At 38.0% G+C, this 72,089-nt stretch overlaps 1 long non-coding RNA gene across 1 annotated transcript; it reads right to left on the reverse strand.

Annotated features, from left to right (window-relative positions):
* Positions 1 to 23,252: 23,252 nt before the first annotated feature.
* LOC136287758 (uncharacterized) lies at positions 23,253 to 45,932 on the reverse strand. Its single transcript, XR_010720308.1, has 3 exons — positions 45,529 to 45,932; positions 26,393 to 26,468; positions 23,253 to 24,827 (listed from the first exon to the last, which is right to left on the reverse strand). It is a non-coding gene; the product is annotated as an uncharacterized lncRNA (long non-coding RNA).
* Between the last annotated feature and the right edge of the window lie 26,157 nt (positions 45,933 to 72,089).

Below are 72,089 nucleotides of genomic sequence, written 5' to 3' on the forward strand. Positions count from 1 at the left end.
CCAGAAGGCTTTTAGAAAATGTATTGCAGCAGTGCTGCAATAGGCTCTCACCTAGGCTTTTCTCCTTTGAAAAGTCATCTGGTTTCACTAGCTGCAAAAGTATTCACAAAACCTTTGCCCAAAACAGGTTTGTAGGAATTAGCCAAAGTTACTGTATTGAGAAACATAACACTCTTTTATATCTTAACCTACATGAAAGTCTAGCTTATTATTTTTTAAGTTTTCCCTTTTGTTTTTTAGAAGTACGGTATTAATGAATTTATGATTAAAGAGTTAATCCACTCTTTCTTCTTTCTCATTCTTGCGTTGACCTTGCTCTTGGTGATTGCTAAAACTTTTAAAAATCAACAAAATACTCAGCAGCTGATTAACTAACACCTGTTATCTCAAAACCTCTAAGAGACTGAAAATTTTGACTGTTAGGTACATTTTCATTGCAAATCCCTGTCCCCTGTGTTTCGGGCACAACTTGCTCATAATCTCTCTGTAACTGAGCTTTCTGCTTATAGGTGTGATGAGACAATGGCAGCAATTAGACCAAATATTTTTGAGGAGTCATATAGGCTTCAGTGCTGTTTGCAGAAATCTTGTGCTCGGAACTGAAGCTTCTGGACACACTCTCAGACCTAAAAGAAGAAATTATACTCCAAATACAAAATAGTTGTTGTTAAATATTTAAATATCAAAAATTCTAAAAAATCTGATGGATAAGTATCCATAATAATGAAGGGTGTTGGTTTTCATACAGAAAATAATGTGCAATAACTGTTCAATTTTAATCACAATTAGGTGACATACAAAATTAAAATCAGTATTAAGCAAACACTCCCTTCCTGGCCTGCCTCCAGCCTCCCCTGTAAAGTACAGAGGCTCCATCTGAGCATTCAAGATACAAAACAACCCAAATCACTCAATACTACTAAAAGCCTATGTTTTCTGCCTGAGCCACATGAGGGCAAACATTCTTGCCTTCTTTCCTCTGCTGCTTGCAAATGTCTCCTTGTTTTCTTCTAATAAAGAAAAATGTTTAAAAGGGAGGCATTGGCACAAGAGTGGAAAAACTAGCTGAGGACTGCAAGGATGACATCAGCCAAAGGTCTGGGACAGATTTTATTTTGCTGTAGGTGAATAGCCAGCAGTGTTTATTTTAAAATCAGTTTGGCTTCAGAAAAGCCCAGGTATGTGCTATCACATATAAAAATGCAATGCATACACCTTTGCCTTGGGTGAGCTGATCAGTAATATTTATCTGTCTCACTGTCCTTGCTGCAGCCTCCTTATATTTTCCATAATATAATTCTATTTGGTTGTCAGATCACTGGTTTTCTCTATCATGCTCAGAGTACATGTGGAAAGCTTTGATTTTGAAGGTTACTCTGGTTTTTCCTGTAAGTTTAAAACATACCCTGAGCAAAATTTATTTAAGTACTGACTTGATTCAGGACCTATCAAAGCAATATTGCAGAGATAAAGGTGGCAACTTTAAGTCATATTTTGCATTGGGTGATCTCTGAGGCTTGCAGTCATTGATTCTGTGATATTTTTGGTTTAATTGAGAACAGCTTGCAGCACCTCAAAGCTCTGGAACAAGCTTGTTGTCTATCACCATGCCCTGGGTGCTCTCTCAGCCATGTGGGGAAATGAAATCCAAGAATCCACAGAGAAGGTAGCCAGTTTAGAAGGGGCCATCTGACAGTGAATAAATCTAGTGCAGTTGCCACAGAGGAACGTGAACAATAGTGAACTCTTTGGTTGTGGTACCCAGCTTTAAAAATGACACAAAAAATCTTAGCAAATTGAATATTTCACACCAGTGAAAGGACATTTTGATATTCCACTGTGACATATCAATACCTGAATTCTTCCCAAATGTGGCTGACAGCTTGTTTCTTGAGCAACAAGAACATTAAATGCTGAATTGTGTGTGCTGTACACTCTTGAGTTTAGTAAGCCCCAGTTAAGCTTAGCAGTCTGCTAGAAGCCCTTTTTACCACAGCTTGCTTTATGGATTTTTTTAAAACCTTTGATTGCTGTCAGACTGCCAGTCTCCAAGTGGATATAAGGAATTCCCTTGTATTCTAAACTTTGGTATCTGAATCCATGACTTAGTATGATCTCCTGGAAAAGGAAGTTTTATCTAAATTAAAAATATATGCATGTTTTATAACTATGATAACTTCTTATGAAAAAGTGATATACTTTTATTATAGAAGGGATGCTTCTAGGTCATAAGGGATTCATAATGCTCAGTGATTCATTGCCTGTTATGTACTTAAAATGTTTTGTAGACCACTTCAATGTGTTTGCCTAAGAAGTGGAAATTGCTATAAAAATGTAAGTTGCAGTAATGGTGTTATTGCAAGGCATTTTTTCCAGCCACAATGAATGATTTCTAAATGCCACAGAGTGACTAAACTGTAAGGCACAACGGGTTATATTAGAGTATGAAGCCCTAGGTGTGCTGATATTACTATTCAACAGCTCACCTGGGAGCATCTCTGGGAGATTATAACATGATACCTTTACTGTTTTTTAAAAATGAAAAAAGTGAAGTCATTAAAAAGCATTTTTTCCCAGATAAGCGAAGTGTCTTTCATCACCCAGCATGGAATCATTAGGTCTAATGTGCTTTTCTGCAGAAATATTTCAAAATGATCCAGGGTTCCCTTCCTTTCTATTGCGGCAAAGAGAAGATTTGTTACAGGAATCTTGTGTCTCTGAATGAAGTATGTACTCAACATACTCAGTTTCCAGTTTCTGCAAAGCTGCCTTACCAACAAACCCATTATGTTTTTTAAAACATGTTTTGCTCTAAATATTTTTCTTTTTCTATCCATAAGTTTTTCTTCCCTATTTCTTCCTTCAAAGAACGAATAATATCAGAGACCTTACTACGTGTAGTCCTGTAGTATTGTTGATTCCCCAGGAGTTGTTTTAAGTGGAGAAACCTTTGAAAGCTATACCAAAAGGCCCACTAAGTCTTCATCATCATTTATCTTTTTTAGTTAAGCAATGTGGCACACCAATCTTCCCCTTGTTTTGGGGAATACATGCTCTAGGAAACAAGGAAACACGAGCTACATTTGTGTGTTGATTGCACACAAAGACGTCATGATGCAGTGATTCCAACCCAGCAAACTCTAAGATCTTTGCAGAATATGAGTAATGACTCAAGAGTATAACCAGAAAATGTAGCTAAAAGCAGAGTAAGGTCCCTCCATGCAGCCCAGGGTGGTGGTGCATCCTCCCCTGCCTCCAGGCTGCACCATGATCTGAGAATTGCCTGTCAAGCCTCAGAGTTAGCCACAAACACCTGGGCTCTTGAGCTTATTAAAACCACAGTCTGCTCCTAGGAACTTACGCTGTCTAATGAGCTTCTGCTTTTATTTTTTTAATGAACAGCCTTACAAACCTTTTGTTTTGATCAAATGGCATAACATTGTTCTCACAGTTCTAAAGAAAGTTTCCAACACAAAGTGCATCCAAGAGGAAACACTGTTATGACTAAAGCTTACTGACTTGCAGTCCTATAAACAGTGGTCCAAAATGAGACCCTTTGAGCTCTCCTGGACCACAGTGGGCTGTGACCAGTACCCTCCCTCTGAATGAGGCCACTCAGAGACAGCGAACTCTTAGATTTGCTGTACTCAGAGAATGGCCAAACAACGTCAGATTCTGGGCTGGTGTTGGAGTCCAGGGCATCCCTTTGGTCACTCTGGAAGGCCACAGACCTCGGCAGAGAGGTCTGGGACCCGAGAAAGAGGGTTTGAGATCTGTACAGGGAGGTCTGGAATTTGTGCAAGGGGTATGGAGACCCTGGCACAGAGCCTAGGAAGACACAGTCTTTGACTTTAGCCCATGGGAAAAACTTCCAACACTGAGAGAAGAATTACAAGTCACAAAGGTGTGACAGACAGTAGTGTAACTCATCATGGGGTGAAAAATTTTGTAGTTTTGGGGTTCTTAGAATGGAGGTAAATGGGGACAAGATGGAGGATTTAGGGCGGTGCCCTGGGTTCTTCTTCTCCCTTGGCCTATATCTTCTGTCATGATGGTGTCACAAAGTAGTTCAAGGAGATTAGGTCAGAGTAGAGGTGACCCTTTAAGTATAGGTGATAGGTATTGGCACATAATTGTAAATAAGTGATACGTAGTTATCTATATAAAAAGGCAACAACGTCCCACCGTGGGGGGGGGTCGTCTCGTGTCCCAGCTGCTGAGCGGACCTTGGCTGGGTGCAGAGAACATTGTGAGATATGAAATAATAAACAACACAGGAAACCTGGAAAAACAAGACCTTGAAGACTCCATTTCATTCTTACGTCTGGCTCAGGCTTTCAGAAGGCAAAGACTCTCAACCACCTGAATCTCGGGTGGGAAAAAACCTGAGAAGCTGGTACCCCCATTCCTTGACACTCGAGCCTTAACAGACTAAGGAAATGTTTCCAAGGCTTCCAAAGTGAATATTTTACTGTCTTCAAGGGTAATTTTTCACAGTACCTTGTACCGACTCTTTATGTCTAAGAGTATGCAAGTGTGCAAATGATAGAGCCAATGTGGGGGAAATGCTGTACTTGAGATTTGTAATTTAGGCCTGTAAGTAAGACACTGCAATGGTATAGTAAATCCTATATGAATCCTTTGCTAAACTGTTTAACCAAAGTCGTAAGCTATTAAGTTAAAGGCTTTAAGTTTAAATTGCTGTTAAGTTTAAGTACTGTTAAGTTTAAATGATGACAAATTAAGGGCTGTTAGATCTTCAGGCTGTATTCCTTCTTGTCCTTCCCCTTTTTATCTTTTTGTCTCAAACACACATTCAACCACTCATCCACCACCATCCCCCCCTTCACCCCCCACAGACTCCCCTGGCCCCCTCACCTCCACACAGATATTTTTTAGCTTATTTCAATTTCAATTGATTGACTCCGATTTTTTTATTTATTGTTTTTCCTCAGTATGCTTTAACCAATCTCATAAGTAGTAGAGTGCACCTTGCCAATGAACTCTGTGACACTGTTGCTTTTATGTTAAATCTGTTTGCCTTTGCCATTGATTCCTTAAGCTCTCTTAAAACACTCGTTTGTGATACACAGCCACTGGGCTCTTTTCTGGGCAAGACATACTGCTCTAAGTCCAGCTTTTTTCAGCACAGCACCAACATCAATGTCTGGTTAAGACCTCACCAATGAACCTCAAGAACAAAAAAAAGCTTTTCACTGCATCCCTCTGCTTTGACATTGGAGCTCTTCTGGCTTTGAGCTGAGTTGAGACCTCAGATTTTGTAAACTAGTGTATAGCCTGGGCAATGGTCAAGGTTCAGACATCATTTTTTCAGCCTCTGTGGGGGAATACTTGATCCTCATCAGCCCTGTAAAAAGACAGCTATGCTCTCTACAGCTCTGCCATGAAACATTTGCCTTCTCTGCAGCATCCTGTGCCCTGAAGACATGCCAAAAGATTTGTCTCATGAGAAAAAATGTAAAAATAAGCTATTTAAGGCAAAGGGAATGATAGAGGTAAAAGCAAGCTTAAGGGCAGTGTGTGAAGATGGGAAGAGCTAAAGTACAGAGGCAGCAGGTTTGGAGCCTTTCATTAAACCTACTTAACAAGTTAAAGCACATCAGAATTATCCAGTTCTGCACAGGCAAGATAAGCCATAGTGTTGTAGTTTCCCCATCACTTCTTTTTGATCATGTTCACTTTTTCATTACACCTGTACATGAACTTTTAAGTAGGCTGCAAAAGCTCTTAAAGAAGAGTTTAGTCCAATGTCTGTGTCTGTGGTTTGTCCAATGCCAACGCGATCTTTGGGGACTGGTATTCTTGACAATGAATACTTATTTGCAGAGGCAGGAGACCATCTCTCTCTCATCTCCCTAGGACTTTGGGAAAAAAAAGTCCTAGCTGAATTCAATGAACAGAAATTTCTTCAACCTGTATGCAGTGTTGGAGATTCTTAGGGTTAATCCTCTACAGTAGTTACACCTTCTTCAGCTGTATATAGCTGCAGTAGGAAAAAATAAAAGAAATAAGAGAATCAGTGTTTGCAATGGTTCTGTCTTTAAGCAAAGCCGAAGACTGTTGTAATTCACCTTTCATGATTTGTGCTACAAGTGAACCCATAGTTAAAAACCTACCACCATCTTTTCACGGTACAGATGGCAAGAGCTTATACTTAAGTGGGTGTCAGAATGGACCATACTTATGGTTGAGAGTTTTGATAATGGTTCATTGGCAACAACACAAACACTATATCCATAGTTCTACTTCTTTCTATAGTAATTAGAGGTGATTAGCTATTTGCAAGATCCCTAAACCATTGACTATAATTTAAATTTCCATTTTATTTGGAGAATAATTCAATTTGAATAAAATTAAAATACTGCTCCAGTACAAAGGAATAGAAAACTTAACACAGTGTGAAAATTAATTTGAGGATTTTTTTTTTTACTTCTTGCAGCTCACATGATGTTGTTAGAAAATGAAGTTGACATTAGTTTCCACTACACAGGGTATTCCAAACCCAGTTTTGGAAAAATACAGTTTACAGACATTGAAGTATATCACCTTCACTTTGGCCATTTTGAGGAACTGTACCTTTTCACATTTGATTTTGGCACCTGGATCTGGTTAAATTATTTGTTTTGATGGAAAATACTATAAGAAGAAAACCCTCTACTGCGAGGAAAGGAACTGCCATAAATTTCATACATATATGCAGCTCATAAGTGGAAGTAGTTAATACAGTACATTGCTCATTCTTCCAAGTGTTACAAAATGAGCTAGTTTGGTTAGATATATTGGACAAGTGAAAGGCAAGAATGCTGTAGCTGTCCCAGGCTCACAGTACTGAAGACTGGGAAGAGCAGGGTTTGGTTTTTTCAGCTGTCCTCTGCCAATACAGGCCTCTTCAATTTTCTACATTTTCAAGTGGTTTAGCAGACCAATTTTTAAACGATTCACTGCTGGAATTTCTACTGCTTCCCTATAGAGACTGTATCACTTTGATAGATGTCACCATTAGAAAGTACATCAGCAGTCAGGCTTAAAAAGCTTTTGTCCAGTTTCATCTCAATATTACTTCATGGGCTACATTACAGAAATCCTGCTCCTCCTTGGCTGCCACATTACTCTTAGTTGCATTATTATAGTCTCTTGAGACTCACATCAGGACTGAATTCTCCTTGAACCATGATTTTAGTAGAAAAACTTTATAAGCTATTGTTTCTACCTTGCCAGTTTGCAGTTTCCTCAGACAAGTAACTTGGCAAATATGAAGTGCTAAGCAGACAGAGGGACAGACATACTATAAAAACAATCTTATGCAAATGTGTTGGTACTTATAAATAGACAAGTGCACTGACATTTAACCTACCTCTCCCTCCTTATTTATGCTATTTTCTCATCACTCATCACAGGCTTTTTGGTTGTAAATTAGTCAAAAAAAGCTTTCAAGCATGACTAGGGCCTTACACAATAGCATTTCTACAGCCTCAGATGCTGGATTTTGTAAATACTTTTTCTTGTACAGAACTACACAAATATATTCAGGTGTGTCAAAAAATACTAAATGGAAACAGCAGATGAACCTAAATTACCTTCTTCAATCCACGAAGAAGCACCCTTACAGTCTTCTCAGTAAAAATCTTGGTTCAATATACATTTGTCACAAAATCTAAAGTAGTGGAATGTACACAGAAATGGCAAAAACCCAGGATGAAATTATAGGATGCTGTTCAAAACCAGTTGTGTCACCTTTTTTAGAATACAGGATCCAGGTCACAGGATCTGGATGAAGGCAGCTGAAGAATTAAGGAAAGAGGACAAATTATGTGCTCCAGATAATAAAAGACTGGAAAAAGGCAAATAAGAGCAGGACAGTTAAACTTGCAAGAAAATGGATAAAACAAGCCACAGGAAAGGAATGAAAAATTGTATCAGACATAATTGTTTTCAGCCAGGGGATATGAAAGATAAGAGATCATAAAAAAGAATCAGCATAGTCCTACAACACTCAAAAATACATTCCAATTTAGAATTAATATCTTTTTAGCACTTTTAGCCACGCATCCTTGACCTTCAAGTATTTTCTGTCAAGATCTCAAAATAAGAACTGAAATATAAAACATATGGCTTTTTCACTCTCATGATGGATGTGTTTTACTCTTTTGGTAAAAACTGATGGGTCAAGTGAAAATTATTCTGAATACAGTTTTATTAATCCACAAGAGGGCTATGATTCATCTGTCAATCTTTTTCCATGCTCCAGTATTTTTTTTCTTTTTTAAATGAAAGCATTTAATAAAAACTAGAAAAAATAGCTGAAATTCTTTCTGCTGATTCTCTCAGGATTACAAGGGAAGAAATTTGTCAGCCTGTTTTATTTAATTAGCCAGCAGATCATGCACAGCAGACAGGACAAGGGTCAGTATAGTAGCCACCTGCCTGGGAAAAGCTATCACTATGACCTGACTGCTGGCACTCTAGGGCAAAATGATCATGGCTTCTCAAACTCTCTTACTATGTCTCTTCAACTGCACATAAAATTATTAAAAATTCATTGCACACAGATATTCCACCTCTCAAGAAAGTACTCTACCTGCCAGGATGAAACACCATTCCCAGGGACTCTCTGAGCTTATGAATATTTAAAATATTTTATTCAAAATCAAATAGCTCCAGTAAGTGAGATCAAGGAAGACCTGCTCATATGACCCTAGGAATACAGAACTGTAGACCTTTCCTAGGGATTTGGGATCTTTTTACATTACCTTCTCACAATCAGCCATGAGCAAATCTGAGACAGTGTCTCTTTCACAGGTGTCCTATCTACCAATTTGTGGGGTCATTGATATTAATTTCAGCCACTTTTGCATAAGAATGCCAGTGCTTTATGCACAGTGGAATAAGATCAATGGGACAGTGAGGGCACTTCAATTAGACAATTACTCCCCTGAGGAACTGAAAGTAAAATAGATGCCATGTAGAAGTGTCTGGGCTGATACAACCAGAAACACTCCAGGTTTGCTCTCCAGATAAAACAAAAAGATTTTGTATTTCTCAAATTACCAGATAATTTCTGCCTTTTCTTTACCCTCACACCCTTCACTAGAGGTAAGAGTTCAGGCTTTCTGTTGTTGGCAACTACAGTGTTCCCCAAATGCCTGCTCTGCCACCTGTATCATCTCGTTTGTCTGCACCCGTCTGACTGCAACTGAACTGAGAACCAGGCAACATCTTGTACAAGCCACAAACCAGCCCAGCCAGCTGCTATAGCCCTAGAGAAATCAGAACTTGATCCAAAGCTCACTGAATTCAATGCAAAGACAGCTGTCATTTGGATCCAAATAAGAAAATGTTTAGGGGAAAAAAAATTGATTTGAGGTTTCTTTTTCCAAAGCCAAATAAGTAAAATACAAATATTCCAGAGTGAAAAATAGTGATTTTGACATTATACTGAACCAAATCAAGCAGAAACTGTTTCCAAATGACAGGTTTTTCTCTTAACTCAAATCCTCAGTGTTCTTTGCCTGTTAAAGTTGCAGGGACAATTCAGTCACCATCATCCTCACAGCAAACCATATGTGGACTCTAAGATATTTCTCTACAAGACAGTGATTTTTTTAATTTGCATTACAACTATTTCAACTGTTGCTGAAAGTTGTTACAGGAAGTAATAAACAAGTTGTTACAGGAAAATGTGTTTCAAAATTAATTCTTTATCACAACAGTAATTTTTAATTTAACTGGTGTTATGTTCTACTTAAGCATTTTTACACAACTTCATGTGAGTTTATACAAGGGACAGACAGTCTGCCTAGTTTTTAAAACATGATTTGATCCTGAAGGACAATACTGGTTTTCTTTTGAATCTGGCATGAGGAAAACACAGAAAAATGATAATAAAAACATCCCTACCCCTGCAGTTTTACATTCAGAGCAGAAGCATGGATAATTTTGTCCTAATGTGTCTAAAGCTCTAGAGGTGCTGTAAATGCCCAAGTATTGTTCTGTCATAATGGATAGATTCCTGCAGCGATTTCACTGGCAGCTTCCAGGTAAGACAAAGACATTCTCTCCTCACACTCTTGCCTATTCACGCACAATCTTCATCATTAAATAACCTTCTCTTCTGTTCCTCAGAATCTAAGAACATAACACTATGTTACAAACCAATGGTTACTTTATTGCCTTATTTTATTTGGATATCTTTTCTGAATCTATTTTATCCTAAAAAAGCAGCAGCTACTGCTTAGGGTGTGCCTCAGCAGAAATTTCTGTTCCTATCCTCTTTAGAATCCTTACATATCCATTGCCTAACACCCTGAGGAATAGCCCTAGCCTTAGCTGTGAGGACAAAAGGATTTAATATATCCCACTATCTCACAGTGTCTTCCAAGCATCATCTGTATAAACAATTTCTCTTTGATTGGTATATTATTTTGGAGATGTAGAGCAAAAACACGTAGCCTGAGATATCTGAGTTCATTTCATAGTATTGTAGTGTTCGGAAAATACAGGCCACTGGTTTGTTTTGATGAGCACAGACTGAAATGAAATGTATTGTAATAACAAAATTGTAGCCTGGATAATATTAAAATAAACTGTTATATCACAGATTCAGGCAAAACAAGTTTCAATACAGAGCACTAATTAAAATATGCATCTCTGAGTTAGTTAAATTTTCGTGATACTGTCATATGCATGACTCTAACATTAAAATTTCTTGCTAATGTCAGTTACAAACAGTGATGTCATATTGAAAGTTGCTCTAAGTGATAAATCATTCTCCTTCAGTTTCTATACAAGCTTTTTTCAAACACGCCTCACAGCCAAATCACAAGCTGGATTTCGCTGCTACAGATTTTGCTCCCAAACTCATATTTATTATCCCACATATAAATTCATGCATGAAAAGGAGCTGACAGCACAGTGAGGCGTGAATTTCAAGTATATTCCAGCACCAAAGGTCAGAAGCAGATTTCCTATTTGAGTAGCAATTATAAATAGCCATCAGAGGGGAAAGAGAATTGACATACTGGGTTACATTGTGTTTCCTGTTGATTTTGAAAGGTTAACATTCCAAATGAAAGAAGAAAACCCCCCATTTTGTCTTGTAAAAAAATAAATACTTTCCAAAAACAGGGTACCAGAGAACCCTTTTTTTTTTCCAAGAGAGTTATTCACAGACTCAGAGATTTAGGTCCAGAAGGATAGTCCAAGGACACCTTTTTATTCATGTACTATTGCTTTTTGTCTTCCTAGTCAGATTCGTTAATATATGTTTCACATCCCAAAGAGATTCACCATATAGATTGAGAGGCAGATGGTCACTGGTGTGCACCCTGGGGACCTCATCATCTACAGCAAATTGAGGCTGTGCAAAATGTCTGTGTCCTGTAAGCCTCTTCTCAAAGTAGCTAAATCCAAGGTGTCAAGGGGGAAGGACCTCCCGAACCATAGATTTCCAACAGTATGTATTGCTTTTCCAGGACATGACTACTGGTAATTACACAAATTTAATTGTTTATTTATTTGTTTTTCTCCATCCACAGGTCACACTTGATTTGGTAACTCTCATCTTTCCTTGTATACCACTCTTTTCTTTCTGGTCTCTGATTTCAATATATAATACACAATAATTTTAGTTTCACCTCTGTCCTTGTTTGCCTTGTACTCCCCTTTATCAGAAACATACCCAATTCCACCACTATAATACGTGAACACAGTAATGATTGCTGGAGAAAAACTAATGATAAAAACTACTTTCCTATTCCCAGTACATTTTTGACAGTTTTTACTTTTCAGCAAGAGTGCTTAGGAATATGTAGAGCACTGAAGGGATAAAAAGATTCAGCACTGGGTCTCCTATCTAGAGTGAAAATCCTCATGGTTGTGAAATGTTCCATTGAACAGCTGCTGTAACAGTTCCATACACTAGCATTTAGGGGAAATAACACAGATAGAAGCCTTTTGCTTAAGCTGATTTTGCACAGACCAACTATGAAGCACTTCATTATAAATTAAATGACTTTGACAAATAACAGCCCTCAGAGCTACTTTGTCCTAATGCTCTCGGTGAGGGTCTCTGGATTTGGGGTTTATCTAGGTGACATCATTGAGAAGTGAAAGAAGGAAATTAAACATATCCTAGGTCATTGCCTCTGAACAGGCTTTATGTGAAAGACGATAGAACTCTGTATTTTGAACAGGACGTTGCAGCAGGGACAGTGCTGACAGGCTCCAGGCTTTGTGCCAAGGTATTTATTTACTTGCTGTGTCATGATAAATATTAAGCTACAATCTGAAGTCTCAATGGACAGCAAAACCTCAGAGGGTCCGGCACAGAGGAGCTTGTTGTGTCTCTGTGTCCCCTCTCTATGGGGGAATGAAAAGTCCATGTGTTTCATCAATGTCCTGACCACCTGGGTTCATTCACCTTAGAGATGAAAATTATTGCACTTTTGCCAGTGAATAACTCAAGAGTTTTTCCCAGAACTGTCAAATTTGCACAATGCTCCACATTTATGAACAAGTCCAAACCAAAGCAGTTTTGATTTAACAACAGCAAAATGTGTTTTAAATATTGAATGGCTGTGTTTGGGAAGAGTATTGGCTTGGATATTTGGGTACCAGGAAACAGCTTCCATCAGGCATTTGCTAAATAGAAAACAAAACCAAATTTTAGAGATTATTGATAGAAAAATGCAAAGTAATATTTAATTAAATGGTTAAAGACTGGTGACTGCAGACATTTTTACTGAGAAAAGCTTGCTGGTTATAAGAGAGATAGTAAAGAATGAGAACTATGAAATAGATACTTAATTTTAAAAATGGTTATATCCATTTAGGAAAATTTACCATTTTGGTTTGTCTAGTCACTGAAAATGGGTTCACTTGGACCATAAAAGTATATTTTGATACATAAGTTATCATCCAGTGCAAATAATACATTGCTCCCTTTGCAATCAGGATTTGAACTGTACTCACAGGAATATTAGGAAAATGCCAGCACTAGGCAAGTCAGCTTCTGAACAAATCACATTTGATTAAATTGCCTCTCTTAGTCACTTCAGTAATAGCTTGGTGATACACTGTGGTGTTCTATTCACAAAAGAGCCAGGTCACTCTATTCTCTCCCTGGTCCTTTGATTCTCAAGCCTAGGAGAACAAAAAAGCACCATGAAATGACGTTTCCTGAGGCTGATTCCCCACTGCTTCCCCAGTGCCATAACAGGAAGAAGGAATCAGAGTTATTGTCTTCAAAGCTGAGATTTTATTCCTGGTCCCCAATAGTAAAAGGCATTTTGCAACTTTTGAAGGAGGTGCCTCTGTGCCCTAAATGAACACACAACATGACACATAAACTAATGCTTGAAAACAAAGTGAGATTTGGACAATGAAATCTGTTTGACAGTGCATGAGATTGAAGGGGGCCCAGAACAAGAAATCAAAAAGCTTCACTCTTAGGTCTCCAGTACCTGTGATGCAATTTTGCCAGGCTAAACAAAGAGGTTTAGCACCATGCAATACCGTATGAAAAGGCATCCACTTGCATCCATAAATCTACCTGAAGAATAGCATTCAGTCTTTGAGCTAGCGTGGGTGTTAATCTGCAAGCATCATGAACTCATGTCTGGAGTGAGTACAGAAAAGCATGATGGTGAAGGAGACTTCTGCTTTCACCAAGGGTGGGTGGGATAGTCTTGCTCCCCTCCTCACTGCTTCTGCCTGGCAGTGCTGGAAGGAAAATGAAGGCTGTGAAATGGCAAGGAAGTGGAAAAAACAGCAGATACAGAGCCTTTGTTGTCAAATGTCTGCTGATATTGTTTTTGTATTTGTATTCAGAGGAAAGCTGATGGGAGAAGAAAACTTTAACTTTCAACTAACAATAATATGTTATTGAAGAAAATCCTATCTCCAGCTGTCTTCACTGTGTACCACTGCTTCCCTGCCTGAAATGCAGTATATACTTTTGTACTAGTCTTCTCCAGACCCCATCAGGTTTGATACCAGAAACACTTGTACAGTTAATAACTCTCAATTATCTGTGATAAAAATATGGCTAGTATTATTCATACTCTCATCAAATTAATGTAATTACATTGTCTCATCTCTTCATGTGACAGTTTTTTCTCATTTTACACACAGAAAAAATGTTTCAAAACAAACAATCAGAAAAACATGCTACTGAAGTAAGGCTAGGTCTGAAGTAGTGAGTCTAGAAAGATACCTCTGCCAATGGCTACCAGGATCAGCTCAAGATTTCTCATGATTTGTCATAGCCTGCTTCATAGTGACTCCACTATTAAAATCAATTTGTGATGATTTAGGAGGAAGGTTTCTCCAACTCTCTGTAGTGAAAATATAACAGTTTAGAAATAGAAAAATGTAGTTTAGAACAGATAAGAGACAAGTTAAGAGAGATGAATGAAATTAGACAGTATTGCTGGAAAAAAGGGGGCTGAACAAACACTGCAAAGCTCTCTGTCATCTATTTTGTGTGTGTGACACTGTGTTTGCATTGTAAAGTTGAGTTCCTAACCCTTCTGCTCTTTACCAATTTCATTGCAACAAGCAAAATGAGGTGCGACTTACAGGTGATACATGACAAGCCAGTCCTATTTCAGGGCTGTTGGACATGGATCTGACTGTCTTCCCAAACTGTGGGCTGCAGTTTCGATCTCATGCCAGTCCATGTAAGGAGAGCCTGTGCCAGGCACCACAGATGGGTCAACAGCTGGCATATGTGAGCTCTGTGTACCACTGAGTATTTCCCAGCCAGCCAGACGGTTTTGGAAATTGTTCAGGGAAGACATTAGAAAGCTGTCCAGTGCCATTGATAATGAAAAGAATAATGCTCCATGGAAGACTTGCTACCAGAGCAAAATGTTGGCATGTGATAAATATCACAAAACTTGCAACTTTTTGATTTTCTTAGGCTGAGCTAGCTCACCAGCCAAATGCCACCCACTTCCAGGGAGGGTCTCACAGCTGTTTTATAAAAATAGAAAAAGATAGTCACTGACATTAATAAACTTCCTCTACAACTGGCTCAGTACTTGAACCAAATCCAATACTAACACTCAGCCCCCAAACCTGACCTCATGTCTTAAGTCACTGTCAGGTTTGATAACATTCTTCAGCTGAGAATAGGAGAGCATTTGCTGTGAAGTTTAAACAGATAACAGTAGTAATGTTCTCCATGAGTTCATGGCATCTTTTGAAACCATAATAGCTCTTGACTTTTTCTGTCACCAGCTCAGTACGTAAAGGCGGAGGACAGGGACAATGTAGTTCTAGGACTATTCAACACTGTCAATAATTTTTCTTCAGACATGTTAGGTAACATGGAAAAGAAAAACTTGAAAACCCAAAGTTCTCATTCTTCAGAACATCTGTAAATCCTATGCTGAACTGTTTATATAAGGGAATACCATCTTCAGGCCCATTTTTAACTCATGGATTATTGGTCACCCATTGAAAAGATAATGAAAATCCTATCAAAATATTTAAAAATTGAAGCTAGTGAGGGATGCTAGTGTATGCATCCAACACGCCACACGCTCAATCTAATTCCTCACAAAACCCGTCTAGGGTCCAAAGGCTTCTTCCGAATAAATCCTGAGAAGTCTTCTTCCAAAGAAATCCTGGGAAGTCTTCTCTGATGTAGGACTTTGCAAAAACCAACTACAGTTCAGCAGATGAGTCATTGCCATCACTTTTTTTCATGTTGACCACATGTTCTTTGTTCTTGTACTGCACTTCACTGCATTACTCACTTGCTGCTTACATTTACAATATATTCCTCAAAGCAAGAGCCAGCCCCTTGTGTATATTTGTGCAGTGCCTTGCACAGTGGAGCTCTGGCCTCTAGGTGCTACCATAATATAAAGAATAAACAAAATCTCTGTTTTGGGATAACCATACACTTTCCAAGCACAAAGGTTTTGTGTTAGTAATATTTAATTAATAGCCATCATTTTTCATAACAAGCAATAGCAAGGTGCTAAACCAATATTAGCCACAGAAGAAAGAATACATTTTGTTTGTACCCAAAAACACTTATTTCATGCTTCCTGAAAGTTTCCCTTTATCACAGATATTGTTTTTCAGGTGAATAGCATGACAGTGGAAATTGCCTGAGGTATTAACAGAGCCCTGATATAATTGTAAGGGGATGAGACAGAGTGTTCTGCCAAAAGGTTCTGAACTCCAGAACTTGCTTTTCCTATCCTTCTACAGAGATAGAATTACTTGACCTCCTAGGTCATGCTAAAAAGGACACCTTTTCTACAAGGCTCTTCTGGGAAACGAGGATGAGTGTGTTGTGTTGGGTGGTGAGCAAAACCTTATTTTCAGTACTTTCATAAGGCTTTTGTATTATGCCACTGATTTTGACTTGTTTCGCTGCACATACATTCTTTGACTTTTAGATAGGCTTGCTTTTCACTAAATCAAAACAATAAACAGTGATGCAGTAGATCACTATTGAAATTGCACCACTTATTCTTATAACAGTTTTAGTAATTTCTGAACAATTTGTTCGCAATAGGTAGGAAGAGGAAGGGACAATCTGTCACTGCCTGCTGTTGTGGAACACAATTTTCCTTGGATTTCCTGCCAGGGCTGAGGCTTTAGCTACCTTGTATTCTTGCAGTGGATATTACACCAGTAGTGCTATCCAGAGCTGCAGCAGAATCTGCACCACTTCACATAACTGGAGCTCACATTATGTACCAAGGGAAGTTGTGAGAGAAATCTCAAGAGGCCAATTCCATAAATAGATTTAAACTGTGACTTTCTATGGTTCAATATGAAAAGAGCTCTGAATCCAGGGAAGCTACAGCTAGTCCTCAGCTCCTAATAGTATGAGTGGGGCTATTTTTTCAGGTTTCATCTGGGTCCTGAGACTGGTTCAATTTTCTCTAAGCTGGCTGAAATAAATACAGTGGTATCATGTGCTGGATGAAAACAGAAATTTTAGGTGCAAAAGATATCCTGCCAATATTTATTTGTAAACAGACTTGAGTTTAGGACAGATTATTTTGTTATGAAACCCACAGACAATATGTTTAACTGCTACAGGTCCTAAAGTATGTCATGATGTGTAGGCACCCACCTTAGTAAACAGTTGATGAGAGGAAGAAGGATCCAATGTCTTAATTCTGCGTGATCTAACTCCAAAACAGCGTCTTTAAAATACGAGCTCTGAAATTATTTTATTTTTCTAGAATTTTTTTTTGCCTTGGAGCTTGCCAACGTGAGTGGCTAGTGCAGTCCTATCCAAAGACAGAAAATGTTTTGCCCTGTGAATAATTTAAACCCTATCTAAACTGGTTTGCAACCCCTATGTATGAGAGACCTTCAGAAGTCACTTTTTTGTCTAGGCTTTTCTCTGATCTAGGACAAAGCTGCCTTTTACTTTGTAAACATTACTTCAGCAAACACTCACCTTAGTGGAAATTACATAATTCAAAAATACCTTGAGTCCCTGTTTTTATTCATTATTCAAGATAATAGACAGAGCCACAGAGTGCCTGGTGTGAGTTGGGAATTGCATGGGCAGTTGGAAACTTCTGTCCCTGACCTCAAGAGAAAGAAATTCCTCTGAAAGTACTTTGTTCCTCTAACACAGTTTTTTAGATTATCTGAATGTAACCAGGGAAGGTTTTGAGGCTTTTGTTTGACTTGTAGCATTCCTTCAGTTATTTCAAACGTTTAATTTTCTCCACTCAGTGTTTGGGAAGGACAGGCAAGCATCACTACTTCTCTTTTTATCATGTGAGAGCCCCCTGTTTTGCTAAGAAAGCTGTGCAGAACCCTCCAAACCCCAAAACAACAGAATTTTGAGGAGTGCTGTTAAAACAAAAATACCTATAAATCATCATACCACCAGAAACCTTAGGCAGAAGAACTGAATTTTCTATAATCTGAAGAACTGAAATTTCTATAATCTGAATATTATAGATTTTCATGGTACTCACCACAGTAAATAACATTAGGACCGAGGAAGATCTCTCTGCAGAGCCAGGGAGATGCTGGCAAACCTAGGTCCAGTTATGTCAATACAATTCTTGAAATTACAACCAGTTCTTTCCACCTGACTCCGTGGTGTACCCTCATCTCCATCATGATGGAACACTGGCATCTGTGCTGCTGCTGGAGCTCTTCATCTCCTGTATCTGAAGTGTGGTCTTTGTGTCCCACCTCTGAACCAACTCTTATTGAAATTTCAGCCTTCTGCTCACTAGTTGTCTGATGTTCAACAGCAGTTCCTCAACTTGTTCAGAGTAAGAAAGTAGTGAACAAATGTTGGTATTTATTAGACTCATAAGAAAAGCAGACCAGTAACATTTTCCCCAATGGTATTTTAGACAAAAAAACCCCCCAAAACTTACACTCAGTGCAGTACTTAAAAGTTCTTAAAATGACAAGTCTGAATATCACTTAAATAAACAGCTAAAAGACAGGCTCCCTCATACCATATATCCAACTCCTTGGGAAATGGAAATATTCTAGCTATTTAAGATCTACATAAATGAAAGGCATGATTCAAAAGCTGTACTTTTAAACCAAGCCATCTGCAAGTAAACCACGCACTTTCTATTATGATGAAATAAGAATACACCCCAGCAAATTTCATTGGCTTATGTTCTGTCATTTGATGAATTCCTAATTAAATGACACAATTTGCTTATACAGAATAACACCTTTGTTATGGCAAATGTCTTATCATCGAATTATAAGAGGATCATGACTTTTCTCCCAACTCTTTTCAGTGTCACTAAAGGATGCAGCAGCTCCAGGAAGCAGGAGTGGAGAACCCTTTACCAGACTTCTAGATGCCCAACCAGACACTACCTTCCTCTGCAAACATGAGCTGTCTTTGTACCACTTCACAGTAAAGCTGAACATTTTCTTGGAACAAAAAATACTCCTGCTCAAGATATTTTCTTAGACACGCATGCCAGCATAAGTCAGGCCCCGGGCAATGGTGCAAGTTGGTTTCTCGAGAGGACAGAATTCATGAAAAGAGGAAAAAACAGAGAGAAATACAGGAGCATAGCACTTCTCCCACATCATCAAACACCAGCCTTTGCTTCAAACAGGGATCAGGAAATCCCTGTGTGAGCAATGAGAAGAATGAGAAATTTACCACAGGACAATAAAATCGACTGTAATAGTAACAATCCCTACTGCTCAGAAAATGTTAGGGTGGATGTCTTTGATTGTGGATCCAACCAAGACATTAGTCTCTAGTGCTTTTAACTGCTAAAAGCTGGCAAAAAAATATGAAGTTATCTGAAATAAAAATGAAAAATTAATCCTTTCTTTGACTTATTGTACCAGGGCAGTGGAGCACAACTCCTTCATGCTTTTCTCTTTGCTACCTTCTGGTCCTTTCCCTTGCACAGTAAAAAGTGTTTTGGGGAATTGGAAGCCCAGTAGGTCCTGTTTTCTTCTGTATGAAAAATGATCCCTGTGATTTAAGATGTTATCTTTGGGACATGTCAATTATGAATGCATTCACAAGAACAAGTAAACTTTTAGATGGCTGAAATTTAGTAGAAAAATCCAAACTTAAAATCAAACCAAACAAACCAACCCAAGAAAATAATTCAATCTGAACAATGATATGTCTAAAAATAAGAACTTCAAGCAATTTGGTTGCCTGAACACAAAATATTATTTTATTTTTTCTAAATTAAAATAACATACATCCAAACCTTTTCATTGAAGGTTTTTTTTTCCAAGAAAATAAACCATTTTTAAATTTCCTTTTAAACATAGTCATTTGATCTCAGCACTAATAAAATAGGTGTTAAAAATACATGACATTAATAACACATTTTTGCCTCAGGTTGACCAAAATTGTAAATTTCAATGGCTATTTTGTATTTTATGGATGCATTTAGATACCTTTTTTTTCTATCACTTATCTATAAGCTGCAGTATTTAGCAAATATCTTACACTTTTTGCTACTTTCTCTATTTTCTTTCCCATTAAAAATGCACACAATGTAGATAGTTGGTTTAGTCAATCTACCAGTAGATCTCCCAGAAATCTACTGTGGTTGGAGTCACTTCTGCCCATGAGGCTGATGTCCTCCTGGAATGCCCAGGGAGGTCAGGTCAGGGACTCTGTCTCTGTGTTATTGGGATTCCCCTACCTGCCATTGTCCCTCTATGCTTCATTCTGTGTGTGTGAACAAGATTCTTGTCATGCATCCTAACAATACTTAGTATAAAAAAGATGGTTGGATGGGGTAAAGGTCCAAAAACTCCTATTCTGGGTGTAGCAACTCTTCAGCCATGTTTATGCCCTCTTCTGATTACATCTCTAAGCATTTGAGCAATGCTTTATTTTGTATTGTTACTTGGAGAATGACTGTTGCTAAAACTGACTTATCATTAAAAACAAAACAAACAAAAAAAGTATTTTCTGTGTCTTTTTCTTCATAGTTGAAAATGTTCATCAATCAATTCAGAAAAGAGGGAGGAGGTGAAAAAGCCATGTCTACCATCAGAGATTTTTTCAGTAGCCCAAGTATTGAAACAGATGTCATCTGACATGACAAAGTTATGAACTTTGGCTGGTGTGCTATGGGCATATCATCTTCTGTCACAAAAGATGCACCAGATATGTACCAGTCTGCTCCACATTTGTGTTGAACAGCTGATTCTTTGTAAAATGCATCTACAGTGCATTGTGGGGTGACAGTTGCCAGTTATATTTTCATATTTCAAGCAGAAGATTCTTTTACTGAAAATTTCCATTTTTGCAGCTTTTAATTTCCAGTAATCCTTGTTGTAACACCCATGCTCTGATCCTCCTTGTTTACCAGTCTCTCTGCTGAAAATGGCTACAAGTACCAATGCTGCAGTGTTGGTGTGATTGTTCTGTCAGATCTAAAAAGAAGTCCTGTTTCTTCTGCTTTGGCAGAGCTACAGCAAATATTGCAGAGGCTGACCACTGAGCCAGGAAAATGAGAAGCGGTCTGCTGCAATATAAAATGAGAATTGCCAGGTGATGAAGGCAATCATTGACCAGCTACAAAGAGTGGAGTGGTGCCCCTGGGCTTCTGAAACAGCTGAGGTTTATAGCTATTCAAACTGAGTTATCAGCAAAACCATGACAATTTTCCAGTATAGAAAATTAAACTTCTGGTGGCCTTGTGTGGCAGGGCATCCAGTTCTGCTTAGGAGAAGCAGCACCAAAGTTTTGAAGACAACCCCAAATTTTTAACCAGGCCATTGCAATACAGTCAGACTGCAACTCTTACCTGTTGTCTAACAGTCTTGTTCATTCATTTTTTTCTTGGCTCATTTAGCACTTGAATAAGGATCACTAATTGCTGTATTTATTCAAGAACTATGGTTGTGGACTATGGACTGAGGTAGGGTAGCACATTTTTAGACCAACATGCAGCCTGCGACTTTTTAAAAAGATATTTTAAAAATTAGGGTGGATTTTCTGTAATTCATTGCTCTCATCTGAATCTTGGTTGGCAACTGATAAGCCAAGAAGCAAAAACAATTAATCAAAACCCACTAAAGTTTGTTTATGTCTTGAGTCGATAAACCACTTCAGTGACTGCATCCTCCTTTGGAAGGAAATAATCCATCCTATACATCTAGCCAAATTTCAGTATTTTTCCTCCATAGCTGCTAGTATCAGCGATGCCACTCCTGCGCAAGACATTGTGCCGTGCCATAAGGAACTTAGGCCATTATGGGAGGTCATGTGTATTTGAATGATAGGAACTAGAAGTTGCTTACTGTACTCAAAGTTGAGAATTGATGCACAGGGTGTGTATAAACAGAGTTAAATATGTAAAATTTCCTATAATTTTTTATGCTACACTCCACAAATATCAGCCAACTAAGCTTTCTACACACTTTCCCTTTACACCCTCAAGTATCAAGTAATGAAAATACCGATTTTTCTGATCAAGTATGACATCATTACACTTATAAATTAAGACACATATGATTGAGTGCATCTTTTCTGATCTGGAAGTAGAATCTGGAACTAGAATCTGCTTTATCTTCCTTTAAATGGTAAAAAAGACTTGGGATTTGTTCACTTATTATAGGTGTTTCTTTCCATCAAAACCTAAGGCATTTCTAATTTTGTCTATTTACTTTAACCACACAAACACAAAACTTTCCACATTATTTCAGCATTGAATTTGTGTTGTAAAATCTCAATTGCTTCTTTGTTTAGCACCCATTTGCTCTTGGTTTGCAATATTTCTCTATGAAACTCCAAAAAAGGATTTGCTCACCAGTGAAGGGTGAAGGATCTTCTTAATCATATACAACCCTTTGAGATTTCAAAGCTTCTCATAGGAAAACACAAATTAAATGGCCCCACAAGACCACCTGAGCCAGTGTCCTGTCTCAGAATCTTAGTTAAAAATGATGTTCAGAGACTGGTTGTAATATTCATGTCTTTATTCTTTTAACTATTTTTTCACCCTTTTCATTACATGGAGTATGCACACTGCAGGGCTTGAGCCACGAGCAAGGCTACTTTCATTCACTAGAATTAATATCATCCACTGTCCATTGATGGTAGAGGCACTACTTTAATTTATGGAATCTAGGCTGATGTGTCTATCATACTATGTTTTAATAGATATTTTTATATACAACTATCAATAATCATTTAAAATAATTTCCTGATACAGCCTTGGGAATTATTTGCTTTATTTCATGTATTTTTTTTTAATAATAGATTTTGTAGATTTTCTTAGTGCCATAGAGTAGTTGATTATAATAAGACTGCAAAGTCTGAAGATAACCTATGCTATTACAGAAAATGGCTGATGGATATGGTAAGACACCAATTCCAGAGGAAGCTCTTCAGTGGTTGAAGTGGAGGGAGGAAGAAGGAAAGAACTTGTGCTCGATTGAAAAAAGGACTCATTGCCAAAAAAACAATGTAGAAGAATAGCATATGATGGAGGGATAGGCACAAAAGCTTACAGCACAAAATGATATACAGCTGGAATAAAACATAAAAGGCAATCAGGAGATGCTCTGAAATGCATTAGATATAATAACAGGATGAAAGAAAGAAGGTCTTGTTAGTCAAAGGGCGAAGGCGAGCTATTGCAGGGGACAGAGAAAGCCAGAGTGTTCTTGCTTCAGTTTGGTTGCTTTATTCCATAAAGACAACTTAGTTCACATTTAGTTCACTTAACATGGTAATGTTGATAACAAGGATGAAGAAAAGAGGCAATATCACAGTAAAAAAAAACCAGACCAATTATATGAAGATAACTTAGATTTTTCAAGTTACTCCCTGATGAGAATCACTTAGACAACTGATTTAAGCAGTTTTCTTGGATGACTCATAAAGACTCAGTGGACTGAAAAAGGCAAAAACAAGTATCCATTAGGGGAAAAGGGAGGGAAAGGGAGAAGAAAGCTTAAAGAAGGCATAAGCCCAACAGAATATGTAATATCAATGCCCATAAAAATAATAGGAACCATGTTATAAATCAATTTGCAAGAACCTCAAGAATAATCAACTAATAATGAATTGCCAGCATTTGTTAGTCATCGCCAGTTTTTATTCAAAACGGTCTTATTACCCCTTAATAGGACAAATTTCCTAGAAGACATAGGAAAAAGTAGATGCAATCTCTTTTGACTTTAGTAATGCTTATGTTTGTTATCAAAGTAATGCTAGCTTGATAGTAGTTTGAGTAGTAATAGCCATAGAGAAAGAGAAAGAACAAAGAAAAACAACTTGAAAGACTGAGTTTAGTTACTGAGTTTAGTCTCAAAGTAAAGAGAGTATTTTAGCTCACACAGTGGTCTCACTTATTTGATATTTATTATCCAATTACTATTTATGACAATGGCATAAACAATGCAACAGGAAAGTACATATCTTAAAACTGGGCATGACACCAAACCAGAAAACAAAGACTTTGGAAGTGGGATAGGAATTCAAATTATACTTATAAATTTAGGAAATTATAAATACTGTGTTCCATAATTACAAGAGTAAAGAACTAATCTGAGTAGGAAAATCTTATATAAAAATTTATGTTGGGCAACAGCTATCTCAAAAACTACAGTGAAGAAAAAATTCTGACAGTGGAATACGCACATCAAAAAAAACCATGTTACTGAAAATAAGGGAAATGACATTTTAAGAGACATTCTTTAGAATGAGTTTTGTGTACACCACAAAAGGCAATGAATTACATCTTTTCATTCAACACTGCAAAAGCTACTAATGAAAGGTCATACCTAGAATAATTGAATTATAAAGTAAAATGCGAGAGTAAGAATCTTGGAAAACAAGATCTGAGTAGGAAAGTTAAAAGAAAATAAAAGAAGACTAGGAAAGGGATGATATACAAAAGGTTACTCCAAACAGAGGAGAGATATGCCATTCTCTAAAGCTGTGGGGCTAGGAAACAAGTTGAGGGTCTAATCTAGAATACAGGATAGGCATAAAGAGAGGCTTTCCAAGCAAAATTAATGTTTAAACAACAGAAATATAACAGAATATATGTTTTCAGAAAAGCTTCATACCAGCGATTCACAGTTTCATCAACATCTGCCAAAATCTGTTACCCAATAGTAAGCATCAGTTGGGATGCTCAAACACAGTGGCATGATCTGTTTCTTCATCCCCCAAATCCCCTAAAAATTTGCCACTGCATGATTCCTCCATTTTCTGATGGGAAAATATTAAGAACATTTCTGCACTGATTCAGCAAAACATGTTTCCTTTGTCCCATCCCTTAGCAATCCCACGGGCAGTACAGTACTTCTCTGTTCTATGAGGCCTCCGTTTACTGGGAAAAAGAAAAAAAGAAAGGGTGACACTGAATTGAAAGAATGTATTGGGAAGACAGATAAGATCATTTCATTAATTCATCTATTACTTCACACAGTCACTTCAAAAAAGTCAACAGTAAGAACTGTGGGGTAATATTGTTTTTAATCTATAATTAATCTCAAATATGCCACTGTTTCAGAGAAAGAAGAACCAAACTGACAATCGGACAGTTATTTTATATGTATGAGAGTAACTGGCCCAAAAATATCTCTTTGTAAAGAAGAACACACATTTCTATGGTTTCATTGCACTTCAATAATGAATATTTATCTTTAAAATAATAACTGATGAGAAGATAGGAGTAAAGTGTCAAAAATAAAGTGGAAAAAAATCTTTTTATATATATATAAATATATATATATGCACAATTAATTTACAGCTCTAGAGAAAATTAGAACTATTCCTATTTCCCTAATCTTCCCCAGCTCACTGACAGGGAATATCTTGATGTTCCGGTTTTATGTATGATCTGTTTGTTCATAATTTTACTTATTTATTTTTTTGACTGTGTTTTATACTTCCTCCCTTTGTGCTTTGACAAACAGCTATCAGCATAATAGTTTTTGGAACTGAGTGAATGCCAGGGAGCAGATGCTTGAAATGAAGTTTAGGCAGCTAGAAACACAGAACAGTATGTTAGCTACAGTCGTAGCCATTTAACTCTTTCTTGCCATCAGAGCCATGATTTAATTCTTTTTTTCAGAGGTGTATATTATAGGGACTGGTACTATGAAGTGAAATTCTGTGACCCTAATACTGGGAGACCAGGACACAGCTCAAGATGTATGCCAGTGGACTGAACCACATCAATCTGAGGTAAGTGCTGCAACAGTTTTGTTACTTGCTCAGTTTAGTTGATTTTGATTCCTGTGCTGAATGCCTATGACCCAGTGATACTGCATGAAGATTTGCCACTAGAATTCCACTAGAATTAATGCACAACCATTATATTTTTCCATTGTCTGTTATTTAGTTATTATAGGTAGTAACCATTATAGTTAGTATAATGGCATTGTCTGCCATTGTCTCTTATTTACTTTCACATCTGCTACAATCCAGTACTTTCTCCTTTGTCTTCCTCCCTTTTCACTCCTTAAGAAAACAGATAAAAGAACAAAAGTGTCTGCTTACTATAAAATACATCTCCAGCTAGAAACATTCGTTCTTTAATCTGTCAGCAGCTTTTAGGCAGAGAAGAGAGATTTTGTAATGTGTCTTGAATAACTTTTTTCACGCAGGTATTATGAAGGCAAATTTCCAACTAGAGATTTTGTTACATAGTTCCTCTTTTGTTTGAGTTTTTATGGAGAGGACACAGACCAACCAAAAAAAAAAAAAAAAAAAAAAAAAAAAAAAAAAAAAAGTTTTGGACTTCTACACAAACAATTATTTTAAATTGTCCAGGAGAATACCAACTAGGTTTACTTCAGCATTTGATCCCTATCAGATGCTGAACAGAGCTGATATATAACTATTCTTAGTCTGGAGCTAGGCTTGTGTCATTGCTTTCTTCAGCCTCACCTTGATGCAATTCAGTAGAAGCCCAGTCAAGCCATTTTTGCAACACCATTTTTGCAGTCTTAGGGAGATACAACAGCTGCAAAGAAAGCAGATAAATAATTACAGAAGGCAACTTCAGAGGTGAAACATTTATTGTTTTTAAAGATGTTGACAAGACAACTTTGAAAAATGAAGGCTGTGTCAGTTTTATCCTTCTTGAGGATTTGAAAAGAGAAGTAGAATTTCATGACTATCAGGTGGAAAAAGTCAGACAGACCATTTCCACAAAATTATTCAGAATATTGCTGGTTTGTTGTTATGGGTTTGGTTTTTTGCACACAAGACTGTGACCTAATATCTTTCTGCTAAGTGGATCTATTGGTTCACCTGTAGAATTCTCCTCTCTAAAAAGAAAAAAAAAATACTGTCCTTGTGAAAAACAGATACCACAGTTCACAGATATCCTGATTTGGAAGGGCCTCACGGATCATCAAGTTCAACCCTTAAGTGAAAGGCCCATACAAGGATCAAAACCACAACCTTGGCATTATTAGCACTGTGCTGAACTGAGCTGATCTCAGAGTGCTCATTAGCTTGTAATAAATTTTTCATACGTCTCAGTACATCACCACTAACCATTCCTAGATTCCCATCCCTCCAGGACAAGTCACACAGCAGCCTAGTGCTTCTCTTGCCCAGGACAGAAGCAAGTCTACGATGAGTATCCAGAGAACTAGAGACAAGTATCATACATACTATGCAACATAACTTTCTAGTGCTCTTTATCTACCCATTTACCTCTGTAGGAAATCACCTGTTTAAAAGGGCTCTGCCTTCCTATTCCCTTCTTTTCAGGCCAAAAATTCACTATAGGACCTGCCATATGAAGAAAGCAGGGGAGCTGAAAACCTCAGCTGGAGAGGAGTCCATACTGTATGAATAGAGATCATGCATTACAAAACATGAGGCACGTTATTACATTTTTCCAGTTAAAAGACATGTGCAAACTTTGTAGCTACTAAAAGACTAGCAAAAAAGGTGTCTGGCAAAATATGTCCCCCAAAGACTTGTCCCCATTTTGTCCAGCTGCTAGAAGAGGAATTCACATCCATAAAATTCCTAGTAGAATGGTGAAAGAAGCATCATCGAGTAAAAAAGGACCTGGGGAAAAATTATTATTATTGTTGTTGTTGTTGTTGTTGTTATTATTAATAATAATAATAATAAATTTCCATCTGTGTTTAAGTGAACACAAAGAGGTGGCCATTCTTCTAATTCACTGATAAAACAACAGCCTCCAGAATAAGAATTCCGTTTCTGAGTACCATAGCTGTGCCTGCATAGGAAGGGCTTCCTCCCTATTTGGTGCAGGAGTAGGACCGAAGTGGCTGATTTCTTGTGCAGAGGAGCAGAATTCTCCTAGCCTAAATTGTTCCACCACTTATTTGAAGATCAGTTGTTGGGAAGGTGATCCTTTTTGCTTAATCTTCATTGTAAGATGCCTGATGAGACACCTGAAGTTAATCAGTGTAAAGTGGATCTATTTCCTATCCTAGATCTATACCTCTACACAGTGATGTGTAAAGTTAGAACATTTTTTAAAAATGAGAGACACAGTCTCAAAGATTAGTAGAAATTTGAAAATTAGGATTATGACGATTAGTTACTATCCACATACAACTAATTCTTGAAAAAGTAATGACTTCTGCTGCTACAAGAAAAACATTCAAGATCACAGGGATAGTTAAATATTCCAGAATATTTATCATAAGTTTCACTTATATCAATTAATAGGCATCCATTTTTGATGGATGAATGAAGGAATCAAGTTTTAAATTTAGGCTTAAATTTCTTAGATGTGCCTTCATTAAGAAAATAGTTGAGACTGGCCACTGAATTAATGCTTTAAGAACAAAACAAATGCAGATGATAGCCCAACCACACTGGCAGATTTGGATACCATGGGCAAGAATGCTCTAATTTATAATATATTACTATGGATATGTTGTTTGGTGGGACTAATTATATCTTAGATCAGTAAAAAAGTGATAAAACAATTTAATGAAGGAGGTAGGCACATGTATCAGCTGGTATTAAGTGGGGCTTCTGATCTAAAATTTGGAGTAAGCTACAGCTTCAAGAATCAGCCCTAACAACAGCAGCAGTAATGAGAGTCTGCTAAATTGGCTAAAATTTTTACAAAGTGTACAAGTAAGACTATGGATTTCCTAATGTAAGTTACTTAAATCAGAATAATTCACTTTATAGCCATCCATTTTGCAGTTAATGAATGCTTTTTTGGCCATAGACACACACACAAAAAAAGCCAATAAATCAATTTAAGAGAAAAAGAACCAAAACCTTCAAACGAATAAAAATATCATTTGCATCCTGATAAACAGTGTGAAGAAAAGTAAAAGATCTATTTCTGGGTTCTATATAGCATATTCTGTATCTAAGAATATAGATGACTTTCTAGAAACCACATGAAACAGACAGGAAATTAAATTGGGTGTCAGAGAAATTTTAAAAAGGGGATGTTATGACCACTTATCTTTATTTGCATTATGAAAATCTGTCTACATTTCAGTAAAACTGAAGCAAAACATCAGCCAAGTCCCAGATCCAGGCACATCCAGGCCTGGCTGTCCCTAGCCCTCCTCCTTGTTCTTCCATCCCCCCTGTCCACGGGCCAGGATCCCATTTTGGACCCCTGGGGCCATGGTTTCCTTTCCCAGCAATGCCACAGCACTGACTGTCCCCTCTATATCCTGAACAGAGTACTGTGATTAGGGCAAGGGAAGAAGCCTTACTCGACACAGGTTCAATAGCTCGATTCCATACACTGCAAGAAATGACATATAAGAGACAGTTGAGGCTGAGATGAAGAGGAAAGACAGTTTTGATGCTGCTACAGCTTTTGCTAGTGGAATCCACACTGACAATCCAAGAGAGATGCTAAAAAAAGAAATAAATTCAACATTCTACGTCCCACACCTAAAAGAAGATTTCTATTGTCAAGGCTGAGACAACTTGGCCAGGAGGGTTTTTTTTTTTTTTAACACCAATTGTTCATATAATTACTGCAAGCCAAAGAAAATAAGAAAAGGAAGAAGAAAAGGAAAAAATTAGGAGTGTTAGTAACTGTTTGGTTGGGGGGTTTTAAGCACTAAAATCATGTCAGGAAGAATTAGAATATTAGTTTATCACTTTGGGATACTTTTGAATGTAAAAAAAAAAGTGTCATATCTTTAAAAGAAAAATGAAGTGCTTTTAATCTATGACTGAATGCACTGAAAGATATAATTATTTGCCTCTCTTGGCAATTTTGTTCTACAAAAGAAACAGTTTCACAGTTTCTACTTAAGCTCTCACTTCTTTTATTATGTTCTTCCCTTACTGTTTCATCTCTCCCCCATAGTTCTCCACAGTGCTATTTATCCCTCCCCCACATCTAAGAAAGTGGCAAATTTTGGTATGATTCTTTTTTTATTCTGTGTTGTACTTTTTTCCTTTTCGTTACCTTATTTTCCCTTCATTTCCTTAACCCCTTCCCTTTAGACTTGTACATAATTTCCTCCTCCCTTCCTTGATTCTCTATTTATTTCTCCCTTTTCTCTCAATTCTTTCTTATTGTCTTCCTAGAACCCAAGTTCTGATCACTTCTCTGCATGCTTTTTCACTTGCTTCTCAGTTTCTCATTTTTCTGCTCATGCCCTTCATCTTCCCCAACACAAGAAATTGAGCAAGGAAGGTAAGAGCTCAGCAAGGCTGTGTATGGACCTGCTAGTCAAATTAAAGGGCAAGAAGCAAACACACAGGCAGTGGAAGCAAGGGAAGGGTTTAGGGACACAGTCCAGTTATGTAGGGGTGGGGTGACAAAGAACAATGTGTATCTGATGCTGAATTTGGCAAAGGATGCAAAAAAAGATAACCAGAAGGGCAGGTATGCCAGACAGAAGAGGAAGGTCAAAGAAGGCACCTGTTGCCACTTTCCCCCACCCCGTCTCAATAAAAAGGCATGACAAACGGCAAACAATGGATCAGGAACTGGATGAGGTATTCAACAATACTTTTGCCTCAGTTTTCAATGACAACATCTGTTTCCACACCTCCCAAGTGAGTGGAATGCAAGATGGGGATTGGGGGAGCAAAGTGCTTCCCACTTGTGAGTGAAGAACTGGTTCGTGACCACTTGAGGTGTTGCATTCTACATTGGCCCATGGGACCTGGTGGGATGCATGCCAGAGTCCTGAGGGAATTGACAGATGTCATTGCCAAGTTATTCTCCATCACATTTGATGTCATAGCAATCAGTAGAAGTCCCAGATTACTGGGAAAAAAGAAAACATAGTATCCATCTTTAAAAAGGGTAGAAAGGTGGACCCTGGGAAATATTGACCAATCATCCTCCCCTTTATGCCCAAAAAAATTGTGGAATAGATCCTCCTAGAAGCTGTGCTAAAGCACATTGAGGACAGGGAGGTGATTTAGGACAGCTGTCATGGCTTCATCAAGGATAAGCCTTTCCTGATCAACATGGTGGCCTTCTAAGATAGAATGACTACATCAGTGGACAAAGGAAGGGCTACAGTTTTCTCCTATCTGAATTTATGAAAGGCCTTGAACACAGTCCTGTAGTATATCCTTTTCTTTAAATTGGAAAGAGAAGGATATTATGGGTGGAATGTTTGGATGAGGAATTGGTTGGATGGTGGCATCCAGAGGGGAGTGGTGAATTGCTCAGAGTCCTGACAGGACCCTCAGGGATCTGTTTTGGGATTAGTGCTATTCAATGTCTGCCTCAATGACAAAGACAAAAATATTAAGAACATCCTCAGCAAATTTGTAGTTGATACCAAACTGAATGGTGCATCTGACATGCCTGAAGGACAGGATACTATCCAGAAGGGCCTGGACAAACTCAAGAGGAGGGTTCATGGAAACCTTATGAGATTTGACAAGGCCAAGTGCAAGGTGCAACACCTGAGTTGGGCAACCTCCTATGTGAGGTACTGCATCCAGCCTTAGGGTCCCCAGCACAGGAGGGACATGGACCTGTTGGAGCAAGTCCAGAGGAGGGACATGAAGATGATTAGAGGGACAAACCAGCTCTTCTATGGGGAAAGGCTGAGAGGCTGGATGACATTTTAAATAACCTGGTCTAGCAGAGGGTGTCCTGACCAGTGTGTGTGTGTGTGTGTGTGTGTGTGTGTGTGTAGTGGGGTGTTGGAAGTAGATGGTCATTAAGGTCCCTTCCAACCCACACCATTCTATGATTCTCCATCTGTTAAATCACTAGGCATGATGCAAAAAGGGTAAAATATAGAAAAGACAGGATTCATAACCTATACAACACATTTCTCTCTGCCTCTGGCATCAGAGAGCAGTAGTTATCAAGGGATTGGGTTTTTTTCAAAGTAACCTTCCTCATACATCTCCTGCCCATGGGCCAAAGTGAAGGACTCCTTCCTTTTACTAGAAAGATAGATCTGCTTTTGTACCCCCAAGAAGCAAAGCAAGAATATATGCTTGAAAACCATCTCAAATGTTGATACTCCTCTTGTTTGCTATGGCATCCATAGTCCCAGAAATTCCTTCAGGAGTATGGGTGACATTTTCAAAAGGACCTACTGTTGAATCCTTGCTTCTGCTGAGGAAGTAAGGTACATTATATATATGCAAGATTTTTTTTAGCTGAATGAAATTGTCTAACCCCTTTGGGGAAGGAAAAAAAAAAAAAAAAAAAAAAAAAAAAAAAAAAAAAAAAAAAAAAGTGGAGGAAAAAGGGCCCAAACACACCTTTCTGAAACACTTTCTTTTCGGGCATAAGTATAAAATTAAAAAAGATAAATGTTTCCTGGTGGAGTAATCCTACTACTTAATATCAGTAATCAATCACTCACAAGACCATTGTGTGGGCACTCTCATCCCCAACATCCAAATCTATCCCTGAAAGGATTTCCTACTCTGAGCACAGGAGATTTTTTTCCAAGATGTCCCGCACTGATCAGCTTCATTTTAATGACTTCCTAAATGCTCATCCTGTCAGAGAGACCCCTCCCCTCTTTAGAGCAGAGGGTACACACCTGTGTTTGAATTGCTGGTCTGACCTGCAGATTAATTTAAACCATTCTCCCTCCTGATAGCACCACACCATGAGAATACAAAAATATTCTCATTTACCTTCCACTTCATCACTGACATCAATGACAGACTTTTTGCTGACTTGGGGCTTGAATAAGCTGCAATGTAATTATATTACTGTACTTTATAGTGTTATACTTTTATATTCTATACCATAATTATAGGGCACAGAATTAATTGCATGCAGATGTGTTAACATGTCATTAATAAGATTTATCACACATTCTTCCAAGTAAATTACAAGAAATGATTGTAACATGGTAATGATGTGGTGTCATAATTTTTTGGAAAGTGTGAATGGGAGGGTTAGGGCTTTTGTACAATCATCATTATGCTGCCTAATGCAATACCCCAAAGGGTTCTTGAGGAGAGCACATGCACTGCCACTGTTGCTGATTCAAGACCCACAGGCACTGCTGAAACACATGCATTCTCAAGTGCTAGCTTAAAGCAGAATTTTCTCTGTACCAGGCCTTAAGCACTCCATGTCTGCGAATATCACTCGACAAGCCTCTATAACATATTGTACAACCTAGGCTTAATCCTGTGCACTCTACAGTCTTAGCAACATCTGAAAAAGCTTACATTGGTCTCTAATATTAAGAAATTAAATTTAAAGTATTTCACCTTCATATAATACTTTATTTTGTACCACATATTTTCTCGCATGCCTCACTGTTCTTTCTCTAATGCTGCTGTCAGACACACAGTTTTTTCAAGGCAAATATCAATTTTCCACATGCATCTGGAAGCCATTAAGTAGGATGGAACCCATGCTACTTAACATGGTTAAGTAGCATGATTTTGCGATAAAGCTAGAGTAATACTAAGAAAAATGTACTGCAAACAAAACAGGGAACATGCCAAAATGGGATGCCTAACACATGCTCTGTGGGGATCTTCTTCACACACCAGTACCTTGCACATCCTGTGAACCATATATACCATAAGGTAGTAATTTAATTTCTCAAACAACATAAAGCAAAGTTTACTGAAGTAATGACTAGCAAAATTCTTTAGAATGTCTTTAATGTCAATTCAGAGGTGGTTAACAGTTGTGAAAACTCATTAGGAATACAAGCTGCAAAGTCTGACAGCAAAATCAGATAATTTGAGGATTAAGGTAAGGACAGAACACACAGGTTTAACTGTGCAGTTTTACATGTTTAAATAGGTTCCGTTTATAATTAAATTTCACACTGTTTCAGACAGGAGGAAAAAACCAAATAGCCTCTATTGCTGTTAATATATTTGTCACACAGTTCTGGCAGCTTTGATCAGCTTTGTTATTTCATTTCAGGCAGGCAGTAGTTTTTATATTGATTTGGACATTAATCAGAATTCATTTTTTTTATTTCAGAATTAACATACCAGAAGTGTTTTGTGAGTTATCATGCTAATATGTTCTATGAAAGACTAAATTAACATTTTACTGCTGCTAACCAGAGGCAATGCTTCATATACAATTCAGATGATGTTGCCAAACTTTTCACATTACCAGCTGTTTAAATTTGAGGGTGCTTAATAACTGTGGACCTAAAGAAAGATCTTTTGAAAATAACCTAACAAAGCCCCCCACAGTCCAGTACCAATATTCCCAGAGCTAATGAAGCCCCATACTGTTCCTGGTCTCTATTGTGCTTCCTTTAATGAGGTAAAGCACAATGTTCCAAACACCATTATGCAGCAGCCCTTTCCATTTTCACCCTTCCTTTTATTTTTTTTCAAACATTTTTAGTCTCAATGGTATTCTGAAAAAGGATAGGAGAGAGAAGAGAGAAGGGAACTGCTAACCTGCTACATCTGAACTGGTTTCATTTCCTGAGAGCAAAAGATAATGACATAGTGGTAAGACTGTATTTTGCTGTTTTCCACCATATTCACGTGAAGACTGCTACCCTTCTTCTAAAGCAACCACCCAATGTCAACTGTTACCATTATGCACTAGTGTTTTGCTGGCAAAATTCCTGCCTGTCACCACAGAGATTTCCTATGGCAAACATCCCGGTTTCATCCTACCTGTAAATGCACAGATCATGCAGCAGCTACTGCTTGCCAGGGAGTACTCACTGGTCACCATTCAAGAGAATTTTTTTGACTATTGTGAGATCTGTACAACAAAAGTCAGCATGGCATCTGTGAAGTTGTGGCAGCAGAAGTTTGTGTCTTCTACAGAGATGTAGAATTTTTGCTAGGGATCTGATTGCAACAGTTGAGGGTAGACAGAAGTGTTTGCTTTTTGTCTGAGAATGGTTCCTGTCTACAATGAGGAACACATCTTATGCACTCTGCTTAGACTTAGAATAAACATTATCTAAGTTTAAATTCAGATTTGAAATGTCATTTAAAAGAAAAAGCCTTCATATGTATTTAGAACAACAGATAGACTCAATTATAGAATTTAACATACTCCTAGAATCACCCTTACTAACTAATCATGATTTAAAAATAATTAAATTTAGATAGTGCCAAAAGGTATTATCGAGGAAGTTGACTTGCTCCAGAAAAGAATTACCCATCTCCTTTGTCACCTTTTGATACTCAAGAGTGTTGAAAAGATTTTTTCATCAAGGTAAGGACATCACCAAATTTTGGAAATGTCATATCAGTGGTACCAAATTCCTGAATACTGATACTGTCTCAGTCAATGATGTAAAGAAATACCAACTACAGCAATAATGGCAAAGAACAAGAGCTAGGCTGTTCTTCAAAAAATATTTTCATTCACTCTGGGATTTGTAGGAAGCCTGCACAAACCTGAGAAGAACTATGTTCCCATCAAGTTAGTCTCCTCATAATCAAACTGCCAGAATCCCCTTTAGCATCCCTCTATAAATGTCAAATGTTTAGCAATAATTTAATATTTAAGAGCTTAGGACTTGGATGACACTGTCAATATCTGTATCCACAAAGAAGGTCACAGCTCTTTAGCCAAACACCAATAATTCAAGGCTGTGTGGGTTTCTGCTCTGACATAGTTGTCAAACAGCACCTGGGAGTTTACAATCACATTTTAGCTGCGGGTACTCTTAATTAATTAATGGTGGATACATTTTTCCTCCAGAGGAGCTAAGATTAGTTTTTCTCCTCTGGCTACTTTCCCAACCCATCATCACAATCTCAGTTAATCTGAGTTGATCCTCAGACAGCTAATTTATATCTCTGCTTTGCTCTTCTCTGTGAACCGAGTTACTGCATCATCCATTAGAAGTGGAAGATAGGGATTTATACATGTTTTCTTTATCAATAGATTAAAAATAAAAAGATCACATATTTCCTAAGGGTGGGATTCATCTAATTTAACTTCTATCCACCAGAAGCCCAATCTGGTTTCCCATACCTCTACAAAAAAGGGGAAAAAAAAAAAAAAGTAATAAGCAGGTCCAGAAGACAAGATATTAGACCTAGTTTAAACTTATCCTGCTTTCAAAGCCTGCTTCTCTCTCTCTCTCTCTTCACTATGGGGATAGTCAAAGTGTCTAGCACAGATTTGACCAGATTTTTTTGACCCCAAAATTACATCCCACACTAATTCCCAAATGGCTCCTTTTCTGTTTGAAGAGAAGTGAAAACTTAACCAGTTACCAGCCCTATCCTCACTAGAATGATGTTTTGGGGGAAAAAATTATCCATACCCCTGAAATCTACCAAAAAGGAGGAAAGAAGACATTGAAGAATAGAGTTTCATCCTACCTCATCCCATAAGATACCAGTAAGTCACTTAACAGTCCTTCACAAGCAAATGTGGTGAAAGCAGCTGTAATCTTTAAAGTAAATAAGAAAATATCTCCTCCAAATCATCAACTTCTCCTTACACAAATGCTGCCAACCACCCCAATCTCTCTGGCAGAGCCACCAGTTTCTACATCCCAGTGCTCCAAGCCCTCAATTTTAGAAGCTATTTAAGAATTCACTTCATATTGAGGCAGGCTGTCATACCATGAAGAGGATACAGCTTTTCATCAGCATCAAGCTAAACTTTTTCCAAAGACCTTCTAAAATCCTGGGTTTATATAAAGAGAAAAAATTATCAAACAAAATCCAAATATTTGCTTAGTTGTTCAAAGAGATAAGGAACCCAGAATATTTTTCTTACAATGAAAAAATGATGTATTTAAAAACATAGCTTTTATTTACAAATGTTTGATATTCAAAGTTGACTACTGACACTGAATATTCTCTTTTGGAAGACAGCATTTTTCACCTGTGTTGTTTGAACTATTCAAGAAGAGACATTGCTACTTTAACAATATATATATATATATATATATTTTTTTTTTTTTAGAATCCGTGGTCTGCAATGAAGATTTCACAGATTTAGGTGCTGTATGCTCATGGAGAAATGTTCTTCCCTTCTTGGTTTCAGATGCCCTGACTAAATAAATATGTTTTACTTTTCTGTCAGCATCAAGGGATCTTATACCAATGGCAATTAAGGAAAAGAACTAAGAGAAAACTTTATTCTTATTGCATTTTCCTAGCATTACAGTAAGATTTCCTGAAAATTTGGTGCCCAAAATTGCAAAAAACTGAAAAAAAACCCTAAACAAACAAACAAGCCAAAAACAAAAACCCAAACCCCGCCCCCACCAAACAAAAAACTCAACTAATTACCTAACATAAGTTCCTGTTTCTTCTTTAATTTTAAGCAATGCATTTAACTTGCAGAGAGAATTTTGAAGATCTTAATACTCACTCTGCACATTTGGGAGCCCAACTACCACTGAACCTGTGATTTCCCAGACTGAGTACAGTATCACTCCGGGAAATAAGCACACAATACTACTACAGCTTCTCACATGTAAGATGCAACACAGCCCACAGGGGATCAGTAACAGAGCATGCAGCCTTTGACTAATGAGCCACGAGCCAAGGCTGCTAACTCTATCATGAGGGTGAAAAAGTGTCAGAGTAGTTCTATAATTTCTGCATCAGCTCATCACCCAAAGTCAAGGCAGCTTGCTGAAGCAAAGAAGCCCAGAGACCTGTTCCTTTCCAGCCTACTGAGCCATTTGTTATCAGTGTTGTGCTTTCAAAGACAAAATAATTTCTCTGCCTGGAAAAGAGGTAAATTTGCGTTCTTAGAAGAAATCTGTTTTTTTCATTAAGACTCAAAAAGAGTAAACCAAAACATTAATCAAAGTGTCACAGTAGTGAATCCAGTGTGAGGTGAGACCATTTAAAAAGGCTTTCTTTAACCCAGGGATGCAAATATTCTGAGCAGCCCCTTTAGAAGGAAAACATGCTCTCAGAAGTGCATTTGAGAGCAGGCGCTGAAACACAGGTGCTCTGACTTGCCCACTGAAAGAGCCTCTTCATTGTAAGTCAGATTTTCTCAAGCTCCCTGCAAACCTGACCTTTTCTGAGTTTCATTGCCTTTGTAAAACTCCTTGTCCCCAAGAGAGGAAAAGCTACCACCTTTGACTGATGCTAACAACTCCTCTCCTAGGGAGTAAGGAAAAGAGAATCACACGTAATTATCAGGAAGAACTTAGCTCATTTTTCACTCATCACATGGGAGTTAAGCCATTGCTGCAATTAGAGGTTGTTAGCTGTTCCCTGGCCAGTATACACTAGTAACCAGCAGCTGCAGCTGCTTTGTACTACATTACACAGGAGAAATTGAGCTGCTGCTAGTAATAAATCAGCATAATACAATTTTGATTTAATGTTTATCCTTTTCTCCTTTGGTAGCTACTAGTATTTTGATCCCTTTAAAACATTGTCTCAAACCATAACGCTCATTTTGATAAGCTGCTGCAGACATATCAAACTTTAGTTTTGAAAACACCCTTTTATCCACAAACCTTCCATTTGTAGCGTACCACTGTATCTCCTCTAATATTTAAGTGATAAACCCATTCAATTACCACTATGTTACTAGCAATCTTTGTTTCACTTGTAAAACTTCCTGTGACAGCTTAGCCCTGGGGAGGGGGGGCGGGGGGGGGGGGGGGGAGGGTTATGTTTTCAGCAAAAACAAGCTGTAATTACAAGCTGCAGATATAAATATGCACCTCCAAACCACAGAGAAAGTGAGTTGCTTTAGCCATTAAAGTTATCCAGCAGTGTAAACATTTCAATACTTGTAATGACAGCTTGTTCTCATTTCCTTGCTTACAGAAATTGGGCTGCTTCTGGCTGCTATCAATTAGCACATCCCAACACTTTGCAGGAATGTGGCTGCCAGTGACCCCGCATTCACGTGTCAAGATAGAAGCCATGAGCGTCTGAATATCTGTCCTTGGCTTTTCTAAGCTTGATGACAGCTTGGGTTGCTAAAACACCCAGTCTGGCACTTCACTGAGCAACAGCTTGCAAGGGCAATAATAATAATAACAACATATCTTTATAATATGGTAATATGCTTATAATAAATAGAATCTATTTGTAGCTGAAGAGTAACAGGCTACACTAGAACAAGATGGGTTTCAGCTTGATCTCTTTATCCAGTACTCAGCACCTACACCGAGGCATCAAAAATAAGTCTCATTTTTTATTTTTAAAAAGCCTAACTTTTTAAAGAATTGTTAGAAATGGAGGAAGAGCGGTATCAGTGAATATTTTAGCAGTCTAAATAAATAAAGCATAAGTGATGAAATGTGGGACTAGGTAATTTTTGAGTCTTCTTTAAGCAACAGCTTAGGTGCCTGACAACTGAGAAAGGAACAATCAATCTTTACATTTTCATGTAAAGTATTTTCTCCAATGCCTTTGCTCCGAACAATTTCAGTGGTTAAGCTTATGCTTCCTATGATACGGTTTCCTTCTAAAAATCATTTGAAGTGTTTAGGTGGAGATAGGATGCCTCCTCCAAGCATTTTGTCACCCTCATTATATTTGGGTGAGACAGTCAGATCTGGAAAAGTTACAGTTAGCCTAAGTCACTGCCACTACAGCTGGCCTTCCTCAGTAGCTCAGATAACCTAGTGCATTGCTCTGGGTCATTAGACGTGGCATAACCTGTAGCCCTGGTTCGTGCCTGAGATGTTTGGTTTTCTGAAATTCTTTTCCCAGGGAATTTTCTTTAGACAGGAGCAGTGTTTTTGTAACTGTACCTTTGTTATTCATTCCTTTTCCTAGGAGGGACTTCTTGATGTCCCTCTGGTCTGACCAATGTGATTGAAGAGGTTTGCCTTTGTTTCAGCAATCAAATTGGTCTGTGTAGAATAGTATAAGTGGGAAACACACCCCAGAAATAAAGGAGTCATTTTCAGCCTTCTGAATCTTGGAGTCTGTGTCGTTGTGGCGTAAAACAGCGTCAATAACCCTAAATGCTGAAAATCTAGGAAGGACTAGCAGCAAACATGAAACCAAATTTTCCCTTTTTCAGGAATTACTCTTGTCTGCTTTAACTCATCCCCATTTCAGCTCATACATGAGTTTCCACAGTACTGAATTCCAACAATCAGGATCTTGAATTCAGTTCCCAGAGCCTCCAGTCTGACACAGTGTGACATTCCCATATTTAAAGGCATTTGAGAAGGTTTTGAGCTGTTGAAATTCAGAAAAATCAATTGCATTTAAATGAGCAAATGAGCAATTTCTAATTAATTCTTTATTAATTAGAATTAGATTTATTCTTTCCCACCTGCAGTACAGACTTCTTTGATTTCTGTATTAGGGGAAAGTAACCACATATTTATGACCAACTTAAGTCCTGCCTCCTCCTCCCTTATTCAAAAGAAGCAAAAGTAAGTTGTCTTTCTTCCTTGCCACACTGATAAACATTCATTTGCTTGAAACAAATGGGGCTCTCTGAGCATGCCAAAGCATTTCAATCAGTTGGCAAGGTCATTGCAACAGTTTGGACTGTGTTTCAGATTATTTGCCAGACTTAACACTCAAAATGCTACATCTCATATAACACTTTTATAACCATAGAATGATTTGTATTAGAAAGAACCTTTAAGATCATCCATGGGCAAGGACACCTCCTACTAGACCCGGTTGCTCAGAGCCCCATCAGCTTGGTCCTGGACATTTCCAGGAATGGGGCATCCATTTCTGGTCAATCTGTTCCAGTGCTTCGTCAACCTCACAGACAATTACCTCCTCCTAATATCTACTCCGAATTTACTCCTTTTTTAGCTTGAATCCGTTCCCCTTTTTCATGTCACTACATGCTCTTGCAAAAAGTCACCCTCCCTCTTTCCTGTAGTCTCCCTTCAGGTACCAGAAGGCTCCAGTTAGGTCAGGCCTAAGATGGCTCTTTTGCAGGCTGAGCAAATTCAATTCTCTCAGCCTTTCCTCAGATGAGAGGTGTTCCATCTCTCTAATCATCTCAGTGACCTTCTTCTGGACTCTTTCCAACAGGTCCAAGTTTTTCTGGTGCTGAGTACTCCAGAGCTGGATTCAATACTCTAGGTGGAGTCTCATCAGACTGGAAAGCAAGTGGCTTAGTGTTTGTCCATTTTATACTTAACAGCTATAATACAATAAAGTTTTCTTCATTTTTGTTTCATTAATACTTGTCAATAAATATTGAACTTGTTGAGAAGAAAATTTCAATTATTTGAAAATTGTTTGAAAATTAATGTCACATCAAAAGTTTTGGAGTAAGCAATAGGGTCACAGAGAGAATCTGAGCATTGGCCCCTACCTTGAATCCATCAGAATACAGGATAACTTGGAGGAGGTCATTGTCACTCCTCCTCACTGAAGTTAAGACACTTGAAGTAATGTGTCCCTATCCCCAAAAAAGAATGCTTCAGATCAACAGGAAGAATACTTTGGGACACTTTGTGAGCCACTACCCATGGAGTCTACTTTCTAATCTTGCAGATATTGGCATTGTACAGGTTTTCATGAGGCAACAACTTGGGAACAATCATGACCTTATTTGTACCTTATGGTTTGGTGGAAAAAGCACTCAAAGTAACTAAATTCCCCATTAGTGTATAAGGAGACTTAATCTCCTTATCTCATACTCTAGCAAAACACTTCACATTTTTTGTAAAAATATAGGTGAAATTATATCACAGACAAAGTAAAAAAAAATTATATCACCAAATCAGGAAGCTGACAGAGAACTCTAGCCTGTGAAAGCTAACAGTGTGCAGAGGAACAGAGAATGAAATGTTCTTTGCTTTAGATTTGTAATAAAACTTTCAGTGCTTCACAGTGCCTCTGGTATCTCTTCAGACCATCTCAAAGGAGCTGTGACTCATCAGCTGAAGAATGCTAGTCTGGGGCTCACTTTTTTCCTTGAGGCCATGCCACCTTCACTTTAGTGCCTACATCCATAACAGAAGTTGAAAATGTTATGATTCTGCATTGTTTGGCACATTCCACACTCCTAGGAATAAAATGATTCTGCTGGAAAGAAAGGCAGATGTGATTATGTAAAACATTCTTACATTTGCAACAAGTTATTGCTCTGGTCTGTACAAGTAACTCATGGTTAAAATTTCATGTTAATAGCATTGGGGAGTAGCAGGAGACAAAGCCAATTTAATGAAAAGAGCTAATAAAGCAAGGCATCTCTGGACCTTCTGCCTCCCTGTGTTATCTGCACTGTACTTTAATTCAGCTGCACATCCTAAATTTTATGGTAATATAAACCCTAAAACTCTAATTGGGAACACTTTGGCTAATGTATATGTGAATCAAGAAGACTTTTGATAAAATTGAGGAAGAAAGGAAAACCCCTTCAGACTGAGCCCTCCAGAACATTTTTGTGTGGGTTTCTGGGTTGTGTGTACTCTTTATAGATCCATGCTCCAAAACAATTAATGTGGAAGACATAGGGAAGGGAAATGTGGTCAGACACATTTCTATGAGTTTTAATTTTCTTTGAATGAAAAACAACTTCAAAAAGACCTGGAAAGTTTAAAAGATGATATTGCAATGCCAGAATAATGACAACATTTCTGACACTGTTATTATGAATCAATATCAGAGCGACATAATGTCAGTTCAAGTTATCCTACTATGGAAAGAAACACATCAGGAAATTTTAGACCTAATGATGTTGTGTGTGGAAAACTTGTAGCAAAAGATACAAAGAGAAGGGGAGTTGGTGATGTATTAGTAAATCCCAGGCCTAAATCAAGTAGAAAAACAAACATAAAAGCCATAAAAAATACATTACTTAGTGTTTCTTTCCTCCTCTGAATAGCACCCTAACCATGAATAACACTCATTCCCTGTCCAGACAGAATACTGCTCACCAGGAAAGGCAAAGATAGGAAGAATGTGGGTCTGTAAGTCCCCTCTGCCTGGCCAAATTCTAAGATTTCCAGAGTCTCTCTGACACAGACGTAAATCAGAGCCTCATGCCATGAACGCTTTCAGCTGGGGAAATAGGCTGACTTAATAGTGCATTTATATGGCAAAAAAAAAGAGCTACAGAAGAATGAAGAATAAGGCCTGTCATGTGCAAATAATGTAGGATGAGGTGAGAATTAGGGTCTTGACAAGTAATAATAAGAGCTTTTAGGCAACAGGCAGCTGATTCTGCTGAGGAGAGAACCTTCAACCTGAAAGAGCTACTGGGACCTTTCCTTACTAAGAAAAATGCCCTGAAAGGATGGCAGGACTTAGAAGTAGTTTTGTACAGCACACTCCCAAACCCAACTCACACTCTGATTAGCCTCACTCTTTGCTCAGAGCCAGGTGTACAGCATGGTTGAAAACAATGAGGACACAGATGGACTTGGATGAGAATACTGTTACCAAGAATAGTGGGAACATGACCCAGAAGATCAGAAACCAGCATAAGGTGTAAATTTTAAAATTGTGAGAATTCCAGAATTCCTTACAAAAATGCCTGAATTGCATCGATGTTAGCAGATCAGGATCCATTTGAATACAAGAGAAATCAGGAAGCCTACCAGAACAAAACCTATGACACACTCTCAATGCTATCAAAGAATCATTAAAGTAAAATAGGAAACTATTGGAAGAGTTAAATGGAAGACTACAAGGCATATACTTTGCCTGTTTTAGTAATTTACAGAAGCTTAATTGTGGAGCTTTCCAGCTTCCTAACCAAAAGTGAACTTCATAAAAGACCAGGTAGTTGTTGCAAGACCATCTGGTTGAATAACCAATCAAAAATTATTTTCATATCTTCTGCAAAGCACTACAGAAGTAAAAAGATCTATACTGTTTATTGCTTATGCAAACTTAATTAAGCTGAACTCAAGAATCTGTACTAATGCAAACAGTTAAGGCCTTGGGCTCAAAATGTGCAGCCAAGTACTTATTATACTTAATATACTTATTATCACCTTAGTGCACTTTTTACTTTCCCTTCCCTTCTGCTGCCTGCTATATATCATCAGAAATTTTTAGCTTGATTTTTTCACTTGAAAAAATTAATTGGGGAATTTTACAAATAAATAAACCAAAACCACACACATCTCCACAAGAACATTCCTTAATGAAGAAGCAGACACGCACACACACACACATACACACTTGCCCCAATTTTCTCTTGTTGCCCTCCTGTTCTTCTGTAAACAGTTTCCTGTTCAGGTAGGCATTTTCAGCAGGAGTCATAAAAAGAAAAATAGATCATTTAGGAAGCTGTAGAGAAACTTCACCATATGGTATGCCCAAAGGATACACTAGAAACCCATCATGTCATATTGCTGTATTAAACATCCCTCATTGCCTCCACTTGTAGCACAGGTCTGAACCAGAAAACATGAGAAAATGTATACATGATAGTTCTCATTCTCCAAGTAGTTCATAGCAAAAATTATATCTAAGGAATTAAATAAAAATGTGCAGGGAGAATAAAAACTGTATTGAGCAGACCTTTTCTGTTTCTGAATGGTTTCCATGTTCAGTAAAATACAGGCCATCCAGTGCAGAAAGGTAAGGGTACTGCCTCAGTGCCTAAATTGCTGAGATTATATCAGAATTATTATATTATGTTATATTATGTTATGTTATGTTATGTTATGTTATGTTATGTTATATGTATTAGAATACAATATATTATCACAGATATAATAAAAGCCCTCAGCTTTCTGGATCAACAGATGACCAACTATTGCCCTGCAATGTAAGAAGAATACAATGCAAGTGCTTGTGAAGCCTTTTAGTGTACACAGATGGTGCAAGGCACCTGAGAGTCTGTCCTAGAAATTCATCTGTTCTGAGGCCCCTTTAAATCCTTTGCATGCTTTCTTTGGAGCCCTGAATGAAAATAAAAGCTTTTAGCTCTGCTTCTTTTTTACAAAAGTCTCCACTACCAACCACTGTTAAAGTTTCACACAGTGAAGTGCCTCAAGAACCCCTGCTGGAACTCTGTGACTTAGGAAAAAGGCAAAAGAGAACGAAACAAGGAAAGAAGGAAGGAAAAAAAGAAAGACAGCTTACTTCTACTGTCTTTGAAAAAGTGGAGCAAGGTGGGATTAAAGCATCAGATGAGACAGTTCAGACACAAAGCATAACTGACCAAAAAAGGAGGTTCAACACAGGTTAGAACTTCTGTCTGCTGGCTGATTTTTGGCAGTTGCTTCTCAAAAGCAACCACTTGCCACTGCTCTTTAGACCGGTGGCTGAGGACAAAACACAGTATCCATCACAGGCACAAAAAGATCTCTGTTGCTCATCAGCAACGCTCCTTGTGCTGCAGCCCAGGAGGGTAGAGGGTGAGCTCTCTAGGCTGTTTAATCTTGGCTAAACTGAGCTACATTCAGGTATCAATCCAATGACACCCGACAGGAAAAAACCACAAAGTCTTCAGCAGTAATCAGGCCTGCAGATCAGCACCCACTGTCTTTTCTTTTTGTAGAAACATAGAAGGATAGAATGATTTGAGTTGAAAAGGACCCCTCTGTCATGGGCAAGGATGCCACACACTAGATCAGGGCATTGAAATCCCCATCCAACTTGGCCTTGAACACTTCCAGGGATGGGACATCCACAACTTCTCTCGACAACTTGTTCCAATCCCTTCCCACTCCCACAGTGTGGGATTTTTTTCCTAAATCTAATCTAAACATACTCTCTTTCAGTTTAAATTTAGTCCCCCTTCCCCTATTACTACATACCCTTTCCAAATGTCCTTCTCCAGCTGTCTCTCAGGCCTCCTTTAGCTACTGAAAGGTTGCTATATGGTGTCCCCAGAGCCTTCTCTTCTCCAGGCTGAGCATTCCCAGACTTTTCAGGCTGTCTCCATAGGAGAGTTGGTCCAGCCCTCTGATTTTCTTGGTGTGTCTTCTCTAAACTCACTCTAACAAGCCTATACCCTTCCTAAGCTAGGGAACATCAGGCTGGACGCAGTAATCCCTTTCCCTTGCCCTGCTGGCTATGCTTCTTTTGATCCAGGCCAGGACATGTTTGGCTTTCTGGGCTGTGACTGCACCAAGTCACTCAGAGCTTTTCAACCACCAATATCCCCAAGCCCTCCTCCTTAGGGCTGTTCTAAATCCTTGTCCATCCAGCCAGTATTTGTACTTGGGATTGTCCTGGCCCAAGTGCAGGACCTTCCTCTTGGCTTGTTGAACTTTATGAGGTTCATATGGAGCCACTTGAGACTGTCAAAGTCCCTGAGGATGACATCTCTTCCCTGCAGTGTGTTAACTGAACCACACAGGTGGGTGTCATCAACAAACTTGCTGAGGGTGCATGAAATCCCAACTGTTTAATTTGTATTTATATTTGTTTTATTTTCTCTTCACTTTTAAATATGAGTTGTCATTATTCAATTTAAAAATTACCATTCTAACTCAAAATCTACACCACAAGTCAAAATAGGATGTAATTATAAAGTTTTGGTATCATTATGAAATTAAATTATATGAGTATCTTACGCAATTGCAACTAAACATTCTACACAGATGGTAAAATTGCACTTTACTAGTGAAGTTGGAAGTGAAGCCAGAAACTAAGTAAGCAGGAAACAGGACTGAGCGTTGATAGGAATCAGTTACAAATGTAAAATTGATCAGTAATTGACCAAAACTTCACAGATAATCGACCAAATAACAGCTAAACAAACAAGAGTTACAAGTTACGCAAATAAATCTCTCACTCATAGTCCCTCCTTTTGATGCCCTGCTCCCTATGAAGTGTGACTTCATACACTGATCATTTAAGAGACCAGAGGATTTTAGAGTTCATCTTTGCTCAAATTGTAGACAGACTTGAGACCTATTTCATAAAAGAAAGCCTTCAGGACCAGTGACTCCTGTCACAGCACATTATCTCCTCAGTAGGATTGGTGCAGCTGCCTGAGAGGCTTTGCTGTGAACCAGACCAAGGAGTTGATAAAGCTGGAAATAATCCCATGGATTTTTAAACTTTTTTTCTTCAAGTCAGATCACTTTCTCTGTCTAGATCTCCACAGGAGTGGGAACATGCAGGGAGGTGGCAATTATCCCCTGCTTGCTACTTCAGAATTCTGGGTCACAGCCCAACAACTTATTTTCTTTATTGTTCCGTTTAAACAGTTGCAGATAATACATGGAAAAGCATTAATAAATACTCGGCATTTAAAACATGTCCCAGAATCTCAAACTTTGGAATGAGGTATGTGGTGAAGCCTTAAAGCTGTGCAGAACTGCACTTCTGCACAAGACTGAAATATAGAACATTCACAATGTTGAATTTTTTTTTGCTCCCCCACTTAAATATTTTCCTGCCATTTTCCAAATATCTTCCATTTTCCTCTTGCTAGCACCAAGTTTGCAGCAGCTAGGCTCAGGTGGCTAGACACTCTGGACTCTGTCTCCACTTGACAGAGAACATGGGGGTGTGTTCAATCTATTCTGCTGGCTGGAGCCTTGAACCAAAGCATCCGTGCTTGACTTGGGAAAGCTGAGCTGTAAGAAATTTCCCCTCACCACCTCAGTCTATCCAGGACACTGTAGTGGAAACCTACACCTATAATTATGGGCCCCATGTGCAGAAAACACCAAGCCTTGCCTCAGATGAGCAATAATAAGTGGAAGTTGGGGGATTTATAATGTGCAGTTGTGAGGAAATCTGTCTCGAGAACATGTACTTAACTGATGGTATAGACATGCTGAGAGCTATTCTGCTGAGAGCAGATTTATTCCTGCAACATTCAGTTATTGCTTCAGGGGACTTTAAATATCATTTCTTGTGGCTCAGATGATCACAGGTATTCAGGCACATACAAGAAATGTAAGCTTTCCAGAGTGCTATTTCACTGAGGGACAGATGGAGCTGTATGATTTATCTGAAGTCATCCAGGGATACAGCAGCAATCAACCTCACCAGGACTATTCCCCAAAGCGCAGCCAGACTTCATAATAGATGCTGACTAAGTACACAGTCAGCACGAGGAGTAGAAATGGATTCCTCCACTGAATTCTGTTTATTGCTATAAACAATTTACATGGATAGCAGCTTGTTATGGGGTTGGTGATTCATTGAGAAGTCTTACTAGATCATACTTGCTGTACAGCTTGAACTGCGGGTGCAACTAGCATCTGTGAGACTGGGCAGTTGCTACATTTTGGCTAACTTGTCAGCAATTCAAACAAGATTTCTAAAAGTTTCTAAACCATAACATCACATTCAGTGGCCAGTGGCATAAAGCTCTGCACAGAGAGGAAGGATGTGTGGGAAAAGGCACCAAGGTTTGAGCTACACTCATAATCTAAAGATGACATCACATCACTGAAGCCACAGCGGCAGTTATTGTACCATCTCCACAGTCTGCCTTTAACTTCACTGATCTTTTAAGTGTCACTGATGGCAATCCCTGCCCAGCTTCTCTTTTACACAAAGATATTTTATATAACTTGACCATTACAAAGGTCTTGAAACTTACATTGGCACCTACTGTAAGATTGCTTTTAACTGGCACTGCAGACTGGAAGGATCTCAAGAGGAATGGGATTCAGATCCCCACTCTGCCATTTACTGTCCTCTTGAACATATGTAGGGAAGTCTATAATGGTTTGCTGTAACAACCAACTCACTGTATAATGAGCGATGAACGAGTTATAGTATTTTACTGCACTTGGCATAGTACATGAAGTGGCATATGCAGGGAGCATAATTCAGGATTTATTCAAGTGCAAGCACTGAAACATTCACGTTCTTTGCAGGAGGCAAAAGGAAATAAAGATTTCAGTTTGTGTTTTTTTAGAAAACTGAAACATTCTTTGAAAGGGTTTGCTCTGGTTTTGCCATTTTGAGGTACTAAATACAAAGCAGTTTGGCAGAGTTATGCTTAAATTATATTCTAACTTTTGCCGCTATGTATAACTTGAGAGGAAGAAGGCTGTTTGAGAGATTCTTGGATACAGCTGTTAGATGCTGCAGGGAAACTGCCTGAGTGAAGGAAACAGGAGGAGACAATGACCAGTGGCACAAGCTGCCAAGAGCTGGACAACCCAACAGGCCTGTTCTGTGGGGTTTCTCCGCACACGTTTGTTGTGGGTCTGTGGTGTACCAGTGAGGTATCATTGCAGACGTTAACACCTGCTTACATCACCACCTCAGGTTGCTCTTTGCCATTTAGTTTCCTTTCTGTTATCAAAAGTGGGCTTTTTAAGTGAAGGAACTGCACCATACCTGTCCTATATAATAGAGGACAGTTGTAATATTATGGTATTGACAATTGTAAAAACAAGCTGTTGACTGATGCAGTAACCACAACTTATCCTTCCACCTGTTTTAAACCAGAGATTTTTCCTGAATCTCAACATTTTCACTCCCAATACTCAGCAGCTGAAAGAATGAAGCACTCTTTTAAGCTCTCTTTTAGCTTATCATTAGATTTCCATTAAAAGCTGACAGGTGGCTGGTTTTCATGCACAGTGGAAAATTATCATCATGTTCTATCACTCTGTCCTTCTTTCCAAACCTAATGTCCACTTTCTCCTGTTTAAGACAACACTAGATTGTGGACACTGAGTGTCCTCTATTTGAATTTGTCAGATACTCCCTGGTCGTTACTCAGTTGGTCCCAGAAAACAGCAAAATTCAACCTATGTAAAAGTCAAACAAGAAAAATTCTTTTGTGGGAGAGAAAACAAAGCAAAGAAAAACAAAGCAAAACAAAATAAACCAAAACAAACTCACTGCAATGAAACAAACAAAAATCCATTTTTTTGCATTTGTCTTATAATAATACAAATACCTTGTGAGGGCTTCAACACAGTCCCACACAATATCCTTATCTCCAGTTAGAGAGATATGGATTTGAAGGGTGGACTATTCAATGAACAAGAAATGTCATAAATTGTCAGAATCTGCAAAAGAGTTGTGGTCAGTGCCCAGCTGGAGGCTGGTGAGAAATCTGTCTTGGGACTGGTGCTCTTCAATATCTTCATCAATGACGTGGACAGTGAGATTGAGTGCACATTCAGCAAATCGGCAGATGACATGGAGTTGAACAGTGAAGCTGACACACTTGAAGGATGGGATGCCACCTAGGGGGACCTGGAAAAACTTGAGAAATAAGCCCAAAAGAACCTCAAGAAGTTAAAAAAATACAAGGCCAAGGAGCTGCACCTGGGACAGGACAATCACAGACTCAAATATTGACTGGGAGAAGAACACGTATCAAGCAACCTTGAGGAGAAGGACTTGTAGGTTCTCATGGATAAAAAGTTGGACATGACCAGAAAGTGTGTGCTTGCAGCCCAGGCAACTAACTGGATCCTGGGCTGCATCAAAAGAGGAGTAGCCAGCAGGTCAAGGGAGGTGATTCTGCCCCTCTGCTCTGCCCTCATGAGGCTCCGCCTGGAGTAACTGCTTCCAGCTCTTAACTCCTCAGCACAAGAAAGATATGGACGAACTGTAGCAGGTCCAGAGGAGGCTCACCAATGGGATCAGAGGGCTGGAGCACTTCTCTTACAAAGACAGTTTTGTTTCAAAAACACTGGAGATGGTCAGCCTGGAGAAAAGAAAGCTATAGGTACACCTCATTGCAGCCTTCCAGTGCCTAAAGAGGTCTTATAAAAAAAGAGGAAGAGAGATATTTTACATGAGCAGATAGTGGTAAGTCAAAGGGGAACACTTTCAAACTAAAAGAGAAATTTAGATTAAGTGTAAAGAAGAAATTCTTTCCTGTAGCAAGGGACAGGAACAGGTTGCTCAAAGAAGTTGCAGATGCCCCATTCCTGGCAGTGTTCAAGGCCAGGTTGGATGAGGCTTTGAGCAACCTGGTCTAGTGGGTGGCATCCCTGTTCATGGCAGAGTGGTTGGAATTGGTTGATTTTTAAGGTCCCTTCCAAGTCAGGCCATTGTATGATTCTGTGGGAGGGTGTACATTTCCCTGGATATCAGATACTTGTATTGATTTTTACCTTAATCAGAGTGAATCCTCGTCTACATGAATGTGCCACCTTAGCTTTACAGAGACTACACAGCCATATTTTCCTCACACATTGAGAATGCTGGGAGTCAGATTTTATGCTTCAAAAGTCAGGACAAGCCATCAACAAAGAGCAGAAAAGTAAGTGATGGAAACAAAACTGCATTGTCAGAGGCATTTTCCTCTTGATTCTTAATCTGAAAATGACCATATAACTACATAATTCACACGTTTTCATGGAAGACAATTATATGCATTGTCTTGCACAGTAAATTATAGAACCCTGGCCAGTGTATACCTTTCCTGGCAATCAATCACGCTGATATAATTTAAAGATGCTTTCTCCAATTTGTTTTTTCACCACCAACAACTAGATGAAAGCCTGAAAAACATACTTAGCTGAGTGCTTTCCTATTGATTTATTTTATCCTATTAAAGCCTTTTTTTTTCTTAATACAAAGTAGGAAAATACTTAAAACCTCTATGACAGAAATCCAGAGTAACGATAAACTTTTTTTTAAAGTGATAGCTCCACATACACTCCACACTGCCTTTAACTCTATGAAAATACACTTAATTTGCATAGGTGTTAAATAACATTAAACCATTGGCCCACAGGTATTCATAAGATGCCACAGGCAACAACATGTTTTTCCCCTGTTAACCCTGACCATAACAGCAGCAATTTCCTGTGTCTCCAAGCAATGTCATAGGATGTCCAGGTCAAAATACTGTCTACAAGGATTGAGTTAAAACCCACAATATTAGACATTCCATTTCAGATATACGAGGTTTAAAAATGAACCTTGTTTGGATCATTGAGCAAGGGAAAGGCACATACTACAGGCATGATGCTCCCAAAGTCAGTGAACCATGACAAGAAACCAGAAGATACTACAGGATGTTGTTTGCTGAGCAGGAGATCTCAGAGAGATTAGCTGTCTCTGTCCAACCCTACAGGCTCTGCACCCTCTCCTTCCATGCTTTCACCAGGGCACTAGCTGCTCGCTTCCAGGGACAGCTCTGGTGCGGCATGGTGGTGCAACCTTAGATCACACTGATGTGTAAACCTCCAAGCTGGCAGAAAAAGATGGAAAAGGCTTTCTCTGGAGCTTCTACACCTTCTACCAGGAGCTGCCTTTGTCTCAGGCCTGCATTGCAGATGTGTGGGGTCTGTTCTGGAATTCAAATATCTGTCACTTTAGGATATTTGACCTTCCTTATTCAACTGTCTAGTCCCTCATGAGCACTGCTGATGAAGCAAGCCTCCAGGACTGTTCCAAATTCCTAGAGACTTATCAAGACAACCTTACTGAATAACATCTGGACCAGTTCCAACTTGTTTTAATAGAGCATGAATGTATAGACATTCAAACAGTAGCAATGGGTTAAAGTCAAGCAGTCTACTATATAACTACAGGGTTGCAGTAACTGATTTTAAAATAACCATTTTTCTCAAACAATTTGAGATAAAAATTACCTCTGGCACAGCTGAGTGTTTTGGGCTTAGTACATACATTGAAATGATAATATAAATATGAGACTTTCCTTTTTCCAGACAGGATAGGGTTAATTTTTGCAGTAAACAGGAGGGGGCATGTCAGGACTCAGAGGTCATTCTATACCACCTACATCACTTTCTGGGGTCAGGGGCAAGGGCTTCCTTCCAGGTCAGGTTAGGGTGGTGGAGGGAGCCATCAGGTACTGTCTGGTGTTTTCCACAGGGTGAGAAATAATCTTTCTTTTCTTGTATCCCCTGCCATTAGTAGTACCATTGTTACTGTTCATTTTCTTATCAGGTTGTTGTTTCCAGTAAGTTATTCTTATCTCATAATCTTAACCTTCTGTGCTCCCAGTTCTCCCCTCCAGAAACTGCAGGGGAGGTAGAGGAGGAGTGAGCAACCAGCACATGGTCTGGAGCAGTTTCAAGTGGGAGCACTAAACTGGAGAATACCATTCCTAAGCCACAGCAGGGGCACTGTTTTTATATATAAAAAGTGGTTGTTATGGAAACATCATAATATCAAGGTATTAACAGCCATGAAAATTCTCATTTCAGAGTATTTGTAGTGTTCATAAGGTTAGGAACCAGGAATAACAAAAACCACAGGATAAAGTTACTAATTTAGGTAAACTAATTCTTATTGCATAGCAGACATATGAAAATATTCCCCAGAAAGATGTCAAAGAACAATTTTATGTCCCATGCTGTACTCAGTTCTACAGGATCCGTATATGGGTAATTAATGAATCTTCTCCAACTAGCCAACCAACAAGCCCATTACCAAGCTCGTGAGTCAGCATTACTAATTCACAACAGCTTCAGCTGGTGGCTAGGGACTGTCCCTCACAGTGTGTGCCACGTTTAACTCATGTGTATGACACTAATTACACTGCACATGCTGAATAATTCAAGCTTCCTTGGACTCAAACACAGATGTCAGTAAGGCTTATTCACGCCCACTAAGCACTGTCTCACACTGGAAGCTGTGCACAGTGCATTCTGTCTCTATTTTCAACATAGAAAAGGGCAAGTCCTGATATAGCTGAGGCTGCCAGACATGTTGGTTTTTCCAGGCTTGTCTTTTTTCCTGATGAGAAATATTTTCCAGGTGGAATTTGAAAACTCTGCACTGTAATTTGTGGTACCCAGACACAATCATGGCTGAAGCACCCAATGTGCAATATGCATGACACATCTCTTCATTGCTACTCTTGTAGGATGGATGCAGCAGACAGAAGTCAGATGTAAAGAAGACAAAGTAGGTTTTGGATTTCCTGGATGTGTTGGACAACCTGAAAATGTGCTGCACTAATGGCCTAAACATTTGCAGTAAATTTGATGTACAGACGAGGTGGAAACTCCTGTGCATTTGTGAGTCACCTGGAGAGTACATACACACAGGCTGGGAACTGAAATTACCTCTATTAGGGTGACATACAACACAGTCTGACATGTTTGTGAAAATGAAATGGTGCTGCCATTTGGAAAATGGCACTGACAGAGTCAAATCACTTTCACAGGTCTGTTGAGCTACTTATTGCTGCAAAGAGGAAATGGAAAACTGATCTCCAAAACTGAAGTAGTGTAGATATGGTGAGTGATAAGGGTCTTTTTTAAAAGATTAGGTTACTCTGTGGTTTACAAACAGTGAGAGAAGCAAGTACTGTTAATGAGGAAATTGGACCTACTTTCATTCATCCCTATAGCTCATGAATGCAATGATTTAGTATTTCCTAACTACCAACATCTGCACTTTTCAAAAACCTGGATAAAACATAGATCCAACAGAAAATGATTGAGTCCAAAGGTCATTTCATGTAGTATATTGAAAGTGTTTGGTGCAATGACACTTTTGTTTAAAGAAAAAAATTCAGTCTGGCAAGGTTTGAGATAGTGATCTGGAAATTACACTAAAAAAAACCCATGTTAGTGAAGAAATAAATTATTTATTGGTGTTTTTCTCTCAGCTATACTGATTGTCATCTATGTGTTCAGAACAAAGCATAGATCTTTAACTCTATGAAAATTTTAGTTAAGTTTCAAGACCATCAAGACATCAGAGAGGAGACAGCTCAAAACTATATTAAAGACATTTGCGTCAGCCTTAAAATATGCAATAATTTAATTAAGAATAGGAAAGCTAAATTTCATCCACCAGCCCACATGTTAGAACTATATTAAAGCAAGAACTCAAGCTCTCCTTTAATTTTTCATTATAATAGAATATTTGGTACCTGCTCTTCTCCCTATGACATATCTTTACTGAAAAATTCAATCTTTGCTGAAATTAAATTCCTTTTGAAATGAGGTAAAAATTCATTCCCATGTCCATAGAACTGATCTTGCACAGGCCTCAAAGAGGGGTTTTTACTCAGGAAAGAGATAGTGAAAGAATCAAATAAAACTAACAAGAAAGATTTTGCTCAGCTGTAGGAGTTTGCACCTGACTCTCAAAATGGTAGTCACCACTGTCTACCCTGAAGCAGGGAGGAAAATAATGCCTTTTCAATGAAAGAACTGCACACACACAGCTAAATGTCATTCTCACTCAGGTATTTATATTCCATTTCCCTTGCCTCACTTACTATTTTTTTCTTTAATTTCATGATGGATGATTTTAGACTTTGGGAGAGTCTATACAACAATGTTGTGGCCAGATGTGTGCATCAGAAGACATAATTGTCATGTGCTCTTCCTCATTTACACCTCTAGATTTGCCATCTGCCTCCTGGCATTGGAAGAGATTCAATGAAATATTTCTATTCTTTAAACACTGAACAGGGAACTTGATTAGTAAAAGGAACATTGTATAAACCTCAAAGCTACTATTCTTTTTCCATTTCACTGTAGAGTTTGTGGGTAAAATTCCTCTGTGCCTGGCTTCTTACTGCAAGCAAAGATAAACAGTTTACAATATTGTCACAGCAACCAGTGCACTCTTACATTTATATTGCCTTTAGGCTGATAAGAAATGTGATCATTTTCTTTTTTTGTTATTAGTCACATTACCTTCATTTGGCATTTGAAAGTTGTGTCTTCTAGCTGAGTAATTGTTAATCAGTCAAAAGGTTCTTTCATTAATTCATTTAATACTTCCTCCCAGCATATTCTTATTACTTTTCTCCTTCAAATATTGCTTTATATGTAAGTTTATATTCAAACCCTCTGATCTAAACATAAAGCCCTAGGAGGCTTTATTATTATTGCTGTTATTCTTTTCTCTGTGTTTTGACCTGTCCAATGTTTTTACTGAATCTAGTAATTTGATCTAGCAAATCAAATCTAGATTGTAACATATATTTTAGAAAGCAGGCTACTGGAGTTTTTGGCACAGCATAGGATATGCTGTATGGAGTTTCAGGGACATTTTTGCCCTGTTACACATCTTTGAAATACATTTCCATATCTTATTAAGGACTATTAAGAGAGGGTTTTATTTCCAGCTATGTTGTTCTTTCACCTTTGGCTTAAACTGGAGTGGGATAGAGTCTTTAATCCTGAATTTATTCTGAAAAACTAAAGATCAGAAATTATGGGTTGTAATCTTAGACAACATCCTCTGATACTTTCAAGCAGTAAACAACATGCTGTACTTATATTACAGAAGCATTTTTCACATGTGCTCTTTCTGGCCATTGGAAATTGTACAATCAGTAGTAGCTTATTTTGCCTCTTGCAGTACATGGCCTCTGCAAGAATTTACTGATCCAGTTTTAAATACTGGCAATCCATAAGAAATCTATCCAGTATTTTTACAACATCAAACACAGAAGTGCACACACACACAAACAAAGAAGCACACACAAATGTGGGGTTTTCTATGGTGTCAGGAACCTCTCTACCATTATTATATTAAAGTGAATGTAATTCACTTTTTAATTCATTTTTTATTATGATACACAATTCCAACATGGTTCAGAAAAATACAGATGCTGTCTTTCAGAACAGGCTAATGAAGCATCTTCCTCTACCTGGGATATTTCCAGACAGCAAATAGTTAACCTGTTGGAATCACCATTATCTGCAACATGCAGCAAACCCTAATTATACTGGAAGATGAACAGCTCACTTGTTATACACTGAAGAGTTTAACAAGTTCTATTACTCTGTTTAGAACAGGCACAGAGAAATTGCAAAAGTCCAACATCATGCAGAACACAAAACAGAGCAATGCAGTGACTGCAGCTCTACCTGATCCTAAATGAGCAACCCAATCAAGTCACTGCCCTCATTTGTATACTCCAGATTCAAAGTACAACTCTTCTGTTTTCCAGTAATACTCAACTAATTCAGATACTTTTCCTGCTTTCAGTTAACTTTGAACTTGAGATATCTCTTTCTCTTCTTACTCTCCTAAACTAAAAATGTATCTTCCTTACTGATATTCTGGTTTTGTCTTCTTCATTGTCATCATTCTTAGCAACCTGCACTACTCAGCCACTTTTCTTTTGTTTGTTTTGCGTGTTACCCAGTTTGCTGAACCTGATCCTCCAAGGCTATGTCAAACAGCTCTCTACCAGAGAACAATCTCTCTGATTCTGTTTCCCAAAGGTGTGAAATTTGGTTGCTAACTTGAATCAAAAAATATATACTATCCACAGGAAACATCAAGGATGAATACAGTCCTATTACAAGATCCAGATAATACTAAACTTTATATAGAAATAATGCTGTATCTGAACACAAAATAATGCTTAAGTAACCTCCCCTGGATATATAAATAAAGATTTCTAGAAGCAAAACAAAAACAAAAAACCAAAACCAGAAACAAACAGAAAAAGGGAACAATTACAAAATTCTGGGATTACTCCAAAGAAGTTGTTGCTGATGCACACACATATGTGCCAGCTCTGATGCTTCTCAGCTGTTGAGAAACAGTGCTTCATCCTGCTTTATCCCAGAAAGAAAACCCAACAAATTATTCCATTGAAAATTAATTCTTACTATTCACCCTGTGAATGAAGTCACAAGACACTCAAGGAGTTGTGACTCTCTCATTCTGCCTTGTGGGGCACCCTTCACGTTCAGCCCATGCTTTGGGAGCTTTGGGAGGAGCCAAGTAAATCTCTATAAAGGATTATTACCAAGGAGCAACATATCCTGTGGTGTTGAGCTCACTGTCAGCAGGAATACATATACATGGAGAATAGGATGGAAAAGACTCAGAAAGGTCTTTCTAAAACCTTTGCAGGTAGGTTACTGGTCAGAAAGGACCTCTATTCTCCCAAGGCAAGAGCCACCCACCTAAAATAATTTTTTATTGCAAGATCCTAAAAGACTTTTCCTTATGGCCAATTCCTCATTCAACACACCACTGAGCACTGTGCCCTGAAATAATCCATCTTTCTGAGATGCACAGGATCTGAGTCCATTTGCACCAGATGTGTGCAGTTTCTCCAGTTCAGTTACAGCCTGGGGATAATACTTTTTTTCCAAAAAATCCTTAGATGTTCTTTTAATACTTTTAGCATTGTTTTCTGTAGCACCCTAATTATTTGGCAATTGTACAGACAAAAAGTTGTCATTATGGAGAAACAAATGGAGGAGGCACACATAAATGAGTGTCATACTTTTACTCACTTTTAATTTGCTGGAGCTTTTCTTGAAATTGTAAAAGAAATTCAACACTGTGTGAAAGATTCAAAGTTCAGGAGCATTTTAATGAATAACCAATGATATCAAAAAACTTACCTGAATAAATGTGTACAGCTATTACATATTTACTGTGCATTCATTAAAGTCTTTCAAATAATTTTGAAGAAATGATTGGAATTTAACATCTCCGTTAATAAATCATATAAGAAAAATCTTGCTTGATTGAACAGTGTAATTATTGTCAAAATGAAACCTTTTCAGACTATTTTTTCCTAAGTATTCTATCAAATTAAAAATTGTAAAAATGCATGATACACTGAAGAACATTATGTGATACAAAAGAGTGCAGTGGAGAAAAGCAATGGTAATATACAGGCTGCGCCATTTACCAAACTAAAGATAATAACAGTTAGTCAAAAAGTTAGCAAATAAACTCCACACTTATTATTGGAACATATGCACTTCCAAAGAGCAGTTTATTCCAAAGTAAAAGTGTCAGAAATACCCTAGTTTAACTGTTTTTTAAAAAAATTCTATTACCTCTTACTCACTATGGAGAAAAGCAAAACTGTTAAAAATTATCAGAGCCAATTCCAAAAATCAAAGCTTTATTTAACAAATTTGAAAATCAATTTCAGAAAATGCCACGATAAATCAGGACAACATCGATCGAATGTTGGGTGGACAATCCGGGAGCAGAAAAGGGTGCTTCTCCGGAGTACTGCCCACCAATTCGGGGTCTCAGGGTAGGTGTTTTATACCATTTTTCTACCCTGAGGCATAAACAAGACAGTAACAAAGAACCCGAAGAATATGACATCATGTACATAACACAATCATTGAAATGTCTGGTATTCCGCAAGGGATATCTGAAAGAGTTTCCTGAAAAATTGAAAAGACGTCTGAATGAAAAGTCTCCGAATCTTCTGTTGGAAGGTTTCTGCCGCTCTCCACCCAGATCAATATCGGATCTCCTGATTAACTGTGAAGATGTGGTCAGCCCATGATTTATGGGCCGTTTCCCGGTTATCTCTCCAGCAGATGTCAAGGTAACACCTTTGGACTAAGAAAAGACTGTGGAATGTAAAGAGACGCCCTGGAATTGTTTGCAGGAATCCAGGGTTTTTACATCCCACTGCAAAGTTTAATACATACAATTTTTAATACACGAATTTAATACAGTACATCTATTACAAGACTATTAGTTTAAATACCTAAATCATGGACAACTATAGTATTTGGGACGACTGTCACCTAGAATTTCTAGGTCCTAAAGTCCAAGTACCTACCCTTGGAGCTGCATACATTTATTTTAAAATTCCACAAAACTCTCTTTTATGCATTTAATTCATGGATACATACATTTACAGATAATTTAGGAGTAAAAATCTTGAAATTATGATGTAGGTCCTAAAAAACTCCCTAATTTCCTGGAAAACACATTACTATCAATTACACAGTACAGGCAGAGAGACGAGATAAGGCTCTTCAGCTGTCAGAATAAACACATAAGTGACTACCCAGTTCAGCATTCAAAAAATTGACAGTTATATAGACTATCACAACAGTAACTGGCTGTGAGCAAAAACTAAACTAAAATCATACTAGCTGTGAGAAAACAAAACAAAACAAATTTAGAACAAAAAAGATACGGAAAAATAATTTTGTCTCACCAGGCAAAAATACAATATAACAGTATTTTAAATTATCATATGGTGCCATGAACTATGTATTTATCAAAGACAGTCTAATTATTCTTCAAATGAATTCTCTAAAGCTTTTCCACAACTTGTATTCATGCCCCTGAAACCATGTACTCTCACTTCAGACAGGCTAAAGATGAATATACAGTCTTTGACAGAATTTTCCTTTAATACCATTTAACACAGGAAAAGATGAACTATACAAGTGCAAAGTGGAAAATTGCTGGCACAGAACTGCATCCTAAAACTCTGGGAGTCATGATGTTTCTTACACAGTGCTTGCATATCTTTAAGGTACTTTTCACTTTTAGAACTTGAGACCTCTACACACAAATATAACATATTTCCCTTTTGCCACCAGACAAACCAATTCCAAACAGAGTGTGTATTCCTGTGGCATGAAAAACAGTTTCTATTTTACTTTGAGAAAGAAGTTTCTGATTTACATTAATGAAAATTAAATGAAAAATAGAAAATTAAACTAGCGATCAGAGAAAGTTGGGAAAATCTGATATTGGGATTTAAAATATAAATTTCAGACATATCATGCAGCTTAATGTCAGTCCAATGACAAATAAGACATGGTGAATGCAATTTATGCAATAAAATATGATGTCATGCGGAAACAGGAAAAAAACTAGGAGCTCAACATAAATGAAAGTTGCAAGTTAGACATTTTTCTTTTAATGTGCAAAATTCAAGCAACAAGAACCAAAATACCAAGAAACAAGTGCTTTTCCAGCTTTTATATGTATTAGCTGAAAAATAGAAAACCTTATTTTCAGTCTAAGCTGTAAAACTTCTTGTTTGCTATTCTGTAATTAATAGGTTTCAATTCTGAGAATCATCCATTCTCAGACAAAGTTTCACTAGTTTTTAAACTATCTTCAGAGATTTCTTCTGATTGGCAATTTAGTTATAGTTCAGCATTGCCTAATTTCATTGCATGGCTGTTCAAGGGAAGGTTAACTTGACACCCTCCTCTAACGAATGATTCAGTCCAGGTTCCCATCATTATTTTTCACTAGATAATCAGGCATTCGCAAAAGCTGAAAACTAAATAATTAATCAGTCAAAGAGCTGAAAACATGAAAAACTAATGAGTCGGGGTTTATGTAAGAGTCACAAATCCTGCATGATGGAATATATGTAGGACCAATTTATATTTTTATTTAGACTTCACCTTTACAGGTACTCAAAATTAATGTCTATAGACATTTTAAAGGTCAACAGGATTGAGTATACTGATGATTTTGTATACCAATCTGAATTATTTTTAAGGCTGCACCTGGTGTGAGTGACTTTTGAATCATTCCTTGATCTTTACTGAAATAGATCAGTTAGCAACAGAAATTGCATTTTTCTGGAAATCCCATCTAATATATGGAGATTTCAATCTCTCTTGGAAAGGTTACAAGACACCTGGTCATGTAAATCCTTATGTAGAATAAATTCTTTTTCTAATTCCAAGCAACATAGTCAAAATTTTCCTACTAACTTTAAGTAAACATGGGTTGCCAACGTACCGTCTTTAGAGATTTAACCAACTTCTCTTGCAAAATGAGAAGTCATTTATTTCATTCAAAAGTACTGAAAGGAAATGGAAATGAAAAGGAGCATAAATCTAGCAGCAAAAGACTAGAAGGAAAATGTGACACTGACAGGTGAAAATGACAGTGAGGGCAGGGGAACTGCCCTACGTATGCCAGCATATAAACAGCAGTGCAAGAGGGTACTGTAATGTATCAACACATCACGAGAAGGTTGACCGTCCCTCTTTGCTCTGTGCCATGTGTTTGCCTATTCTCATTGCTCAACGCAGATTTGTTCCCTGGTAGGGACAGTCCAATCCTACAATAAACGTCCCAAACTTTGTGATGCGAAGGCAGAAAGCTCTTGGGGTATTTCCCATCTAACACACTGGTAAGAATCCTCTTGGATGATTTTCAAGCACTGTCAAAAAGATATAAACAGACAACTGGAGAGCTTTAAAAACCAACAGAGAAGGAGAGGAGCTTCCCCTGCCCCTCATCCCCCCTCCTCTTTTAGTGACACATTGGCAACCTCTATAGCAGCATAATAAAGGGCCACACAGTCTCCTGCCTGAGGATTGCCTAAAAATTAGGCTGTTAATAGGAACCGTGTTTCAACTAGAAACCTCTCAAACAAGCCCTGGATGTGCATCAAGGGTTTGTATGGGCCACTTCCAACAGGCTGTCTGAATAAAGCCATCCTCTTTAGGTGGGGAAGAGTATTAATGGTATGGACACAAGCCACATCATGCCAGCTGGACACAAAGAGCTGTCCTGGATTGGGTTTTTGTTGCTATATTTAAACTTGGTAAATGTGGTCATTGGATTGAGCCAGTCCAATAGCTTGTCTATGGCAATGACAAATAGAAGATATTTAGGGAAAGCATTTAAAAAGCAGGAAAGATACAGACTGATATATCCCTTGGTGTATCCTGTTGCCTTCCAGCAAAGACCTAGGGGATTTATTAAGTCACATACTGCAACCAGATAATTGATTTTAATAGCTTTGTCTTCTTGCTTCCAGCCAATTCCAGTTTTGCATTTCCCATTTTCTTTAGGTTTAGTTTTAAATTGAGACCTTTGGCCCACAGGAGAGCACAACCTTCCCATCTTCCAGTTTCTGAGACCAGCTATGCAAAATCTGCATTGGGTCACACCAGCTCCAGTAGATGCAATGGGCTGGATCCAGAAAATTCAGTTCTGGAAAGATCCATCTACCTGCCTAATCTGTTTGTCTTCTCAACCTGTGGCCTGCTTTGGCCTCCCACGCTGAAGAGAAACAGTCTCTCCCCATGAAAAGGTGACAGAAGTTCCATCATGCAATAGCACTTAAATGTTTGAATACTTGCATATTTGAAATTCACATGAGCAATTACTCATTTTATTTCAAAATTGGATATTTTATTTCCAAATTTAATCAGTACTATTTCTTCATATGTTTTCTGGGTTTTGTGGTTTTTTCATTAACTCTTCCAGAGCTTCCTTAGCTAATAAACTTGTATAGATAATTAAAGGTTTTCATATAAATAATTTATTTTGAAGATTACCCGTTCTCCAGTTTAATTAACATCTTCATATGGAGTTTAAAGTGGGACACCTGTACAAGATACAATTTTTATAAGTTCAGGAGTTGGTGCCATTGCAGAGAGAGAGGGCAGAGACCTTAGAAGAGGAAAGCAGGCAAGAGACCTTTTGAATATCTGAGAGGAGAAAGTAATCTAGGAAAAGAGCAGAGGCTGATGGTCTGAAAGGAGAAGTAAAGTTACAGTCTGTCATCAACGACTTCTTAGAGAAAATAAATGTAATGTCAAAAATACATTTGACTGTAGTTCCACTAGAGTTTACATTAAAGTAATTGCTAATACTCTTTAAAACCTAGATTGGGCCTTATCATTGGTTGCAGGAATTCATGACGAAGAGGGATCTAGCAGAGATAAATTACTACAGGCCCTTGAACATGAACAGTGTAAGCAGCAGGTAACACTGGTGGTGGAGGCAGTCCCCATCTGTGTGTCTGATCACTTCAGGGGGATTAACACACCACTTGTGGTACATATGCTACTGCTTAGCAATATATGATCCAGTGCATATTTTTTAAACCAAGAGACAAAAAACTGTGCCTTAGCAGGATCCTCATCTCTGCATAGTTGTTCTTTTACTTGTGCTAAAACCCAGTTTTGTTGATAAAAGTTTTTAAAGGCTTTTCCCAAATGTTGTGTACTTGCTCATCTAGCTGGAAGACTTTGAGTCATAGTTCCTAGTAGAAAAGAAATCAAATTGTAAGTAAATCACCCAGAGCAATTATGTTCCTTAAAGTCTTCTTCATGACAAATAGAAAACAGATCTGTTTTCTAGTCACATGCTAATCCGTCTTAAAATAATATAGTAAGATAGGCTAATATGAATACTACACTTATCTAACCAGGAAGGTTGATTGGTGTGATGGCCTTGGCTACGAAACCTTTAGTTTACCAGCAATGTCATTACTCTTTTTTTTATTACAGAAAAAAAAGCCTATATTTTTATTTGATTTTGTTTCTAAATTAATTTTACATCTCATCTGTTAGGGAAATGAGATGTGAAAATATTTCTGTACTGTGCGTGCGCACATTCTTAGTCTAGCTGACACTGTCGTCAGGCTACATTTATCTGGCTTTTTTCTACCAGATGAATATAAAAACCTGTGCAAAATTAATCCTCTCTTTTTTTTCTTTTTCCCATTAACAGAAAATATTTAAATGCATTAAAAAGATAAATTTCAGTGTGGAATGTCAACAGTGAGCTCCCAGGAAGCCATAAACTGTCTGTGACCCAAGAGGCTAAGCAGTACATCACTGAGATTTGGAAATGTCTCTCAGAATTTGCAAAATCCTCTGTCACATTACAAATGTGTTCCCTCTGCACAGTTTAGAAGACTGGCTCACTGATTTGTGTGTCACACCTGAAACAATAGGAGTCTAATTTTGACCTTGCATCACTTTCACCTTACTGTAGTTGCAAAGACTCCAGTAGAGAGTTATTTCATAAGCTCACATGTGCATAACTCTCTACTATCATTGCAGGAGCTCAACCTCATTATCACCTACATTTCTTCTCTACTACTCTCACTCAAGAGTTGCCTCAATCTTTTATATTTCAAGCTCCCTGGAACATACTGCATATTTATACTTTCCCAGTCATTGTTTCTGGACATTTCTGTTAAGTGAATCTGAAATAATAATAGTACTCAGAGAGTGACTAGACAAGGAGAAGCAATTACTGAGCCAAGGCCTTTCCATAATCATGCATTGCCTACCAATTGCATAAAAATCATCCGACTTCTAACTGGAACCTATTCTTGTTATTTTTTGGTCATGTTAGAGTTTTGTTGTCAGTCAATGACAACAGCTGATCTAAATCTAATCCATAGGATCATTTTGCAATTTCTTCTCATGCCCATAACATACCCAGGCAGTCCATCTCAATCAGAGCATAACAAAATGCAATAACCCTTCAGCGTACTCAGTCTTCATGCATCTTGCTTTGGCTGACCATCAACCCACACTTATCTCTCTTCACTTCTATCTGAGTGTACCCACTAGCAACAGAGAAGGAAACACTGGCATGCTTTCCAAGTCATCCAAACTGATGGATGCTTACTTTCTATATTTTGCTGCAATATCTAGTGCTTTCATTTTTCAGAATTTGTTTTAGAAAAACAAATCATCTTTCAGAGATCTCTACACAGACTAAAGAAAATAATAATCAAAATTCTATTTTGGGATTCAAGGTTTTGTACATTTGTTTTCATTTTGTATTCAACAAGCCTGAGATATTCAAAGACATTTTCAGCTTTCTCATCATCCAGGTAGAGCCTAAAGATGAAAATCCCCACCAGGGATAGGCAACAGCAATGTTCAAGGTTTCTTAAGGTACAACTAGAAAAAAAACTTTCCAAATATGCATTTTTACGTGAAAAAACATACTTCAAAGCTTGAATTTTGAATGCTAATTGGCATCACTTATTTGGGTGTATGCCTGCTGGGGTGTCCGAAACTAAATTTTTGAAACTCTTCTAATTTCAAGCAGAAGATTGCTACTTGGTAGATGCAGCTCATGTAGCTAGTTGCAAATTTTGATGATACTCCGACTGAACAAAGTAACATATCCTGAATCCTCCATCTTATAAGAAAACATGAGGCAGAATCACCAATTAGAAGGATAATCATGTGTTGTTCTTACACAAATAAGGTATTTGGACTGGAAAAATGGGAGACTTGGGGACCAAGAAAGACAAGCTGATGTCAAAAAGAAGTGATGTCAGAAAAGAGAAGGGAACTGGAAAGTAGCACAGTAAAATCTCTCTTCAATCCTTAAACAAACTCCAGTGTCCAGGTCCCCCACAGATTGTGGTTCAGTCCTCCTCAGCTGTGACAACTCTCTGTCAAGATTTCATCTTTACTTGCTTTCATCTACTTTCTTTCTTCCTACATGTTGTCTAAGTTATGTATGAAAACCCTCCATTTCAAGAGTCTCCATCTCCTGCAAAGTATTTGTCAAAAAAATCCTAACTGTTTAGAAGAGGCAGTGAATAATTGTAGGAATTCTTTCACTTTCAAAATAAATACAGAAATTTGTGCTGTATTACTAGCTGCTACCTTCTCTCAATTTGGATCTGTTACTTGCTTGCTAATTATTTCCTAGGAGCCCTGAATGACTATAACAAAGGCAACACTTATTTCTCCTGAGTTTTAGACCCACACACATCATTGTTTCACTATAATAGACTTACTATGTTCCTCTTAAAAAGGTCATCATACAGTACCACCTGTAAGCAATCACCTTTCAGGTGCTGCAAGTTGCTATTATTTTCCTCTTTAGGAATTGAGGTGCCTGAATAATGTCAAGAGGAAAGAGTCCATTCAAATTGTTAAATAAAATTAGCTAATTTGACACTTCATAAATAGAGAAACCTGTGGTGAGATGAAAGACCACAAGCAAGCAAAACAGTAGCTGGTTAATCTGGAAAGAATTCTGCCCAGTACAAGCAAGACACATACTTACGCAAAGTTTATTTAGAAAAGAACCCATAAATCTAAATTAATCCAAATCACATAAACTTGATTTGACTGTACAATTTCTTTCCAAGAGAACTTTTTTTTTTTAGCTACCCAGCTGTCTGTCAATCCTAGCCTCTCTAAATTTCGATTGACAAAATACCTACCAGACCCTGAAACATGGAAAAACCCTGAAAACCATGCTCACTGAAATTTTAAAGAAAAAAAACCAACAAAATTTTCCATAATTTGAAATGTTTTGTATCCTGATTTTTGACAACATGCAATGTTGTGAGATTTAATATTTTGTAAATTGCATATGCAACTCTGTCCTGGGTTGTAGTATAGGATGTGCACAAAGTGTTCTATCACCATCTTCATGTACTGTTGAATCCAGGTGGGGCAGTGTTTTCCCAGACCCCCTCCCTCTGGGCCGTTATCTTCTGTTAATGGTCCATCAAATGCCCATGACTCATAGATAACTCCCTCCGGGAGTTGTCTCTGTTTAATGGGCCATCAAGGACCCCCGGCATGACTCATCATCCCATTGTGAGATGCTCTGCCCAGGGAGAGAAACCAAGCATTCTCACCTGGATATAATCTGGGGTTTGGGACAGTACAGGGGGCCCTTACCCGCTGGATTCCCAGAGGAACAGAGCTACCAGACCTTTCTACGAGATCACTGCTTCAGGAAGACCACCTCATCTGGACTGCTTCCATCACCCTGCTCAGGTTGTGTTCTGACTCTGTCAGTGGTCTTTTGTATTATTACATCTTTTTTTTTTTTTTTTTTGCCTTTTTTCCTTTCTTCCTATTAAATTGTATCTCTGACTTGGAGCCTCCCATTTGTTTTGCTTTCAAACCACTACAAGCTCTTCTGCAAATTCTTACTTAATTAACCACTTCCAGCTATCCTTAAACTGGACAAAAAATTTAAAGAATGGAAATTTCAGAAGAAATTTGGCTTCTGTCATCTCAAACTGTCTGCAAATTTTAATTTAGTTTCACCCAGTCCTTTCAAGTGAGAGGCATGTGTTCAAAGTCAGTTTGTTCAAAGTAGCAATTGGTGATATTTCCCGTTATTCTCCAATAGTTCATTATTTCAGATACTCTCAGAGGAAGACATTCCTGTTTTATGTCCATGGTTTCTAGAAGGATTTTACAAAACCTGGGAAGGATTTCAGCAAAGCTTTTGCTACACCTTCCCCTCAGTCAAATGTGTGGTCCACTCAGAAGCTTCAGAATCTGGTATGTGCTCAGTCCCACATGTTGAAATCTTACTATTTTTCATATTGAAAATGTAAATAGTCAGAAGTTGCTAAAACCAATAGCTGGACTGATTGCCCTTTCCCATCACCCATGCAAAGCAGGACTATCTGCTAATGACTAAATGCTAAGGACTCCTAAGGTATTCAGGAGGACTGGATGTTCTTCAAGAAGGAAATCCTGAAGAAGCAGGAGCATCTGTCCTCATCTGGCAAAAGATGAGGCATCAGGGAAGAAAACTGGCTGGACTGAACAGAAAGATTTGACTGGATCTCAGAGGAAAAAAGGACAATTGTGATCTTTGGAAGGAGGGACGGGCAATTTAGGATGCTGGGGAGTTATTGAGGAAAAACAAAAGAAACCAAAGACTGACTTCAATTTAATCTGGTTACTGCTGCAAAAGACAAACCATTTTTATAAATGTACTAGCAATAAAAGGAAGGCTAAGGAGGTTCTCAGTGGGTGCTTTGTTGGATTCATGGAGAAACAGAGTGACAAAGGATAATGAAAAAGCAGAGATACTTAATGCCTTCATTGCTGCAGTCTTTAATAGTGAGACCAGTAGCTCTTTGGGAACTCAGGCCCCTGGCTTGGTAGACGGCATGTGGATTAGATTGTAGCCCCAAAAATCCAAAGGAAAATGATCAGCAACCCGCTATACCACTTAGACACCCACAAGTCTGGGGTGGGATGGCATTCACCCTAAGGTTCAGGGGGAGCTGCAGGAAGTGTTCACTGAGGCACTTTGAATCATTTACCAGCAGTCCTGGTTGAACCCTTGTAATCAACATCCGTAGTTCAATTATTTTCTGGAAAACTTTTGCAGAGTGAAGCTTTCCTCCAAAACTGTTTTTAGACAAGTTAGTTACCTAACCTTGATTTTTCTGACCCAGTTAGATTACATTTATCATCAGTTCATATAGTAATTTTACATTTGACTGTTAAAGTCACTGTTAGAAACTCACCTTCAGGGACACACTAGGAAATGATTCAAGAAAGAGATGCACACACATTTCCTTGACTTCTAACTTCTTTCACCTTCATTAGACAAAATACACCAGCAGAAACTTCTTTTTTCCTTCTCTTACAGCATCATTTCTTCAGGTTGTCATTTCCCTAATATGTTGAATCTACCTAAGACCTGGCCTTTTTATCTTTTGAGTGTTTTCTTGTTCTCCAAAGCTTTTGTCCTCTGAAGAGCCGAAATATTCTTACCGCCTTCCCTAGTTCTTCTAGCTGCTTTAAGTATGTACATTCTTAAGAGATGTCTGCACTCTTCAAAATATTAAAACTACTTTTTGAGAGAGTCTTCATTCAGCATTCCACAAAACCCCAATGCCCTTTTGCAAATATTTCAAGAATTAATTGTTAAATTAATTAACTGTTAAATTCAGTTAAATTCATTAACTGTTAAAGCCTGTTAAATCCTCAAACGTTCTTGTAAAAATTTGTATTTTTACCATACAATAAAACATTCTTTTAAGAATTAAATGTTATCAGAAAATTTACAAAAATAAGAAAATTACATTTTAAAAAAATAAAAGTTTACTTCCGTTTGACTTTGTAGAGAAAAACATGATAAAGTCTATCAAACAGGAAAAAATACTCCCACCAACCATCTTTTTTTTCTCCTAACTCAGACTGATGAGCCAACCCAGATGTATTCCATGACTTCAAAGACAGAGCTCTTCTCCTGATTAATTTGAAAGCACTGATCCTACAAAATAATAAAAAAAAGTTTCACTTCTACACCTAAAGCCTTGCAGGCTCCCCAGAGTCTTGTTCACATGTACAATAAAACACAAGCTGTGCATTGGATGCTGAGTTTATGCACAGCTTGCTTCTGTGACAGTAAAATCTCAACAGATTACTAATATAGGGAATTTGTATGAGAATCTATGAAGCAGTGTTTTGTAAAACAAAACAGTGGCTACTAAAATGAGAGTTCAAGTACATAATAGTTGGTATTTTACCTGGAAAAATAATTCCAAAAACTTATATGAACTTGCACAACTTGGAGTGAGTTTTGAAATTTAGTTATCCCTCAAACATACTCCATGCTTAAGTATGTCCCTGGGAATTCTGAGTGATTTTAAATATTAGAAAGGCTTTATTGACTGTGCCAAATCAAGGAAATAAGGATTCCACTGCTGTACAACCAGAAGTCAGGTCTCACTTGATTTGAAGATAAATCAGAGCCTGACGAAAATAGGGAAATGTGTAAAGAGTCTGCCTAATAAATCACTGAATCAAAGAATATTTGGAGTTGCAAGGGATCCACAAGGATCATTGAGTCTAATTCTTAAGTGAATTTTCTTCATGGGGATCGAATCAAATCCATGACTCTGGCATTACTATCATGCTCTAACCAACTGAGCTGGATGAGCTAGAAAACACAAGTCTATCTATCTTTTAAGTAAAAGCATTTATAATATTCAGAATACCTAGAACAAAATGGACCTTTTATCCTAAAATCATAGCAACTTTTTGCACCAGCTCCTTTGAAATGTTTCTCCCTCTTCTTTATACAGGTGGACTGATGTTAACAGAAGAAGGCTTGTGGGATTTTCTTCCTTGCTTTTATCAATTTAGAAAGTTTTCAGTCCACAGCCTAAGAAAGTTTTGAGAACGTATTTGTCTGTCCTTGCTTGCCTCAGTTATGATGATATCAAAGCCAGCATTCAAAATTACAGTAGACAAGTCTGGAGTACATTAGATTGATACTTTTTATAGCTGCCCTTCCTCTTGTTCATTGTTTTTACTCCTCTTTTTCAGCAACTTATTATGTAGCCTCAACACATAGGGCTGTCCTCTAACAGAGGTGATAGAAAATATTGCAGTGATAAAAAGCTTGCCAAAAAACACAGTCAATCACATGCACACTTTCCCAACAAGAATCTTATACCTGCTTCAAGGCCTCCTGGTATCACAACATACTGATCAAAAGGATCCCCAGAGCAATTTCATATATGACGAATTCTGAATGTCCACTGAAGTGAACCCATTGTTTTCTCTGCTAGTAAGGCAAAAGCCAGAGCCAATAACCACAGCTATCTGCCAAGGACACCAAAGAAATCTTTTATATATTTACAGGGGAAAAAAAGATATTTGGGGAAATTAGGAAAATCATCAAGTCCTATGCAATGCAATTACTAGCTCTATATCAAAGACATGAGTTAAAATTCAATTAAGGAATCAAATTAACTTTTCAGCAAATTACAAGGGGTTAGGATTTCTGTTAAAAGTCATTACAGATTGTTAGCAATTAATTTATGTCATTTAGTATTGACATGTAATTAAGATCAAAAAGTAACTTTTATTTTCAGTGGAAGAGCTTTCCTGATTATATTATGAAACTTAATCAGGTAGAGGAGCCACAAAGGCATTCTCTCCCTCTCTTAACAAGCATCAATCTATATTGTCTGCATTTGACAGGCAATGGTTTATATCTACATAGTTTTAAACCAATTACGTATCTTGTCTTTTATTTATGAAAGCATGCTTTTGCTTGTATAATTTCTTCCAATAAAAATTCTATCAAACTTAATTATAGGTTGGAAAGATATGCACGAAACTGAATAGGTAGACACAGTTTCTGAAACAAATCTGAAGCAATTTGTACTTACATGGAAATAACAGTTCAAGCTAAATGTTAAATTTAAACACTTTATTAATTTCTTAGGTCTAGTGTATTTTATATTTTGAACTGGAGAAAATGTGTTGTTAACCGTATATTTGTAGCATCTTATATTTTCCTACTTCCAAATGACTCTTTTCAAAAACTGTTGCCAAAATTGATTGTTGATTATGGCAGAAAAGACCCTGAGGTCTTGAGGGTTAACAAGGCAAACAGGAGAGAGAAGTGTACTCTCCTGGCAAAGTTCCTTCTCCTCTATCCAGTTCTAGTGAGGCACTGACTAAGTTCGGGGCTCCCCAGTAAAAAAGACAGAGACATACTGGAGAGAGTGAGCAAGCCCAGCACTGGGCCAGAAGGATGTTTAAGAGACCTCTCATATGGGAAGAGGTTAAGAGATGGGACTGTTTAGCCTGGAGAAGGGAAAGCTTTGGAGGATGTTATCCATGTGCACAAATGCAAGATGTGTGGGTATATAGAAGACAGCCAGACTTGCCTCAGTGGTGACCAGTAAAAGAGAATCATAGAATGAATAATAACATCATAGTATCATAGAACAATTTGGGCTGGAAGGACCCATGAAAGGGACCCAAGAAGGGTCCATTATCTGCCCCAACCCTCCTGCAATGAATAGGAACCTCTTCAACTAGATCAGGCTGCTCAGAGTCCTGTCCAACCTTGAGTGTGTACAGGAAACTGTCAACAACAACTTTTCTGGAAAACCTGTTCTGTTGTTCTACCACCCTCATAGTACGTTTTTTGTTGTTGTTGTTGTTGTCGTTTTTGTTGTTGCAGGGTTTTTTGTTTTTTTTTTTTTTTTCTCTTATATCTAATTTGAACATCTCCAGCTCTCTCAGCCTTTCTACACAGGAAGGGTGTTCCATCCCTCTAATGATTTTTGTGGTTGTTCTCTGGATCCACTCCAACAGGTCCATGTCTTTCCTGTGCTGGGGATCCCAGAGCTAGATGAAGCCCTCCAGGTAAGATCTCACAAAAGTGGAGTAGTGAGGGAGAATGTCCTTCCTCAACCTTCTGGGCATTCTTT

The sequence above is a fragment of the Chamaea fasciata genome, unplaced genomic scaffold (assembly GCF_029207755.1).
Source record: "Chamaea fasciata isolate MVZ Bird 193981 ecotype frontalis unplaced genomic scaffold, bChaFas1.0.hap1 SCAF_3, whole genome shotgun sequence".
Lineage (NCBI taxonomy): Eukaryota > Metazoa > Chordata > Aves > Passeriformes > Sylviidae > Chamaea > Chamaea fasciata.